The sequence below is a fragment of the Salvelinus alpinus genome, chromosome 1 (genome assembly GCF_045679555.1).
Source record: "Salvelinus alpinus chromosome 1, SLU_Salpinus.1, whole genome shotgun sequence".
Taxonomy (NCBI): Eukaryota; Metazoa; Chordata; class Actinopteri; order Salmoniformes; family Salmonidae; genus Salvelinus; species Salvelinus alpinus.
In genome coordinates, this window is record NC_092086.1 from 65,848,987 (window position 1) to 65,921,075 (window position 72,089).

General features: G+C 43.3%; 1 protein-coding gene across 2 annotated transcripts; it reads left to right on the top strand.

Annotated features, from left to right (window-relative positions):
• Positions 1 to 6,953: 6,953 nt before the first annotated feature.
• Positions 6,954 to 45,054, top strand: LOC139583485 (neuronal vesicle trafficking-associated protein 2-like). Of its 2 annotated transcripts, none has more exons than XM_071414621.1 (5): positions 6,954 to 7,760; positions 8,147 to 8,313; positions 19,124 to 19,240; positions 43,222 to 43,332; positions 43,696 to 45,054. In XM_071414621.1, the coding sequence occupies exons 2-5, from the start codon at positions 8,185 to 8,187 to the stop codon at positions 43,885 to 43,887; spliced, it is 549 nt and encodes a 182-aa protein (XP_071270722.1). In that variant the 5' UTR covers positions 6,954 to 7,760; positions 8,147 to 8,184; the 3' UTR covers positions 43,888 to 45,054. The 2 variants fall into 2 exon arrangements, with proteins under 2 accessions (XP_071270722.1, XP_071270732.1); XM_071414631.1 differs by having other exon boundaries at positions 7,612 to 7,749.
• Positions 45,055 to 72,089: the final 27,035 nt, after the last annotated feature.

The following is a 72,089-nucleotide window of genomic DNA, read 5'->3' on the forward strand; positions in this document are numbered from 1 at the left end:
AATATGTGCCTCGATGGAAGCCCCGCCTTCCACAGGTGATAAGCGTGAGGCTTGGATTCATTCCTTCAATTTAATAATGCTCTTCACCAAGCCCAGGAACGGGCGGTGCGGGGCCAAACTGGTGTTGTATCTCCTTTCCCTCCTTCAGGGAACAGTAGTTATAGTCATAACGTTACGTTCCCTTTAAGTCAGTCAACTTTGTTAAAACGTACTATGGGGAAATATAATCAGGCCCCAATGGCCCATGGCAGACAACCCAGACCTGACACCACCAGATGTGACAGTCTGGGTATTGAGAACACGGTGCGCTGCCTAGTGACTTTCCCCTGTCCTTGCCGTAAGAAAAGTGTGTGGTGATGCCCGACTCGCTGCAGCACAAATATCTCCTATAGTCAACCCTTTAAACAACACCCAATATGCCAGTGGAGTGGGCGCTTACTCGTCTAGGTAACCCCTGCTCCTTGCTGCTATATGCCAGGGAAATATGCCACAATCATATCAATTCAAATCATATCAAAATCAAATCAAATTGTATTTGTCACATGCACCGAATACAACAGGTATTTCACCTTACAGTGAAATGCTTACGTACAAGCCCTTAACCAACAAATTTTAAGAAAATACCCCCCCAAAAGTAACAAATAAAAGTAACAAATAATTAAAGAGCAGCAGTAAAATAACAATAGCGAGGCTATATACAGGGGGTACCGGTACAGAGTCAATGTGCGGGGGCACCAGTTAGTCGAGGTAATTGAGGTAATATGTACATGTAGGTAGAGTTATTAAAGTGACTATGCATAGATAATAGAGAGTAGCAGCAGCATAGAAGAGGGGAGTGGGGCAATGCAAATAGTCTGGGTAGCCATTTGATTAGAATTTCAGGAGTTTTATGGCTTGGGGGTAGACGCTGTTTAGAAGCCTCTTGGACCTATACTTGGCGCTCCGGTACCGCTTGCTGTGCGGTAGCAGAGAGAACAGTCTATGACTAGGGTGGCTGGAGTCTTTGACAATATCTAGGGCCGAGCAGTTGCCATACCAGGTAGTGATGCAACCCGTCAGTGAGAGAGATGCTGCTTAGAGAACACCATGCACTGCCCGAAGTGAGAGTAAATGGGCTCTGCTCCACAGCAACAGGAAGCCAAGGTGAGGAGGGGGAGGGACCGAGTTCCCCCTGCCTGTTGATGTATGCAACCGTTGTCATGTTGTCGGATCTGACCTGCACATCACGGCCCGGGAAACGCGGGACTAGGCGCCTAAATGCTAAGTACACAGTCAAAAGTTCTGTGACACTGTCCATACTGCCCAAATTGAGTAACCATCGTACAGCGTGCCCCACCATTGGGGGGACGCATCTGTCGTGACCACCTTGCGAGACAACACCTGGCCCATAGGAGCCCCTTGTGACAGCAGCCGGAGATCCCTCCGCTGGGCCAGTAACCGAAGGAATGTCGGGGACACCTGAATCGACCAGTTTAGGTGGCAAGATGCATCCAAGCTCGTTGCTAGTACCCACTGCTGGAATGGCCGCATCAATAATAGTCCCAGGGGAATGACCACTATCATAGAAGCTACTATCCCCAGTAGGTGCAGTAACTGGCAAAAACGTACTGTGAGCCCCAACCGAAATTGGGCCAAGCAGAGCTGGAACGCGGACACCTTCCCTTGACTCTGTTGCTATCAGCCAATCGTCCAGATAGGCCTATACCCTCAGCCCCTGGCTCCTCGTGGGTGCCAGAGCTGCCTCCACCACCTTTGAAAAGATGGAGACGAGAAGCTCGTAGGCTTGCCTCTTTAAGGAATCTCAGGAACTTTCTGTGACTTGGGTACATGGGCACATGAAAGTTTACATCCTTTAGGTCAATGGTGGTGAACCAACACACGGACTGTAACAGCCACTGATTTGTGAGCATTTTGAATTAGTAAACTCTGAGATGTTTGTTCAGGGCATGTATGTCTAGAATGGGGCGTAAACCCCGTCCCTTTTCGGTACCAGGAAATTCCTCCCTTAATACCGGTGCTGAGGCCGGGTGAACAGTCAACTTCATGACACCGCAAACAAATAGGGTACGTACAACAATTTGTACCACGATGTTATGGTTTGCATTACCCAGGGCGACACTGTGCATGCGAGCAGGCAACGAGTCTCCCATAAAGGGCCATCTGGGGGGGTATGACGTCTGTCGTGGACAGGCAGAAATAGGTTATTTTTGTATCTTAAAAAAAAATCTCCACCACTCTTTACAACCTTGTGTCTGAATGTGGAGGGACATGCTTTATTGAACTCACATGAAGAATTACAAAACACTCTTGAAACCCGAAAACAATGGGGTTGAAACAATGTGTTTAGGCGCATATGTTTGCCTGAAGCCCGGTCCACTCTGGGTTTGGAGGCATCGTGACGTACCCTGATTGACCGTGCTGTTGTCACCACGGGTGTTTGGGGCAGATGGCAAGGGAGGACCTGACCCCGTGCCACCCCGCATCCCTGAGCTACGTATGCGGGGGCTGTCTCCTTCCCAGTGAGGTTGCAGGTCCCTCTCTCACCTCGCCCCTGGGTGCGAGGCAGACTGGCGTTGCGGATGGGAACCAGGCCTGTCTGACCTGGTGTTGACCCGAACCCAGGGACAGCCCGCTAAGCCGGCAGAGCTCCACTTGCCGACCTTCCAGAAGCTGCCCCACCGGCATCCCCAAAGTACCTCAGAGGAAGAAAAGCGTGCAACGCCTCTTCCTGCTTCTTTTTGGCCTCAAACTGTGCCAGCATAGCCTCCATGGCCAAGCTTAACAACCCCGTGGGAGATATTGGCTCATCGATATACATCTGTCTGTTCCTCTATGGCACCTGCGAAAGCATCACAAAAGATGACGCTGTGCCACCACAGTAGTTGCCATGCTTTTCCCAAGCGCCAGAAGGGTGCACCGGGAAATGCGTAGAATGAAGTCAGCCGTAACGCGGATCTCATCCAGGAGCTCTGCGTGGGGCTCTCCTGTGGCCAAAGCCATACCGAGCTCCTACAGCAACTCGGTCTGGTAGACCTGAAGCGTAGTGACAGACAACAGGGACCGGGCAGCCACCCCTTCTGCACTATACACCTTCTCCAGCTGAGCAGCCGAAAAGCAACCGTGCTTGTTAGGGAGCGTAGGATTCGCATTAGCAATGTCCTGGTGTGAGTACCAGCCCTGTCCCTTTAATCCTTTCCAGAAGGGGGCACACCCATGCAGCAACAGCTTAGCTGAATGTAGGTTGGACCAGGTTGTTGTCAATTCTTCGATGAAATCCAGAAACAGGGGTAGGTGGTGTTTGACTTTGGTCACCTCCAAACGCATAGCTACCCTGCAACGCAGTTCTATGAACGATGCATTGTAAACTATGTTTTCCCCTGCGACTCCCGTAGAGTGAGGAGGTGGCTGTCTCAGAACCAAGTCCTCTTCCTCATCCGAGAAACTCCCGGAGCCGTCCAGAGACACCAAGTCGTCATCCGAACCTGGGCTTTGTATGTAACCAACTGTCTCACTATCCCCCTGTTGGGATGCTAATTCCATCTGTTCCGACCACAGCCCCAAGTCTCTCTCCTCTTCCGGCACCTCAGTCCAAGCCGAGGTACCTGCATTCGGGAAAGGAAAATCGCCATCGGCAACTCCAAGCTTCCTCAAGAATGCTACATGTCTTTCCAGGGAGTTTGTCCGCACGTACGTGGCAATGCGCACACTGACTGGTTCGAGCGAGGGCCGCCTGAGCGTGTTCCAAGCCAAGACAAACTACACATAAATCGTGAGTATCTTTCAGAGAAATACTATAACCGCATGTCATGATCTCCACCACAAACCCAGCGTAGCCACCGTCGTTTCGGTTGCTTTCTTAGCCATCTTACTCATTGCGCTAGCAAATAGTTTGTGATTAGGAAACAAGTACAAACTTCAGCACAAAACGTCCAGCGGGTGAGCAGGCTATAACACTATGCAACAGTTTAGACAGTCTCATTCTCCAATTGTTTGTTTTCGTAGCGTGACTCGTTCCTGTTCACACCGAGGTGAAGAGAGGAATAATTGAAGGAATTAAACCGAGCTTCACGCTTATCACCTGTGGAAGGCAGGTTCCCAGCGTGGCATGGATTTTATTGGCCTTGTCAGGCTTGATTGTAGAACCTTCAAGCGAAGTCGCGAGAGTGCTACTCCCCATAGTATGTGGTACCCGAAAGTTGACTGACTGAAAGGGATGTGGGCGTGCCCCAAGGGTCAATACTGGGGCCCCTCCTGTTCAGCCTGTACATTAATGATCTGCCTTCTGTCTGTACTGGGTCTGAAGTTCAAATGTATGCAGATGATACAGTGATATATGTGCATGCAAAGAGCAAACAACAAGCTGCACAAGAACTCACTACTGTAATGGTCCAGGTTACAAAGTGGCTCAGTGACTCGTGTTTGCATCTCAATGTGAAAAAAACTGTTTGCATGTTCTTCACAAAGAGGGCAACAGATGCTACTGAGCCAGATGTCTATGTGTCAGGGGAGAAGCTCCAGGTGGTATCTGATTTTAAGTACCTTGGCATCGTACTTGATTCCAACCTCTCTTTTAAAAAGCATGTGAAATGGGTAATTCAAATAACCAAATTCAACCTAGTTAATTTCCGATTTATACGAAATTGTTTGACTACAGAGGTAGCAAAACTGTACTTCAAATTTCAAATTTACATTTACATTTAAGTCATTTAGCAGACGCTCTTATCCAGAGCGACTTACAAATTGGTGCATTCACCTTATGATATCCAGTGGAACAACCACTTTACAATAGTGCATCTAACTCTTTTAAGGGGGGGGGTTAGAAGGATTACTTTATCCTATCCTAGGTATTCCTTAAAGAGGTGGGGTTTCAGGTGTCTCCGGAAGGTGGTGATTGACTCCGCTGACCTGGCGTCGTGAGGGAGTTTGTTCCACCATTGGGGTGCCAGAGCAGCGAACAGTTTTGACTGGGCTGAGTGGGAACTGTACTTCCTCAGAGGTAGGGAGGCGAGCAGGCCAGAGGTGGATGAACGCAGTGCCCTTGTTTGGGTGTAGGGCCTGATCAGAGCCTGAAGGTACGGAGGTGCCGTTCCCCTCACAGCTCCGTAGGCAAGCACCATGGTCTTGATGGTGATCTATGATACTCCCCCACTTAATATACTGCTTGACTAGTTGGGCCCAAGCTTGCTGTACAACAGTAAGACCTATTCAGTCTGTCTACAAACAGGCTCTCAAAGTGCTTGATAGGAAGCCCAATAGCCATCATCACTGTCACATCCTCAGAAAGCATGAGCTCCTGAGTTGGGAAAATCTTGTGCAATACACCGATGCATGTCTTGTATTCAAGATCCTAAATGGCTTGGCTCCCCCTCCACTCAGAATTTTTGTTAAACAGAAAACCCAAACATATGGCAGCAGATCCACAAGGTCTGCCATGAGAGGTGACTGTATAGTTCCCCTAAGGAAAAGCACCTCTAAATCCGCTTTCTCTGCGAGAGCTTCCCATGTCTGGAATACACTGCTATCAGACACACATAACTGCACCACATATCACACTTTCACAAAATGCTGAAGACATGGCTAAAGGTCAATCAGATTTGTGAACATGGTCCCTAGCTGTGTGTTGCCGCTTTCCATGTCTGTTGTCTGTAACTTGTGAGGTGTGGAAACACTTTGTTGCTTTTATGAATTTTGTCTTGCTGCTTTTTGTTCTATGTTGCTCTGTCTGTATGCTACGTCTTGCTTGTCCTATGTTGCTATGTCTTGCTTGTTCTATGTTGCTATTGTCTATATTGTAATTGTTTTTAATAACCTGCCCAGGGACTGCGGTTGAAAATTAGCCGGCTGGCTAAAACCGGCACTTTTACTGAAACGTTGATTAATGTGCACTGTCCCTGTAAAAATAAAAATAAACTCAACTCAACTCAACCATGCATGTGCGTTTAGAAAAATTATGACATTGTCCAAAAAAAAGGGGGGGTGGGGAATTTGTACACCCACATCAAGTGTCATTATTAAAAGAAACCTCTTTTTCAATTCTACTTGTTTTCAATTGTACTTGTTTTCATACATATTTTCCATACTTTCTGTAATGATTCATGAAGTCTATTTAATTATTTTCAAAAGGCACATATATGGTTCTTGGATGCATCCACTATTTATATCTACAGTACAACAAGTACACTGAGCGTACAAAACATTCAGAACACCTGCTCTTTCCATGACATAAACTCACTAGATTAATCCAGGTGAAAGCTATAATCCCTTATTGATGCCACTTGTTAAATCCACTTCAATCAGAGTAGATGAAGGGGAGGAGACAGGTTAAATAAGTATTTTTAAGCCTTGAGACAATTGAGACATGGATTGTGTACGTGTGCCATTCAGAGGGTGAACGGGCAAGTCAAACGATTTATATAAGTGCCTTTGAACGGGGTATGGTAGAAGGTGCCAGGCGCACCGGTTTGTGTCAAGAACTGCAACGCTGCTGGGTTTTTCCACGCTCAACAGTTTCCTGAATGTATCAAGAATGGTCCACCACCCAAAGGACATCCAGCCAAGTTGACACAACTGTGGGAAGTATTGGAGTCAACATGGGCCAGCATCCCTGTGGAACGCTTTGGACACCTTGTAGAGTCCATGCCCTGATGAATTGAGGCTATTCTGAGGGCAAAAGTTTGTTTCTCAAGGTAAGGGACAAATGGAGCTAGGGTTAGGGTTATGTTTGAGGTTAGCATTACAGCTGTAATAATAACGGCAAACCCTAACCCTAAAAGGGTATAGCAATGGCCCTACAGCTGTAATGCTAAGCACAAACCTAACTCTAACCATAACCCGCCCATAGGTCTCCCCCACCCCAGCTCCCAATTCCACCTTTTTTACTTGTTCATACAGTGGATTGATGGGATGGATGCATGTTTTCCTGTATATTTGCACCCTCTTGTGGTGTTTAGTGAAACAGATTTTGGTATTGATGGCCAGATTAAACAGGTGGAAAATACCGCCCTTTAATATAACGTACATACAGACAAATAAAAACATAGGCTAACACTTTCAATGCACTAGATTTATATTTGATGATGGACAGATCATTGTCTTTCTCATCGGATTATCTTTTCCATTAATTGTGGCGTAGGGGCTATTGTAAATCGCTCTGGATAAGAGCGTCTGCTAAATGACTTAAATGTAATGTAAATGTATAGCTGGATATACAAAACAGATGGCTTGGGACGTGGACCTATCTTGACATTAAATAACTTTTGATGTCTCAAAACATGCGTCGAATTTGGACTTTGAAGTCCATTAATGTCCCTTTTTACCGTCTTGCCGTCTTCCTTCTTTACCTAGCCTATATAGCCTCTAGTGGATAGACTATTATGCAGAGGGAGAGACACAGACACGGCACAGTTCTAACTTTAAGTCTCTAGGTGGCGATAAAGACTAAAAAAATACATCTGAATGCGGTTTGTGGTCCTTTTTAAGTCACGCATAACAAATGTGCGATTTCATTCAAAAATCCCTCTAGCGGCGCCAGATGCAAGCATAAAGTGAGGAGGCAGTGTTTGGAATTGGGTTCTGGGTTGCTTACGGAGCCCGCTAGTCTCTGCAGGGATCGGGCTGTCTAGTTTCCTGCATCAGCATCGCTGAGTTTTGATTGCAACTACGCCCGGTCTGCCTTCACGCATCTGCTCCTTGCATCCTGTCTTTGATATAACAAAACAGCAGACGAAGAAACGAAAAGGACTTATACAAGTGCGTCCATCGTAAGTAGATGTTTTTGTTTGAGATCTTTTGTTTTTGGCCGATAAGAATGGCGAAGTAGGCTAGGCTACTGCAGGTGCATCCCTATGCACAGTTAGCCTATGAACGAACATAGGATTTATTTTGACGCCTGCTCTATGGCGTTTGAAAATGGGATTTTCCACCTTTTTTTTTTACCCCCAATATTTAATTTATCCAATATTTAGGAAATTAAAACGCGGTTTCAGAGCGTTTTATTAGACTGTAAAAAAGTATTATAAAGGTAAAGTTTAAATCCAATGAATGTAATGTCCAAAGAAAAAACACTGATTTGCGTTCTCAGTAGATGTTTTATTGTTTGATAAATTAGACATGTACAATTAACTAACAGTGTCTGTCATATTTACAGCATCTGCTTGAGAAGTGCACTATTTTCTATTGGTAAAGATGGTTAAACTGGGGAGTAATCTACAAGACAAAGGCGCTAAACCCGTCAGTGTGGAGGATGGCTTCCAAAACGTGCCGCTCATCACCCCTCTGGATGTCGGTAATCTCCAGTATGGAGCCCCAGACAAGGTAAAATGGACTGTCTCTCTGCTGAGATTTCCTCTGATTCACACACACTCCTTGATTTATGGCCAAAGCCATAACAAATAAAACAGCAAACCCATCTCTTTGTCATCTCAATTGCCCTGTTGCCTCCTTTGTTTAAAGCCCAGATTAAAGAAGCCCTTTTTGGTTTATAACTGGGATGCACATCATCCATTCTAGGAAACCAGCAAACATGTCATCCCTAATTTACTTTGACAAGGGGTTTTATTTTTGAACCAGACTGCTGCATCTTATTACACAGAATGATTAATGAATTGACTAAAGCCATATAACAGTTTAGACGATTACAGTTCCAGCGCTGCCTCGCTGAACTGAATATGTTAATATGATTGATATGAGTGATGATAGTTCTACTAGTTTAATAATGCACATAATTTAATCTTACTTTGAAGTGATTTTCAATCAAAACAGCTCCATATGATCAAAGTAGTTAAAAAAAAAATATTCCATAGGAGTGAAGGACAGGTCCTTTGTTGTGTTATCACAAGGCCCACAGTACCTGCTGGAGTCATTTCATGCATGTTTTACTTCAGGAGTGAATGCTGATATGCTGAAATGATGCTCCTCTGTGATTTATTTGTCAGCTCCCAGCTTATCGTAAGGCTTGTGTTTTGGCTTATTTGATCAGCAGCACAGAAGAACCCATGGCCCCATGCAGGCCGAACCTGTCACTCTGTAGTAAACATTAAGGGAAGAACCCTGACACCTTTGCAGAGTGGCGCTTCAGCCCTTGTCTTGGATTCTGCTGTCTTAACCATGCCTGCCCGAGGAGGAATTGGAGCACCATCCAGGATTTTCAATGGGTTGATACATGTTTTTTTTTAAAGATATACCATGCAGAGGGTCAGATAAGTACATATCTTGTGGTTGTTTGGAGATGGAGTTGTTGAAGTGGACTAGGTGCCATGCCAGTAGATTTCCCCAAGGTGGTTGGATAAATAGAAAAATGTAAAGACTATTTGGCATACAGCCTTGGTAAATACCAAAGATTTTGTTTTTTAATGCGGAATTATTGACATTTGAAACAGTACAGTTAAGGCTCATTTCATGACGTGTTTACAGTGGCCCTGTGTTTTCTGAACAGGGCAAATTACATGGCTCAAGAAACACAGGGAAATCAGATGGTTTGAATGGGCTACTTGGTTTGTCGTCTTTGAATATATGAAGAGTAGACCTCCTGATCTTGTCCACATTCTGATTGTGCCAACATTTTTAGACAAGTGTAGACAATCAAAAGATACATTGTGATCTGATTATGATCAGATCATCCTGCCCACCTCCGGAGGTAGTCAGGCAGGCATTGTGTCTGGATATCTTACAAGTGTAGATGGATCTGGACAGTAAAAACATTTTAATCATCATTATTCCACCCTCTAAAATCATTGACCTATGGCATCAATATGTGTCAAAATAAATATTATGAAAGAATGTCATATAACTTGCATATAGGGAGGGATGCGGATAAGATGGCAAACATACAATGTTTAGACGCATGTCTGAAAATGTGGCCACAATCACAATGTGAACAAGATCAGGAAACATTTGAACCGGGTATAAATTAGGCTACAGTCTCCAGATTCCACTCAAAGAACGGTCATTCTTGCATCCAGTTCATCCCTGTCAGAGATTGAGAGGTGGTCCATGCAGGCTCTCAGAGCTCTGGGGTCAGTGGTGTGAGTAGAGTGGGCACAGGGCGGTTTCGTTGGGCTACACATAAGGCATAGCTGTGGGAACAGTTCACATTCTGCTTTACGCAGATTCTATTTTCACCCTCATGTAAAATGCCTCCCAAGCCTGAGGTGATGCTAGAGTACCATGTTTTCTCAGAGGTTCTTGGCTGTATGAAAATAATGTCCCTGTATTACCTTTAAACATTTCTCAGATGAATGTATAAAAATATGTTTGAAATAGATGAAAAGGAAAGTCAACCATTACTCCCCCTCCGAATATTAGAGAGAGGCCTGGTATAGAGGGTATTTACACATTGTACCTTCAAAAATAACACTGTGGGAGGAGTTGTCAGTGAGCTACAGATGCTTTTATCGTTCTAAACACTGCTGGCTGTGGGACCAGGGCTACTGGGCAGCAGTGAGACAAACGTGCCTGATAAACACAATCCTCAGTAGGCCAGTGCTGAGGGATTGGGGAGGAATTAGCCTTGATCCCATCTGGACGGCCGGGGATGCGCCTAAAGGGGCACCAATATCTTGATTGGATGGACAGTGATTTCAGGGAAACTAGCAGAGCTTGACTATAAATAGTTGACCTGCGGAGTGTAGTGGAGAGTGGTACATGCAGCACTTTGAATAAATCATTTTCTTAAGAATTCAGCCTCCAGGCCGGGCCTTTTTGTGGCACTTCTTTCAAGAACAAGCTGCTGTTTGCCAAAGTGAACTGGATGACTTATCACTTGGCCCAGAGATCTGAGAGCCTGTTGGATGAGGGATTCCATGTTGTTACTTGTACAGTATAAATTAGTCAATATATAACTGCAGTGCTTTTTAGCAAAGCGAACACATCAAAACATCAACAAGAATATAGCATATGTAAAGAGCATATTTGGGTGCTTTGTATCTTGGTATTCTTCCTTTGGAGTTTCCATTTCACCTCGTCACTCCTGGTAGCAGTGATGCAGTGATTCATGTGCATTATTCAGACAAGAAGTCAGGGGATACGTCCCAAATGGCAGCCTATTCCTTATTTGGTGCACTACTTTTGACCAAGCCATCCCCTGATACTGCCTGGTATAGAGATCCTGGATGGAAAAAGTATTGCACCATTGAGAGCATCTTGACTGGCTGCTTCACCGCTTGGTATGGCAACTGCTTGGCATCTGACTGCAAGGCGCTACAGAGGGTAGTGCATACAGCCCAGTACAACGCTAGGGCCGAACACCCTGCCATCCAGGATCTCTATACCAGGCGGTATCAGCCACCCAAGTCATAGACTATTCTCGCTGCTACCGCATGGCAAGCGGTACCGTTGCACCAAGTCTGGAACCAACAGGACCCTGAACAGCTTCTACCCCCAAGCCATAAGACTGCTAAATAGGTTGTTACATAGTCCGGGCAGCTATTGGTTAATCCTCTGCATTGACCTTTTATTTATTAATTTTTTTAATTTTTAACCCCTTTTCTCCCCAATTTTCGTGGTATCCAATCACTAGTAATTACTATCTTGTCTCATCGCTACAACTCCCGTACGGGCTCGGGAGAGACGAAGGTCGAAAGCCACGTGTCCTCCGAAGCACAACCCAACCAAGCCGCACTGCTTCTTAACACAGCGCGCCTCCAACCCGGAAGCCAGCCGCACCAATGTGTCGGAGGAAACACCGTGCACCTGTCCCCCTTGGTTAGCGCGCACTGCGCCCGGCCCGCCACAGGAGGTGCTGGAGCGCGATGAGACAAGGATATCCCTACCGGCCAAACCCTCCCTAACCCGGACGACGCTAGGCCAATTGTGCGTCGCCCCACGGACCTCCCGGTCGCGGCCGGCTGCGACAGAGCCTGGGCGCGAACCCAGAGACTCTGGTGGCGCAGCTAGCACTGCGATGCAGTGCCCTAGACCACTGCGCCACCCGGGAGGCCCTGCATTGACCTTTTTTGCACCAACTTTTTTGACTCATCACATCAATGGGTTGATACTACTTAAAACTTTGTTTCTATTGAACATGCCATACTAATAAAGGCATTTTAATTAATTATATGAAGAATGCCTTGGTCCTCCTTTCTTTTTGATGACCAATTTACCCCTTTTACCAAAGAGCACCTTCTGTCTACCAAAATGTACTATTGTGTACCTTAGTAGCGCTTCCCTTCCTTCTCTTTCTATGGGTTGATACACGCCTCTGAATGTTTTTTAAAGATATACCATGCAGAGGGTCAGATAAGTACATATTTTGTGGTTGTTTGGAGATGGAGTTGTTGAAGTGGACTAGGTGCCATGCCAGTAGATTTCCCCAAGGTGGTTGGATAAATAGAAAAATGTAAAGACTATTTGGCATACAGCCTTGGTAAATACCAAAGATTTTGTTTTTTAATGCGGAATTATTGACATTTGAAACAGTACAGTTAAGGCTCATTTCATGACGTGTTTACAGTGGTCCTGTGTTTGCTGAACAGCGCAAATTACATGGTTCAAGAAACACAAGGAAATCAGATGATTTGAATGGGCTACTTGTTTTGTCATCTTTGAATATATGAAGAGTAGACCTCACTAGCTCCTTTTATACCTGGTTCGAACATGCAACCTTTGTCCTGATCTTGTCCACATTCTGATTGTGCCAACATTTTTAGACAAGTGTAGACAATCAAAAGATACATTGTGATCTGATTGTGATCAGGTAGTCAGGCAGGCATTGTGTCTGGATATCACTGGGGCCAAGCTCCTTGCCATCCAGGACCTCTATACCAGGCGGTATCAGAGGATGACCCAGCCACCCAAGTCATAGACTATTCTCTCTGCTACCGCATGGCAAGCGGTACCGTTGCACCAAGTCTGGAACCAACAGGACCCTGAACAGCTTCTACCCCCCCAAGCCATAAGACTGCTAAATAGTTTGTTACATAGTCCGGGCAGCTATTGGTTAACCCTCTGCATTGACCTTTTTTGCACTAACTTTTTTTGACACATCACATACGCATCTGCTACTGTTTATTATCTATCCCGTTGCTTAGTCACTTTATCCCTACCTACAGTGTCTTCTGGAAGTAATCAGACCCCTTGACCTTTTCCACATTTTGTTAGGTTACAGCCTTATTCTAAAATTGATTAAGTTGTTTTCCCCCCCCCTCTTCGATCTACACACAATACCCCATTATGGCAAAGCAAAACCAGTTTTTTAGACATTTTTGCTAATGTATTAAAAAAAAGAGAAAAAAAAGAAGACATTTACATAAGTATTCAGACCCTTTATTCAGTTCTTTGTTGAAGCACCTTTGGCATCGATTACAGCCTCGAGACTTCTTGGGTATGACGCTACTGTACAAGCTTGGCACACCTGTATTTCTAATGTGTCCTGAACTTGTCCACATTATGATTGTGGCCACATTTTCAGACATGCGTCTTCTCTACAGATTCTCTCAAGCTCTGTCAGGTTGGATGGGGAACATTTCTGCATAGCTATTTTCAGGTTTCTCCAGAGATGTTCGATCGGGTTCAAGTCCGGGCTCTGGTTGGGCCACTCAAGGACATTCAGAGACTTGTCCCGAGGCCACTCCTGCATTGTCTTGGCTGTGTGCTTAGGGTTGTTGTCCTGTTGGAAAGTGAACCTTCACCCCGGTCTGAGGTCCTGAGCGCTCTGGAGCAGGTTTTCATCAAGGATCTCTCTGTGCTCCGCTCTGTTAGTCTTTGCCTCGATCCTGACTAGCCTCCCAGTCCCTCCCTCTGAAAAACATCCACACAGCATGATGCTGCCACCACCATGCTTCACCGTAGGGATGGTGCCAGGTTTCCCCCAAACGTGTGTGCTGCAGATGGTTATCCTTCTGGAAGGTTATCCCATCTCCACAGAGGAACTCTGAATCTCTGTCAGAGTGATCTCCCCCGATTGCTCAGTTTGACTGGGAAGCCAGCTTTAGGAAGAGTCTTGGTGGTTCCAAACTTCTTCTATTTAAGAATGATGAAGGCGACTGTGTTCTTGGGAACCTTCAATGCTGCAGAAACGTTTTGGTACCCTTCCCCAGATCTGTGCCTCAACACAATCCTGTCTCGGAGCTCTACGGACAATTCCTTTGACCTCATGGCTTCATTTTTGTTTTGACATGCACTGTCAACTGTGGGACCGTATATGGACATGTATGTGCCTTTTCCAAATCATGTCCAATCATTTGTTGTACATCTCAAAGATGATCAATGGAAACAGGATGCACCTGAGCTCAATTTTGAGTCTCATAGCAAAGGGTCTGAATACATCTGTAAATAAGCAATTTTTTAATTAATAAAACAATGGGGGGAAAAAAGGTCTGAACCTGTTTTTTGCTTTGTCATTAGGGGCTGTTGTGTGTAGATTTAGAATAAGGCTGTAACGAGTGGTGATTTTAACATGTAAATATTGGTGGGGCAAATTTTTTTTAAATAAAAGTGGGATGCATGCCAGCAAAGCTACTACACAACACAACACTAAACAATGCATTAATTGCACTATAACGGTGACTAACGGTTACATAAAACTGTCCCAACAGCAGACCAAACCTCTTACCACTGCTACATCTGGCTACCAGCGGAGCCTTGTCTGGCAGCAAAACAGTTAATTCAGCCTCATATACTGCCTTTAAAAAAAATATGGCTGACTTGCTTAATCAAATGTGGTTTCTAATGAGGGGATGACAATCGGATAAAAGGCAATCTGTAATTTCAATTAAGACATTAATGAGCGAGCTAGGACGGACGTAGTCAATATAACTATTTGTTTAGCACTTTTGAAATGTACAGCGACAGAATTCAGAACATGGGCCGTTCTTAGTGTTCTCCCTGTACATCAAATGTACACCAAGTCAGAACCGTAGGATAAATAAAGGGGCATATAAGCAGACAATGAAAGCTCTTAAAATCTTTGATTACATTTCTCTAAAACAGGTTATAGGCTACACCAAGTCAGAACAGTAGGCAAAATTAAGAGGGGTAAATAGACCAAATTATTAGGGTGAGGCACATGGGCTACTAACATCTTACTACACAACACACTTAATATTACTTTCATAGCTAAAGTATACATATCCCCCTGGCATATTACATCATTTATGCAGCAGCATACAATACATTTTTGAACTCACCTTGTTGTGCTGCGCTCACTTGAACAGGAAGATGGGTGCAGCGGTCCTTCGTGGGCAAATTTTGTCATCAAAGTCTGGCATTCTCTGGATTTATGGTGCTTTCAAAACAACTGGGAACTTGAAAAAAAACAAGGTTGAATAATGATGTCGTTGATCTTCAGGTCATGGCTCTAGAAAGAGGCCGGATTTACAATTCTGAGTTGGATGACCGTTCAAAATGTATTTTCCGACTTCCCAGTTGTCTTGAACTTACTGAAGTCAAGTTTTCGCAGTTCCGAGTTAAGTTGTTTTGCGCACGGCACAAATCATGCTTCATTGACAGCGTGGCCAATGTTGAATGTTAATCATTTTAAACTTGAAAAGGAGCCCCTTAATCCCAGATTTGGAACCACACAGCCACTGTCACTGATTCCTTCCAAATCACTCATTGTTGAATTTGCGATTTCCAACTCGTTGTGTAATATTTATGTCCGATGGCCGTTGAGCACCGATGCGTTTTATCTATAATTTCTCTTCATTATTTCTCTTCATATGACAAGGATTAAAAAGGATTTGCCAGTAGATTGTCGACTTGATTCATGATGATGACTGCTAGCTAAGATTTTGAAAGTATGATGTTGACATGATCAGCCCAATCAAAGCTACTGTACATATAACGTGATTTAACATCATTTTATCTGTGGCCAATGACCCTGAGCCTTCTTGGATTGGCTCTTCTAATGTAACTCTATAGCAGCACCCAAGGGGCTCGAATCACGGCGCAACGCTCCGTATTTTCTGCTGGCTTGCCCCACCACCACAGAAAGCACTGAGATTGTCTGAAACACTTGCATTTTGGAGCTGCCTTCCTCAAGAAAACAAAAAAAGAGACCGTGTTTGAATGCGGCTTTATTAACTCAATGATACAGTTGAAGTCGGAAGTTTACATACAGTTAGGTTGGAGTCATTAAAACTCGTTTTTCAATCACTCCACAAATTTCTTGTTAACAAACTATAGTTTTGGCAAGTCGGTTCTACTTTGTGCATGACACAAGTAATTTTTTCAACAACTGTTTACAGACAGATTATTTCATTTATAATTCACTGTATCACAATTCCAGTGGGTCAGAAGTTTACATACGCTAAGTTGACTGTGCCTTTAAAAAGCTTGGAAAATTCCAGAAAATTATGTCATGCTTTAGAAGCTTCTGATAGGCTAATTGACTTCTTTTGAGTCAATTGGAGGTGTATTTGTGGATGTATTTCAAGGCCTACCTTCAAACTCAGTTCCTCTTTGCTTGACATCATGGGAAAATCAAAAGAAATCAGCCAAGACCTCAAAAGAAATTGAAGACCTCCACAAGTCTGGTTCATCCTTGGGAGCAATTTCCAAATGCTTGAAGGTACCACGTTCATCTGTACAAACAATAGTACGCAAGTATAAACACCATGGGACCTTGCAGCCGACATACCGCTCAGGAAGGAGTCGCGTTCTGTCTCCTAGAGATGAACGTACTCTGGTGCGAAAAGTGCAAATCAATCCCAGAACAACAGCAAAGGACCTTATGAAGATGCTGGAGGAAACAAGTACAAAAGTATCTATATCCACAGTAAAACGAGTCCTATATCAACATAACCTGAAAGGGCGCTCAGCAAGGAAGAAGCCACTGCTCCAAAACCGCTATAAAAAAGCCAGACTATGGTTTGCAACTGCACACGGGGACAAAGATTGTACATTTTGGAGAAATGTCCTCTGGTATGATGAAACAAATATAGAACTGTTTGGCCATAATGACCATCGTTATGTTTGGAGGAAAAAGGGGGAGGCTTGCAAGCCGAAGAACACCATCCCAACCATGAAGCACAGGAGTGGCAGTATCATGTTGTGGCGGTGCTTTGCTGCAGGAGGGACTGGTGCACTTCACAAAATAGATGGCACCATGAGGGAGGAAAGTTGTGGCTATATTGAAGCAACATCTCAAGACAGGAAGTTAAAGCTTGGTCGCAAATGGGTCTTCCAAATGGACAATGACCCCAAGCATACTTCCAAAGTTGTGGCAAAATGGCTTAAGGACAACAAAGTCAAGGTATTGGAGTGGCCATCACAAAGCCCTGACCTCAATCCTATAGAAAATTTGTGGGCAGAACTGAAAGCATGTGTGAGCAAGGAGGCCTGAAAGAAATACAAGCTGAAATAAATCATTCTCTCTACTATTATTCTGACATTTCACATTTCTTAAAATAAAGTGGTGATCCTAACTGACCTGAGACAGGGAATTTTTACCAGGATTAAATGTCAGGAATTGTGAAACTGAGTTTAAATGTATTTGGCTAAGGTGTATGTAAACTTCCGACTTCAACTGTATATACTTAATTTACATTGTTTGCAAACTGATATGTGGCAGACATTAATGCCAAAATAACATGCAAAACAGGCAAGCCCACCCAAAAATATTTATACACTACTGGTCAAAAGTTTTAGAACACCTACTCATATGAGGGTTTTTCTTTATTTTTACTATTTTATACATTGTAGAATAGCATCAGCATCAACTTCCGGTAAACAGGCGAAGTGCTAGTACGCTCAACTGAAAGGGATACCGTTCATTTACAGTATACTAAAATGAACTAAAAGTATATAGAAGGTAGTATATATTCATTATGTATGCAGTATACAATGTGTTAGTATGGGTATTCGAACACAGCTCTTGTCTTTTTATGGGGCCCACGTCATAAGAACTATATTCAAATGTTTGTTGTTTTATTGTGTGTAGCAATGTCACAGAACATTTTAATTAATTGAGACAATAAAGCCTTTTCATTGTTAAAATAGGCCTATGATTGATTTATTTTTCTCCAAAAAATGAATACTCTTGCAAGTATTCAAATACTAACGTCCGTTTGGATATTTGAATAACCGTGCCCATCCTTTTATTATTAGCCATTTTGATCCATGTAAATCATAATGCAAATTACAGTCCCTTTTGATTATATGACTCAGGAGAAGCTCCTAGTACTTCCATTGACTAGAATTTACCTACCTGGGGAAACTGCAGGTCCTCACCCGAGGGCAGCCTACACATTGCTTTTATCTATGAATGAGAAATGAAATGACAGTGGTAATGATAACAGGGTCTCTCAAATAATAAACGGGGCGCATGGAGAGAAAAATGGGTGCAGACAGCCTGGTAATTCAGGGGGAAAATTAAATGTCAAAGTGATCGGGAGGGAGTCGGAGGCTGTAATTGCAGTAGCCGAGTCTCTTCTTGGAGACTTCAGGATAATATAATGCCATTCATTCCAGATTGTGAGGTGGAGAGAGGAGCTACCAGGGGTTTGTGGAAGGCGCAATTATTTTGGAAATGTATTCCTTGATCCATCATTACTGGAAGTGCTAGCGTCACTCAGTTCCTGTGATTTTTTTTTTTTGTCAAGTTAGAGAGGTTCAGGTGAATAGTGTCTAATAGCTGAGAGAAACAGTACAGTGACCTGTAGAAGTGATAAGGAACCGGCAGTACAAACTGCTGAATTCATCAGTCATTTACCGCATAGTACTTTCTGCCGACACCTTAGGTGTGACATTCATACAAGCAGCTAAATGAGCCTCACACTTGCACATTTTGTATCTCTCTCTCTCTCCCCCCCCTCTGTATTTTGACTGCAATTCTGAGGCAATTTCAGTGAAGAATAGCAGAGTGACATTACTAGGACAGACCTCTGCTTAACCAGCTCTCTGTTCTTCTACATCATGTTAAAAGAGTTGATTGGTTCTGATTGGCGGGCATCATACGGGACAGTGCCTAAAATAGCCACCCCCTGACAGTTGCTTGGCAGAGGTTTTAGTTTTTCTCTCTGCCTTTGCCCTTTTTATATATATATATATATATATATAACACAGTGATGATGTAACAGTAAGACTTTGGTATGATGGCTTATGGCTGTGTCTAACTGAAGTTCAGCCAACCCATTAGTGATAATGTGCTGTGTCACTGTAACCGACTATTGGTGTCCTCTCCCTGCAGGTGGTGGTGAAGACACGGACTGAGTACCAAACGGACCAGAAGAAAACCAAGCTGAAGGTGCCCAAGGTGGAGGAGTTCACCATCAGCTTCACTGATGGAGTATCAGAGAGAATCAAGGTACTAGGAAAGTTTATTTCTTAATTCACTGAGACATACCAACTATTCCCTCAGCGCTAAGATGTGCTAAACAGCTACGTTGTTGCCGGAGGAGGCTGGTGGGAGGAGCTATAGGAGGATGGGCTCGTTGTAATGGCTGGAATGGAATTCATGGAATGGCATCCAACACGTCAACCATATGGAAACCACATGTTTGACTCAGTTCCATGAATTCCATTCCAGCCATTACAATGAGCCCATCCTCCTATAGCTCCTCCCACCAGCCCCCCCTGGTTGCGGCTAGCGTTTTCAGTATTATAATTTTTGGGAAAGCGTCAACTTCATTGGATCCGGATGTTAGTTTAATTTCTTAGGTGCTCTACGGGAAACAAAATGGTAATGTGGTTGTCATGGTAACCAGACCTCATGCATAAACTCATGAGAATCTCTAATACTTGAGCTAGCAAGCTTGTACTGAATGCCTGTATGAATATTACAGTGTGCGATCCACAGCACCTGAGTAAATTCTGGCTGTGTCGTCTGAATTTCTCACATTATTTACATACAAATTAGATATCCAGGATGATATTCAAACCAAGATGCACTACTATCTTACCCAGAGCAGCTCTGTCTCGAACAGTGAGTGGAGACCCAGAGCATAGAGTGAAATGGATTGACCTCATCCGTAATTTAACACACCCTCTGCTTTGATGAGTGTCAATAGCAGTGGTCATTGTCCCCTCCACACCTCAAATCAAAGAGCTGCAATTCCTTATACAGTCGATGAGAGTGAGGGCTATAACCATTTGGTACTGTTACATTTTGATGGAAGAGCGGTTTCTGCAGAGTGTTTGACTATAATTCATGTGAGATGGAGGAAGAACAGAGAGAGGGGAAGTTTGGCTTTGCCGTTAAAGGTCATTTGAGGAGCCAGCAGAGAGGAGAGAGAATAAGATATTCAACACAAACAGAGGCTGTGAAGCTTGTCTGAGTGCGGTTGCGACTGACTGAGAGGCGTTTATCTTCTGCCTTGCTCCCTCCGTGGCAGAGTGGAGAGGCTTGATCGACCATGCCTGGCCTTCCCTCCCACACCGGCAGATGAGACGGAGACATATGACCCGGAAACAAGGAGGGCCCTCCCTTGCAGACTGCAAGGCGCAGTGAGCTATCAACTTCTGTTGGGTGGAAGGGAATTCAAATTAGACTTTTCTTTTTACCCAGCCTGATTTGTGCACTGTAGGGACTTTTGGGGAGGCTGCATGCCTTGCGTGACTGATGGACCTGGCCCAGCGCTGACTGAGGAGAGAAAGACGGATCTGTGTAGAAAGCTCGCACATCCCCTCTCCAAAGCCGTGCAGATTGTGTTGATGGATGAAGTTCTCCGTGCGATTGCTCCCTGATGAGTGCGGCCAAATTCCCCCTAGTTACTTTATCCGGGAAACAGGGGAGGAACGTTCTCCCTCATTAAACACACAAAACAAATGAAGACGGAGGTCTCTTGGTATCTGATGCAGCAAAGCGGAACATATTAACATATCATGCTGAAATAAAAGGGGGAATTAGAAGGACTCAATTAAAGTGGGGAGGCGGATTGAGGGATGGATGGATGAGTGGGTGGATGGATGGATAGGTGGACGGGGTTTAAGCCGGCTGCTGGGGCTCGGAGGGCAGGTTATGGCTCTCTCTTTCCTTTCCAGGCAGGGTGTTTGACACACACAACCTGCCAAGTAGAGCACGCAGCAGCAGCCACGTCCAGAGTCCTTCCCACACCATACAACCAGAGAGACTCATCCAAAGCAATTATCCTATAATTATCTTCTGAGGAAATCTAAATCTGAGGATAAAAAGGCCTGTCGCAAGTAATGCTCCACTCCACCGAAGTGTTAGTGTTCTAACAGGTTGGAGATCACGGATGTTCTACAAACAGCCATGTGACCTACACAGTTGTTTCAGTTGGATGAGTAATGCTGCCATACAGAATGTTCAGTGTGTGATTATTTTGTGCTAGTCATTTTTTGTTAGGCACGCACACATACACGCGCGCACAACGGAAAATTGGTTCATCTGTAACAATAGCTAGGCTCTCCCCATGTGCACATGAGAGAGAAAATGACGTGAAAGTGCAGAGATCTGAGCTGAGATGCCTCTCTCTCTGTCAAGGGACTCGTCCTCTAGAGAAGCAGGCAGGCTGCAGAATGAGAATGAGGGACAGGCGCTGGCTGGGTGTCTCGGCTTGCAGAGAAATCTCCACATATTCAACAATACTGCTGGTTTAGACCCCGATGCTGTTTTATCAGTGGACACCGAGAGAGATGGAGTAGAGAGTCGGGATACAATGCGAAGCGGCGCAATTTTTAAAAACTGTGTGTGGGTGTTCTCTTTTATTAAGAGACAACGTACACTCACCGGTCAGTTTATTAGGTACACTCATCTAGTACCGGGTCGTACACTCCTTTGCCTCCAGAACAGCCTGAATTCTTTGGCATGTGTTCTACAAGGGGTTGGAAACGTTCGTTGCTCAATTGGTATCAAGGGACCTAACGTGTGTCAGGAAAACATTCCCCACACCATTACACCACCGCCACCAGCCTGTACCGTTGACACCAGGCAGGATGGGTCCATGGACTCATGCTGCTCATGCCAAATCCTGACTCTGCCATCAGCATGATGCAACAGGAACCGGGATACGTCGGACTAGGCAATGTTTTCCCACTCCTCAATTGCCCTAGTGTTGGTGATCGCATGTCCACTGGAGCTGCTTCTTCTTGTTTTTAGTTTATAGGAGTGGAACCCGGTGTGGTCGTCTGCTGCAATATCCCATCCATGAAAAGGATTGGCGAGTTGTGCGTTCCGAGATGCCGTTCTGCACACCATTGTTGTGCTGCTCTGTTATTTGTCTGTTTGTGGCCCGCCTGTTAGCTTGCACAATTCTTGCCATTCTCCTTCGACCTCTCTCATCAACAAGCTGTTTCCGCCCACAGGACTGCTGCTGACTGGATGTTTTTAGTTTGTCGCACCATTCTTGGTAAACCCTAGACACTGTCGTGCGTGAAAAGCGCCTGAGTTACTGGATCCGGCACGCCTGACACTGACGACCATACCACGCTCAAGGTCGCTTAGGTCACTTGTTTTGCTAATTCTAACTGAATGCCTTGATGTTTGTCTGCCTGCTTTTATATAGCAAGTCACGGCCACGTAACTCAACGTGGTGGTGGACCTAATTAACTGCCCAGTGAGTATGTTTTGGATTGTGAGACATCACATTGGTTTACATGGATTCTCTGTGGAACTCTAAATATGTTACAAAGAAACGTATCATTTCCATGTAGAGAGGCTGTTACGTACGCCTCTTGGAGGAGGGAACTCAACTCCCCGGGGAGTGAAAAAAGGTATGTGATTATAGGTGCGGGTAAGGATGACAGAGAATATTACAGTTTACAGGGAATTTATTCTTCCTTCACATGGTAAGGTGGGGAAAAGGGGCTGGACGGAACCAAAGCAAAGAAAGTAAAAGTTCCTCTCCTACCTACCCACTGGTTACCTATTCTTAGCATAACCTGGCGCGCTAACCAAAATACAGGAGGTGGTCCGCCCAGGGCTTGCCTAGTGTGCATAGACATAGTAAATACTACGGGTATATGTATGCTAGCAGTCCTCTTGCCTAAACACTCCCAAGGTGCCTTCCCCAGGAACAAATTAAACAAAATAATTCACCAAACTTAGTGAACAATTTGAATAAACCAAAAACACTAGGTACTATGGTATACCTCTACAGGAGCGGCTACAAACCACTTTCAACAAATGTACCAGACCAACACAGGACATACAAAGAAGCTCTCTCTCCTAACAAAGGAACACTGGCTTTTCAAGCTGCAGAAGGAGTCGGTAATTGCAGACAGCTGTATCCCCTGACGAGAGGGTGGGGTCAGAGCTCCAATTAGTGATGGGCTGATCAATCAGCTGCTTTGGAATCCAGGAAGCCATTTCCTGAAATACGCACATACATATACACAAACTCACAACAACACAGACACTGGGGAATGTAAACAGAGGCTATTCTCCCTGTATTCAGACAGCACTTCAGACTGACAATAAATAATGCACTAGCTCACAGCATCCCCAACGAGCATATTTACTTTAAAGCTCTGCCACACAACTGAGGCATGTCAATGGCCAGTATGGATCAGCCTTTGATACAGTCAGTCCTCCAGTCAGTAGCTGTGTTGTGGCCTCTGGCCAGCGGCAACCACCAGTCCTCTACAATTCTGTCAGTCTGTCACTTGCGCCGTAGGAGGGCTGCAGACCAGCGAGTAAATACAAACACTCACCCTCTGACCCACCCACCCTGGAGCCATGGAAACACTGCCAGGTCCTAGTGGTAGCCAATTAGAGACACCTTCATGGTGAACGCTGGCCATTGATTGGATCAACATGGCATTGCATGGGTAGGTTCAACTTTTAATGGTTATGGCATGAGTGGATAGGAGGCATTGTTTGATAGCTAAGATTGAGCATGTGGAGAAAGTGTTACAATGAATTGCTTTCCCCATTTATTGCCACTCACACATACAAACAGGCTACAGATGGGAAATACGATATGCTAATTTATGACTGCTATTCACTGTTCCATTGGACCAAAAAGAACAACAAAAGACGGTTAGTAGCGTGTGCGTCAAAGGGGCATTTTCTTTTTGTGATTTGTCATTTCAAAAAGGACAGCGTATTTGAGGTGCCATGGGGGACAAGGGCTTTTGTGTGAACAATGCCGGAGATGATTTATAGAGCCAGATGGCTTTTTCTCTGTTCTAACGCTGATTAATCCCACCTCTCAGCTGCCTCCAATACCTCACAATCATTACATCTGAATATAGAGCTAATATTAAATCCAATGAACTTTGTCCCTAATGATTACACATTCTGTATAAAGTTTCAGGAGGAGTTCAATTATCCGTCAACTCTACCAGGTTTACTTTCTGTAATCTGATTTTCACTCCCTACAGAAGTGATTGGAACATTTGATCTGCCATGATGTGGGAATAGAAAGATGCTCACATTGAGGAGGTAGCATAAAGGTATCTTATTTGTGATCCAAGCAGTCCATGTCAGGGATGCTGTGGTTTGTTTCTGGTTATTGTGACTGACACTTTCCATAAGTACTGTGCATATTGTGCGGCCATGATGAAAACAGTGGGACTCTCATTGACTGCTGTGCTCTGTCAGAGCTCTGTTCTCCATCAGACTACGGCATTTGGGGCCCCGGGGCACCTACCTTCAGGGGGCCTCCATTCCTGTCCTGCCAAGGTGAGCTTGGGGATCAATTAGTGGCTCCAGATACAGAACAGGTTTTGTTTTTCTCTCTCTCGCCTCCCCCAATTCTCTCTGTGTGTGTTATTACTGTATGACACTTGCTGGGCTCTCTCTCTCTCTAGATTTATATCTGTTCATCTTTCTCCTCTACTCTCTCTACTCTTTCTCTCTGTACTGTACATCATTACATTTCGGCCAACTAGCCTGAGGATCCCTTGGCACCGTGGCGGTGGAGCCACTGCCCAGGAGGACCAGTCTTGTTGTTGTGCCGCCGATGATGCTCTCAGACAGTGACTCAGTGGAGTAGGCATTAGGTACTATAAACTAAGCACTAGGTAGCACACAGTCAGGCAGGCAGGGTCCACATAGGGTCATGTGGAACTCTCTTCATCTCCTCATCAAGTTGCTCCTCCTCTCCCTACATCTAGCACATAAGAGGTGTGTTTGAGACGCTGGAGACTGAGTGACCCGAAGATACTAATGTCTAAGGGATGTAAAGAGGAGGTTTGAGGACTGTTTAGTTGTTCTTTACCAAGCCCAGGGGGTGTTGTCGGGTAGATTTCCCGAACACATCAGCAATAATATCTCCTCTTTCTCCTCAGCAACTTTGTGTCTCTGACATGCTTATTAGCAAATCCAATTTGTTTTGTTTGCATATCCTCTGAACCTCGTTAGTGGTGTGTTTACTCAGAACAGGTAGATGGCCAGGATTCCACTCATTTAATCGCAAAAAAAAAAAAAATGAGTGAGTGCGTGCTCTGCTGTCAAAGAATATGGGGCTCAGCTCCGGTCACTGATGTTTACTCCAAGTCCTCTTCTTTGTGCATGCGTGTATTCATAGAACGCCACTACAGTAAGTCTTCCGAGTGTTGTCCCTAATAAAAATGTAGACTGTGTCCCTAAGTTCATAATCTTGAGCCAGGGACTGTCTTTATTAGACATGGCAGTGTGTTCTTTCACACCCTTGAAGTTCTATCTCCTGAGAGACCTGTCCTAATTGGGAAACATTAACATAATGAGAAATGAACTCATACTGAACATGACACTGCCACTTATCCATTAGAGAAGGGAAGCATTCTATTGGTATTTGTGTGTAAGCATTATTGTGTGTTGATCATTATACACATACAATCAGGTCCATAATTATTGGCACCCTTGATGAAGATGACAAAAAAAACTATAAAATAAATAATACAAATACTGAGCTATATTGTATGCTCGGAAAATTGGGAAATTATATTATTTTATACTTTTAGAATAGAGAAAGAGATTTAGTTTAACAAGTAATACAAAAAAAATCGAAAAAAGATGGGGGTTATTGTCACCCGTTTTCAATACTCTAGCATCCTCCTCTAGCGAGGATAACGACACAGCCTTTTTCTAAGAATCTTTTATGACATCGGAGAACAGGACCAGTAGATGCAAGTTATGAGGTACTTTTCTGCAGATTCTTCTCTTTTTCAACGGCAAACCCACCACTGGTGTGTGTGGCCAAACAGCTCTATTTTCATCTGATCATCTGATCATAGCACTGCCTTGGATTGGAAGCGGTGCTGTGGTCAGATGACATGAAATTAGAGCTCTTTGGCCACGCACACCAGTGGTGGGTTTGGTATTGAAAAACAGAAGCACATGCAGAAAAGTAACTCATACCTACGGTAAAATATTATGGTGGACCTTTAATGTTATGGGGCTATTTTGCTTACACTCGTCCTGGGGCCGGGCCCTTAAGGTCAATGGCATCATGAACTTTACCAAGTACCCGGACATTTTAGCCCAAAACCTGGTTGCCTCTGCTAGGACGCTGAAACTTGGCCGCAAGTGGATCTCCCAGCAAAACAATAACCGCAAGCACTAATCAAATCTACAAAATAATCATTTTGCAACGACCATCTCAGTCTCCGGAGTTGAACCCCATTGAAAACCTGTGGTTTGAATTGAAGAGGGCAGTCCATAAGAGCAGATGAAGTATATCGAGGATCTGGAAAGTGTCTGTATGGAGGCGTGGTCTAAGATCCCTCCCAATGTGTTTCCCAACTCGTAAAACAATTTAGAAGAAGCTCAGTGTCGTTATCCTCGCAAGGGGAGGGTGCTGGAGTATTTACATGTTAAACAACATCTCTTTCTCTGAGCAATTGTATGAGTATAAAATAATAATTTCCACATTTCTTGGAGCATACATTTATAGCTCAGTATTTGTATACTTTTTTGTATACAGACTTTTTTGCTCATCTTTTAAGGGTGCCAATAATTATGGACCCGACTGTCGGTATCATAATTGTCATAATGATTGTACTGTACAGATATCTGATTTTGTTGCATTGAAGATGCTGCTGTTTAGAGCTGTCTCGGGAGGCAGATGACATCTCAACAAGAGCCAATCTGTTTGTACTTTGTGGTTGTTCTAGACATTGTTACCTCCACAGGATAATCAACCCGCATGGGGACATCCATTCTCCCGTGGCATGTCTCCTGTGCGACACTCCTCCCTTCGCTTCCTCAGCTACTACAGTACCATGCCCTAGATGGGTATTCCCCTGCAGGTTGCCATGTTGCTCACTCCTCTGAAACCATTTCATAAGAGCATTAGCAGGAAATCTAAGATGATTACATCCAAGGGGGAAAAAAGACAGTTGTAGTTCCCTCAGTCTTACAAAGCTCCCTCCATTTTAAGAAGTCTTAGACTCAGAGATACCGTTATCTGGTCATTGTCGTGAAAATGGCAGACGAAGATGATTTTCTTCGTGTTATTTATCTTACAACAGAAGGAAATTGTTTATTTTCTATGCCTGGCTCTGTATTGAGCATCGGCTTCAGCAGAATACGAATATGAAGCAGACAATGGGTCTTCATTCCTCAATCAGGGACCTATTGATTTACTTATGACTTATCTTCCCATTGTTCTGTCAGCACCACCTGGTGCTAGAGGAAGAAGACCAGATTCTCTCTAGCTTTCTCTCTGCCTCTCACTATCTCTCCCCCTGGAGCGACTGTAAGAGTTTTTGCTCTAACATATGGCTGGAAAAGTGGTCTTGCTGTGAGGGTGGCATTCTAACAGCATACGGGAAGGAGACTGGAATTACAAGGCTGGGCGAGCGTTAGGAAGGAAAGGGAAGATAAAACTGACACTTATATAGCAAAACCATATGTCTGATGGTGACAGAAATGGTGCCGAAGAAACATAGCAGCCATATGCTGACATTTCCCCTGCATTCAGGAACCTACAATAAATCAAGATTTGAACAGCAACCTATTACACAAAAAGCCACAGAAGATTCAGTAAACTGCTGAACAACATGTGGGGGAGAGGAGATTAGAGGTGATAGACAGAAGGGAGTGAGAAAATGAAAACAAGCAGTTGTTGTGGGGGGGGGGGGGGTTGTTAACGGAGTCGTTGAGATGTCCAGCCATCCACAGTATGGGCTCAGCTCAGGGAGAGCGACACAATCACGTCTGACTCTTTAATCTGTTTGGATTGTCTTTTTGTTTCCTCAACGTCCTCCATGGCCAGCTGAAGAACACACCCTCTCTGTACTGTACCACTCTGACTGTGTTGTTACTGTAGCACCATAACACATCCACCCTGCTGCACTCCAGGGATGTTTAGCCAGTGAATAAATCCCACTGCTGCCGGGGGATTATGAGCCTCCGCCTATATGGATTATACTGACGTCAGATTATGACGCCAGCAACAACAGCAGTAGAAACATCAACCTTGAGCCTCAGCAGCAGGGCAGAGTAATAAACTAACATCCAGGCAGAGAAACAGTGCTGGCATAGGAGAGGCGAGCAGATGGTCTAATGTCTCGCCTATGTCTGTCTGCACTAACTAGACTAGAGCTGCAATGTTCGGGGCAAAATTGACCTAATTTGATGACGTCCCTCCCTGACCTCATTGAAGAGTTAAGTGCTAAGGGAATGTTCATGTAGGCCCAACATTTGGCACAAGGACAAATACACTTTGGCATTGCCACTAGCGGGAAAAAGCTTTAGAAAATGAAACCGTGTGTATTGAATCAAAATACAGATCAAAACAAACAGTGTCATGGCGGTTCAGATACCAGACCCCTGACTATCCCAGTGAAATAATGCCAGCACTTCAAATGGGCCAATTTGATGGCACAGGGTCATCTGTCACTGCACACCAATGTAATCCCCATTACAGTCCAAGCAAGTCCAGGCAAAATAGAGGTCATCCTATTCTCAACTAACCCAGTGCCAGCGTGGAGCACACATCTGACAATAACCACATGAAAAAATACTACAGTTTACTAAAGAATACTACAGTACTTCCTACAGAATTCTGTAGAATAATTAAGTGATAATGCCCGAGAAGCCGGTGTTTGGAGGATATATTGGCACGGGTGTTGTTAGGCCCGAGACGAAGTCAACCTTTTTATACAACAGGTTACCAACATATTCAAATAATGATTGACATATTTTCATAAAAACATGATATTTATTCATACTTTTTTTTCATACCTTTTTTAATTTATTTTTTATTCATACTCCTGACACATCTAGGGTTGCTACCCAACCCGGCTGGTCGTTCGTTATATCGGTTTGGTTGCCAGAGAAGCGACCCAGTCGTTCTGTATCTAGGGACGCGGCTCCGTCTTTCGTTCTAAATGTTCCATTGCCATACTGGCTGGCAACGTTCTTATCCCTTGCTTGCTAGCTAGCCAACTACGGCTAACTTACAGTCACATCAAACATTGCAGCCAGATTAACAGCAAAGTAGCTGCATTTGCGTTTGTTTAAGCTGTATTCTAGTGACATTTATTTGGATACATCCATAACAATGAGCTAATGATGTGTGATTTCGCCTGGCGCAGAAAAGGTGCTCATTCGTCAGGACACTGTTGTTCAGAGGAGCTAGCCAACAACACAGCTAACACAATCACTTCAAACTGAAGCTGGAAAGACTGCAAACTTGCTGCAATTTGTTTTGTTTACCTGTTTTCTATTGATAGTTCTTTGTATATATCCATAAAAATTATGCTGATTCATGATTTCGACTGGCTGAGAAAAGCTGCTTGCTTATCGGTCTCATCCCAACTCCTGACTCATTCATTACTATGGGACAGCTGGAGATCGAATTTGAATATTGAAACAATGTTGCAAATGTTGGCGAGACAGACAGCAAGGTTTATACAAATCTCCACTGTTGAAAACTAAATGTTAGTCTAAAAGAAATGTGAGATAATGTAAAGATTATTTTTTTAATAGTGGAGATCAAGTTCATAAATTGCCTGGCTGGGCTGATGAGACAGTGGATTGCACAGTCAGATGGAACAGAGTAAATAAACGTCATAGATTTAGCTGGTGGTAACTCGGCATTCAGGATTAGACCCTCCCCTTGTATAGTACACTACACACTATAGTATCCCTTGATCATGTGTAGTACTTACTATAGAATGTTGTAGTATACTCTAGAACAGTGATTCTCAACTGGGGGGTCAAGGATTTGAAGGGGTCGCAAGACTTGTGCAAGAATATATATAAAAATATATATTTTATTTTGAAAGGATACCGCCGCACCGCTTATTGTTGCTGACTTTACACAACGTTACTGCTACACACAGGCGTGCGTGCGCTGTACTGCTTATTGCTGCTGACTTTGCACGTGAACGTCCGCAGTGATGAAATGGCTAGCTACGTTCGGACTCAGAGGGTTTTCGCGCTGCACATACTCACTGATCAAAACAATAACGTTCTCGTCCCACACATACCCACTTCAAGCGGAGATCGCTGCGTTTCTTTCAGAAAACATGTCACCTCGGGCTGAACATTTCGATTGAGAGGAGTAGTTCACGAAGGTTGTCTACCTGCCATATTTTTTTTAAATAATCTGAATTCGCTCAATGTGTCAAAGCTCGGGACGGGGGCACAATCGATTTGAACAGAGGATGGGGATGCCTTCAAGATGAAGCTTACCGTTTGGGCAAATCCTATTTCTAACGGGATGATTGACATGTTTCCCCAATGCTGATTTCGAGATTGAGAATCTGATCAACAAAGCGCACAGCGACACACAAAAAAAAACCTGTTAAACAGCATCTTATCAAGCTGAAGGGAAAGTTTTGTGAATACTTCCCGGATGAGAACAGGAGACGACTGGATACAGGACCCCTTACTAGTGGAGATGGGAAGCGTCACGTTGCCAAGCAAGACGATCAGCTGGTGGAGCTGTCATTTGAACGTGGACTGAGCATGACACTGAAAATGACACTGCCACAGTTCTGGTGCAGCGTAGTGGGAGAGTATGCTGTTCTCGCCTGTCATGCAATCAGAATCATGTTACCGTTTAGCACTACCTATCTCTGAAAGTGGCTTCTCTGCTATGGCCGTGCTGAAAACGAAAAGCAGAAACAAACTGGACAGCCAGCATGACCTCCGAGTTGCCCCGTCAACCATCACCCCAGACATCAATAAACTTATCAAACTGAATAAACACCCCCAGGATTCCTACTGATAGGCCACACACACGCATTAACTAAACAGGTAAATTAGTTATGGTTCAGTATGTTAACTATTATTGTTAATTAATTCTGACATTCATATTACATTTTATTGAACTGGTTAAAAATGTACACCTTTTCAAGGTTGTGATGCTATTCATATGGTAATTATGATTAAGAAATCCTAATTATTGTTGTTTTTTCTATTTTAAACAGTGGTATGTGTTACTGTTCATTAACATTATTGGACTGGTTTTGATGTCATGTTCTGAATCTGATCATTTATTACACCCACTCCTGAACTGGTCGCCTAATTAAATGGCTTATTCTCCTGAATTGTTTTCTCAGTTAATATGGCTGTGTAATGACTTTCTTTAATACCATAATAGTAGCCCATTGACATGCTGACCACACCGCTCGTGTCGCGTGCGCTCGCGTAGCAAAACAAATTTAAACATACACGTTATTCAATTACTGCACACACACTGCTCGCGCACACCAACGAGCATCTGCATTGCCAAGGGCTAAAATAGAAGTCAGTTCTATTTGTGATGCTGATCACGTTGCAAGTCCTGCCTCTCCCATCTCCTCATTGGTTTATAGAAGCAGATACCCATGTGCCATCTCCTTATTGGTTATACCCACGTGGGTGATTGGAAGATGAACTGAATTTGGTCGGTCGTCGTGGTAACTGAGATGACAATCACCATATAAAGTCCAAAGAAGAAAAAGCCCGGAAGGAGGAGAGATGACTAGAAACGATTCGGTTGACCGTTTTATATATGGATTAATTGTCGGCATAGAGGATCTTGTGCATTTCAGGTAAAATAACAACTCAACATTTATATCCTAGGAAAAATTAGCTAGCAACTGCAAGCTAGCTAGCTAAATTGCCATAAATGTTTAATGCTTTTCGACCTGTCCCCAAATTAATATAATTGGTTCAGAGTTTTTTTTAAATATTTATCCTGCGTTTGGTGTGGGGGGACAAAATAAATTTGCGCACGCATAACGCTGGTTTGGGTACGGTGTGAGACAGAGTTTGCGGTCCAGAAGATTGCGCCGAAGAACATGGCTGACGTTTTACATTCTCCCAACCAATTGTGCTGTTTTGTTAGTTTTTCTGTGTTTTGTGTAACTTATTTTTTTTACTTATTGTGTACATAAAGTTGCTGCTACCGTCTTTTGTCACATCATGTCCGCGATTACTCACCGCGGACTGGAAGAAACTTTTTCCTTTAACGAGTCCGACGAGAAGGATATCCTGCTTTCACTGGAACATGCCCAGATCCCCACCTTTTGCGTGAAGAAAAGACGAAGGAAAAGGGGCCGCAGATCGGTCATCCTTCTGAAGATCCGTAGGCAAGCGAGTAAACTCCCACTGTCATCTGTTCTTCTTGCTAACGTGCAATCATTGGATAATAAAATTGATGACCTACGATTATTATCCTACCAACGGGACATTAAAAACTGTAACATCTTATGTTTCACCGAGACGTGGCTGAACGAAGATACGGACAATATAGAGCTAACAGGATTTCCATGCACTGGCAGAACAGAGACGCTGCCTCTGGTAAGACGAGGGGTGGGGGGCGTGTGTTTATTTGTCAACAGCTGGTGCGCAATGTCTAATATTAAAGAAGTCTCGAGGTATTGCTTGCCTGAGGTAGAGTACCTTATGATAAACTGTAGACCACACTCATCTATATAGTTCCTAGCTGTCTATTTACCACCACAGAACGAAGCTGGCACTAAGACCTCTCTCAACCAACTCTATTTAAAAAGAAATATATATATATATTTCACCTTTATTTAACCAGGTAGGCTAGTTGAGAACAAGTTCTCATTTACAACTGTGACCTGGCCAAGATAAAGCAAAGCAGTTTGACACATACAACAACACAGAGTTACACATGGAATAAACAAACATACAGTCAATAATACAGTAGGAAAAAAAGTATATATATACAGTGTGTGCAAATGAGGTAAGATAAGGGAGGTAAGGCAATAAATAGGCCATGGTGGCAAAGTAATTACAATATAGCAATTAAACACTGGAATGGTAGATGTGCATAAGATTAATGTGCAAGTAGAGATACTGGGGTGCAATGGAGCAAGATAAATAAATACAGTATGGGGATGAGGTAGTTGGATGGGCTATTTATAGGTGGGCTATGTACAGGTGCAGTGATCTGTGAGCTGCTCTGACAGCTGGTGCTTAAAGCTAGTGAGGGAGATATGTGTCTCCACCTTCAGTGATGTTCTTTTTGCAGTTCGTTCCAGTCATTAGCAGCAGAGAACTGGAAGGAAAGACGGTCAAAGGAGGAATTGGCTTTGGGGGTGACCAGTGAGATATACCTGCTGGAGTGCGTGCTACGGTTGGGTGCTGCAATGGTGACCAGTGAGCTGAGATAAGGCGGGGCTTTACCTAGCAAAGACTTGTAGATGACCTGGAGCCAGTGTGTTTGGCGACGAGTATGAAGCGAGGGCCAGCCAACGAGAGCGTACAGGTCGCAGTGGTGGGTAGTATATGGGGCTTTGGTGACAAAACGGATGGCACTGTGATAGACTGTTACAGAAGTCAACAAATGAGAGCACCTGGGGAATAGGAGTGGAGCTAGGCACTGCAGGGCCTGGATTAACCTCTACATCACCAGAGGAGGAGTAGGATAAGGGTACGGCTAAAGGCTATAAGAGCTGGTCGTCTAGTACGTCCGGAACAGAGAATAAAAGGAGCAGGTTTCTGGGCGCGATAGAATAGATTCATGGCATAATGTACAGACAAAGGTATGGTAGGATGTGAATACAGTGGAAGTAGGCCTAAGCATTGAGTGATGATGAGAGAGATATTGTCTCTAGAAACATAATTTAAACCAGGTGATGTCATCGCATGTGTGGGAGGTGGAACTTAAGGGTTGGCTAAGGTATATTGAGCAGGGCTACAGGCTCTACAGTGAAATAAGACAATCACTAACCAGAACAGCAATGGACAAGGCATATTGACATTAAGGAGAGGCATGCGTAGCCGAGTGATCATAAGGGTCCAGTGAGTAGTGAGGCTGGTTGGAGACACAGCGATTCAGACAGCTAGCGGGCCGGGGCTAGCAAGCTAGCAGAAGGGCCTCCAAGGGATGTCACGACGGGGGAAGTTTGTTTATAGCCTCTTCGTGCAGAGCCTCATGCGTTTACGTCGGTAGACCAGTCGTGATGGATTAGTAGGGTTCCGTGTGGCAAAGGGGCCCAGTCCAATTGGCAGAATAGGTATAGTGGCCCAAGAAATAGTCCGATGGACCTATTCAGCAAACAGCTGTAATGCCCTAGACAGCTAGTGGGCCGCGGCTAGCAGGCTAGCAGATGGGCTATCAGGGGACGTTGCGACGGAATGGCCAGTTGAATAACCCCCCCAGGCAGATTACGTCAGTAGTCCAGTCGTGAAGGACCGGCGGGGCTCTGCCCCAGCAGTAAAATGGGTCCAGGCCAATTGGCAAAATAGGTATAGTAGCCCAGGAGTGGCTGATGGAACTCTTCAGCTAGCTGGGAGATGGGCCTAGCATGGGCTAGCTCCAGGCTAGTTGGTGCTTGCTTTGAGACAGAGATGTTAGCCAGGAGTAGACACTCAGATTGCAGCTAGCTAGCTGCGATGATCCAGGTTAAAAGGTTCAGAGCTTGCGGTGGGAATCTGGGGATATGGAGAGAAAATAAGTCTGGTATGCTCTGGTTTGAATCGCGTTGTGCAAACTGGCGAGAGTTTTCCGAGCTAAAGGTTAGCTGTTGACCGCTAGCAGTGGTTAGCTGACTACCAGCTAGTAGCTAGTCAGCTGGCTAGCTTATGTTGGGGTTCTGATTCAGGAGTAAAGAAAATACTTTAGAAAAATCAGATCCACACCACATTAGGTGAGAGTATTTTGAATTTGAGGTTTAGAAAAAATATAAAAAGATATACGAGGAAAAAAAGATATATACATGGGACACGACAAAGACGAGGACAAAGACGTTTGACTGCTACGCCATCTTGGACTGCAACTCTATAAGCAAAGAAGAAATTGCTCACCCAGAAGCGGCGCTCTTAGTGGCCGGGGTCTTTAATGCAGGCAAACTTAAATCAGTTTTTCCAAATTTTTACCAGCATGTCACATATGCAACCAGATAAAAAAAATCCTAGACCACCTTTACTCCACACACAGAGATGCATACAAAGCTTACTCCCGCCCTCCATTTGGCAAATCTGACCATAATTCTATCCTTCTGATTCCTACTTAGAAGCAAAAACTAAAGCAGGAAGTACCAGTGACTCGCTCAATACGGAAGTGGTCAGATGACGCGGATGCTACACTACAGGACTGTTTTGCAAGCACAGACTGAAATATGTTCCGTGATTCATCCAATGGCATTGAGGAGTACACCACCTCAGTCATCGGCTTCATCAATGTGCATCGACGACATCGTCCCCACATTGACTGTACGTACAGTACATATCCCAACTAGAAGCCATGGATTACAGGCAACATTCGCATCGTGCTAAAGGTTAGAGCTGCCGCTTTCAAGGAGCGGGAGACTAATCCGGATGCTTACAAGAAATCCCACTATGCCCTCAGACGAACCATCAAAAAAGCAAAGCGTCAATACAGGATTTAAGATTGAATTGTACTACATCGGCTCTGATGCCTGTCGTATGTGGTAGGGCTTGCAAACTATTACGGACAACAAAGAGAAACCCATCCGTGAGCTGCCCAGTGACCCGAGCTTACCAGGTGGGCTAAATTCCTTTTATGCTCGTTTCGAGGCAAGCAACACTGAAGCATGCATGAGAGCACCAGCTATTCCGGAAGACTGTGTGATCACACTCTTCGCAGCCAATGTGAGTAAGACCTTTAAAACTTCCTAGGGCTGCAATCCCATTAACGTGATCGATATGACAACAGCCAGTGAAAGTGCAGGGCGCCAAATTCAAACAGAAATCTCATAATTAAAATTCCTCAAGCATACAAGTATTTCACACCATTTTAAAGATACACTTCTTGTTAATCCCACCACAGTGTCCGATTTCAAAAAGGCTTTACAGCGAAAGCACCACAAACGATTATGTTAGGTCACCGCAAAATCCAAGAAAAACACAGCCATTTTTCCAGCCAAAGACAGGAGTCACAAAAAGCACAAATAGAGATAAAATTAATCACTAACCTTTTGATGATCTTCATCAGATGACACTCATAGGACTTCATGTTACACAATACATACAGTGGGGAGAACAAGTATTTGATACACTGCCGATTTTGCAGGTTTTCCTACTTACAAAGCATGTAGAGGTCTGTAATTGTTATCATAGGTACACTTCAACTGTGAGAGATGGAATCTAAAACAAAAATCCAGAAAATCACATTCACACATGATTTTTAAGTATTTATACTATAGTTGACTGTAAATACTACAGTATACTATAGTAAAGTCCTCAAAAACACTACAGTGAATACTATAGTATTTATACTATAGTATTTTTCCATGTGGGTAGTGTTGTATTTCTGTAGGACATTTGATGTGGTGGAAATTGGCCAACGTATCCTCACCTAGAGGAGGAATATATTAGATTGTGTGATTCAGACTTCCCTGTTCAATAGTAGGGTTCCATTCCCTCAATATACTGTAGTGTTCTGACTAGAAGGACACAGTGACAACGCCAACCATTGTATTGGCGATACCTGACGAGGGAGACAAACTAAATAGAAATGGATGCTAGCTGTGAGATGAGTCTTATACAGGCTTAACAAATACTGGCCACCAGTAATGGAAATATTATGATATACAATACCAGTCAAAAGTTTGGACACACCTACTCATTCAAGTTTTTTTTCTTTTCACTATTTTCTGCATTGTAGAATAATAGTGAAGACATATGGAATCATGTAGTAACCAAAAAGTGTTGAACAAATAAAAATGTATTTTATATTTAGGATTCTTCAAAGTAGCCACCCTTTGCCTTGATGACAGCTTTGCACACTCTTGGCATTCTCTCAACCAGCTTCACCTGGAATGCTTTTCCAACAGTCTAGGAGTTCCCACATATGCTGAGCACTTGTTGGCTGCTTTTCCTTCAGTCTGTGGTCCAACTCATCTCAAACCATTTAAATTGGGTTGATGTCGGGTGATTGTGGAGGCCAGGTCATCTGATGCAGCACTCCATCACTTTCCTTCTTGGTCAAATAGCCCTTACACAGCCTAGAGGTGTGTTTTAGGGAGTTGTCCTGTTGAAAAAACAAATGATAGTCCCACTAAGCGCAACCAGATGGGATGGCGTATCGCTGCAGATGGCCGTGGTATCCATGCTTGTTAAGTGTGCCTTGAATTCTAAATAAATCACCGATAGTGTCACCAGCAAAGCACTCCCCCCACCATCACACCTCCATGCTTCATGGTGGGAACCACACATGCAGAGATCATCTGTTCACCTACTCTGCGTCTCTCACAAAGACGGCAGTTGGAACCAAAAATCTCAAATTTGGACTCATCAGACTAAAGGACAGATTTCCACCGGTCTAATGTCCATTGCTCGTGTTTCTTAGCCCAAGCAAGTCTCTTCTTATTGGTGTCCTTTAGTAGTGGTTTCTTTGCAGCAATACGACCATGAAGGCCTGATTTCATGCAGTCTCCTCTGAACAGTTGATGTTGAGATGTGTCTGTAACTTAAACTCTGTGAAGCGTTTATTTAGGCTGTATTTCTGAGGCTGGTAACTCTAATGAACATGTCCTCTGCAGCAGAGGTAACTCTGGATCTTCCTTTCCTGTGTCGGTCCTCATGAGAGCCAGTTTCATCATGATTGTTTTTGCGACTGCACTTGAAGAAATTTTCAAAGTTCTTGAAATTTTACGGATTGACTTACATTCATGTCTTAAAGTAATGCTGGACTGTTGTTTCTCTTTGCTTATTTGAGCTGTTCTTGCCATAATATGGACTTGGTCTTTTACCAAATAGGGCTATGTTCTGTATACCACCCCTACTTTGTCACAACACAACTGATTGGCTCAAACGCATTAAGAAAATCAAATCAAATCAAATTTTATTAGTCACATACACATGGTTAGCAGATGTTAATGCGAGTGTAGCGAAATGCTTGTGCTTCTAGTTCCGACAATGCAGTAATAACCAACAGTAATCTAACCTAACAATTCCACACTACTACCTTACACACACACACAAGTGTAAAGGGATAAAGAATATGTACATAAAGATATATGAATGAGTGGTGGTACAGAACGGCATGGCAGATGCAGTAGATGGTATAGAGTACGGTATATACATATGAGATGAGTACTGTAGGGTATGTAAACATAAGTGGCATAGTTTAAAGTGGCTAGTGGTACATGTATTGCATAAAGATGGCAAGATGCAGTAGATGATATAGAGTACAGTATATATACATATGAGATGGGTAATGTAGGGTATGTAAACATTGTATTAAGTGGCATTGCTTAAAGTGGCTAGTGGTACATTTTTACATAATTTCCATCAATTCCCATTTTTAAAGTGGCTGGAGTTGGGTCAGTATGTTGGCAGCGGCCGCTAAATGTTAGTGGTGGCTGTTTAACAGTCTGATGGCCTTGAGATAGAAGCTGTTTTTCAGTCTCTCGGTCCCTGCTTTGATGCACCTGTACTGACCTCGCCTTCTGGATGATAGCGGGGTGAACAGGCAGTGGCTTGGGTGGTTGTTGTCCTTGATGATCTTTATGGCCTTCCTGTGACATCGGGTGGTGTAGGTGTCCTGGAGGGCAGGTAGTTTGCCCCTGGTGATGCGTTCTGCAGACCTCACTACCCTCTGGAGAGCCTTACGGTTGTGGGCGGAGCAGTTGCCGTACCAGGCGGTGATACAGCCCGACAGGATGCTCTCGATTGTGCATCTGTAGAAGTTTGTGAGTGCTTTTGGTGACAAGCCGAATTTCTTCAGCCTCCTGAGGTTGAAGAGGCGCTGCTGCGCCTTCTTCACAACGCTGTCTGTGTGGGTGGACCAGTTCAGTTTGTCCGTGATGTGTACACCGAGGAACTTAAAACTTTCCACCTTCTCCACTACTGACCCGTCGATGTGGATAGGGGGGTGCTCCCTCTGCTGTTTCCTGAAGTCCACAATCATCTCCTTTGTTTTGTTGACGTTGAGTATGAGGTTATTTTCCTGACACCACACTCCGAGGGCCCTCACCTCCTCCCTGTAGGCCGTCTCGTCGTTGTTGGTGATCAAGCCTACCACTGTAGTGTCATCCGCAAACTTGATGATTGAGTTGGAGGCGTGCATGGCCACGCAGTCGTGGGTGAACAGGGAGTACAGGAGAGGGCTCAGAACGCACCCTTGTGGGGCCCCAGTGTTGAGGATCAGCGGGGAGGAGATGTTGTTACCTACCCTCACCACCTGGGGGCGGCCCGTCAGGAAGTCCAGGACCCAGTTGCACAGGGCGGGGTCGAGACCCAGGGTCTCGAGCTTGATGACTAGTTTGGAGGGTACTATGGTGTTAAATGCTGAGCTGTAATCGATGAACAGCATTCTCACATGGGTATTCCTCTTGTCCAGATGGGTTAGGGCAGTGTGCAGTGTGGTTGCGATTGCGTCGTCTGTGGACCTATTGGGTCGGTAAGCAAATTGGAGTGGGTCTAGGGTGTCCGGTAGGGTGGAGGTGATATGGTCCTTGACTAGTCTCTCAAAGCACTTCATGATGACGGAAGTGAGTGCTACGGGGCGGTAGTCGTTTAGCTCAGTTACCTTAGCTTTCTTGGGAACAGGAACAATGGTGGCCCTCTTGAAGCATGTGGGAACAGCAGACTGGGATAAGGATTGATTGAATATGTCCGTAAACACACCAGCCAGCTGGTCTGCGCATGCTCTGAGGACGCGGCTGGGAATGCCGTCTGGGCCTGCAGCCTTGCGAGGGTTAACACGTTTAAATGTTTTACTCACCTCGGCTGCAGTGAAGGAGAGCCCGCAGGTTTTGGTAGGGGGCCGTGTCAGTGGCACTGTATTGTCCTCAAAGCGGGCAAAAAAGTTGTTTAGCCTGTCTGGGAGCAAGACATCCTGGTCCTCGACGGGGCTGGTTTTCTTTTTGTAATCCGTGATTGACTGTAGACCCTGCCACATACCTCTTGTGTCTGAGCTGTTGAATTTCGACTCGATTTTGTCTCTGTACTGAGACTTAGCCTGTTTGATTGCCTTGCGGAGAGAATAGCTACACTGTTTGTATTCGGTCATGCTTCCGGTCACCTTGCCCTGGTTAAAAGCAGTGGTTCGCGCTTTCAGTTTCACGCGAATGCTGCCGTCAATCCACGGTTTCTGGTTTGGGAATGTTTTTACCGTTGCTGTGGGTACGACATCGTCAATGCACTTCCTAATGAACTCGCTCACCGAATCAGCATATTCGTCAATATTGTTGTTGGACGCGATGCGGAACATATTCCAATCCGCGTGATCGAAGCAGTCTTGAAGCGTGGATTCAGATTGGTCGGACCAGCGTTGAACAGACCTGAGCGCGGGAGCTTGTTGTTTGAGTTTTTGTTTGTAGGCTGGAATCAACAAAATGGAGTCGTGGTCAGCTTTTCCGAAAGGGGGGCGGGGGAGGGCCTTATAAGCGTCGCGGAAATTAGTATAACAATGGTCTAGTGTTTTTCCAGCCCTGGTAGCACAATCGATATGCTGATAGAATTTAGGGAGTTTTGTTTTTAGATTAGCCTTGTTAAAATCCCCAGCTACGATGAATGCAGCCTCAGGGTGTGTGGTTTCCAGTTTACAAAGAGTCAGATAAAGTTCGTTCAGGGCCATCTGTGTCTGCTTGGGGGGGAATGTATACGGCTGTGATTATGATTGACGAGAATTCCCTTGGTAGATAATGCGGTCGACATTTGATTGTGAGGAGTTCTAGATCAGGTGAACAGAACGACTTGAGTTCTTGTGTGTTGTTATGATGATCACACCACTTCTCGTTAATCATAAGGCATACCCCCCCGCCCCTCTTCTTACCGGAAAGATGTTTGTTTCTGTCGGCGCGATGCATGAAGAAACCAGCTGGCTGCACCGACTCCGTTAGCGTCCCTTGAGTTAGCCATGTTTCCGTGAAGCAGAGCACGTTGCAATCCCTGATGTCTCTCTGGAATGCTACCCGTGCTCGGATTTCATCAACCTTATTGTCAAGAGACTGGACATTGGCGAGTAGTATGCTAGGGAGTGGAGCGCGATGTGCCCGTCTCCGAAGCCTGACCACGAGACCGCCACGTTTTCCCCTTTTTCGGCGTCGCACAGGGTCGCCGGCTGGGATCAGATCCATTGTATTGTGTGGAAGGCAAAACACTGGATCCGTTTCGGGAAAGTCATATTCCTGGTAGGAACGATGATGAGTTGACGTTAATCGTATGTTCAGTAGTTCCTCCCGACTGTATGTAATGAAACCTAAGATTACCCGGGGTACCGATGTAAGAAATAACACGTAAAAAAACAAAATACTGCATATTTTCCAAGGAACACGAAGCGAGGCAGCCATCTCTTTTCGGCGCCGGAAATATAGGAAAGAAATTCCACAAATTAACTTTTAACAAAGCCCTCGTGTTAATTGACATGCATTCCAGGTGACTACCTCATTAAGCTGGATGAGAGAATGCCAAGATTGTGCGAAGCTGTCATCAAGGCAAAGGATGGCTACTTTGAAGAATCTAAAATATATTTTGATTTGTTTAACACATTTTTTGGTTACTACATGATTCCGTATATGTTATTTCATAGTTTTGATGTCTTCACTATTGTTCTGCAATGTAAAAAATTAAGGAAAACCCTTGAATGAGTAGGTGTGTCCAAACTTTTGACTGGTACTGTAGATATGGACATATAGATAGATCAAGAAAATCCAATGCCTACGCATGTCAAATTAGTGTCATGGCATTAAACCAAACCCTGTGAGGTTTAGGGTTCATTGAGTTTATGAATAATGTAAAAAGTTCATCATTAATATTAATAGACCACATGCTTCTGTCAATATTATCAATACTCTACAAATCTAGGTTAAAAGCTATCAATTGAATGCTTAAACACTCCCGTACTGGAACAATGTGTTTATATGTCATATGGATAACTGCCAAAGAATTGCCGTTAAAGCCCTTAATACCCTTTAAGCAGCCATTTCACATGTTTAGGGTGTGTGATAAGCAAATGTAATTTCATGAACATTCTGACAGAACCAAACATGTGTCCTCACATTAACACCTAAGTTATTGGTCATTTAGCTTCTGTGCTCCCCTTTTAAAAAATCACTCTGATCTCTGCTGATTAGCACGCTAGCTACATGTAAATCCCCTAGCCTAGCATCCTGCCGAGATGGCGTGATGGGCGATATGGAGGGAGGCCATTGGAAACAGGAAAATGGTTTTATGGTGCATTATGAATAATTGTGGACGTGAGGATGAAAATAGCCCTTCGGTCACTTGATTTGACGCTGTACTAGACCAGTTTTACTGGTCTACCACCGCATTTACATTACGGTAGAGCTTTGCCGTGTGTACACGTTCTTTCACTCCTCTCTAAAGTAATCAGATTGCAAAACCATTCTAACATCTCTCAGCTATCATTTTACCTACATTTGCATAATGTTAATTAACCAATCATAGATTCAGGAGGAACAGGGAGAAAATCGGCCCTGTTATATGTTAATCTCCCACTATAAAATCATCTTGTCTACCAGGGAAATACACATTTGAAGCACCACATTTCTACATCGAGTAGTTATATAGATGTACTTATTTGGATCACTCTATTGAAAGTAATGTATTCTGACATATTGGATTGTCTTTTTTAGGAATGTGGTTATGGAGCTATTTTTTCCCAGCGTCTGTCTGCTTCAACTGCATTTTGTGACCACTTTGGCTGCTGGGTTGTGAAAAATGTAATTAGTGAAGGTGTTTATTGAATCTGTTCGTCTCCACTGGGCTTAATATGGCAGGCAATGAACACGTTCTACCTCTACTCAGATGGCATTTCTGGAGACAAATGATGATGAGTTATATCCTGCATATTGACTTGTTTTCTCTCACCTTGTCACCAGACAAATGATGGTAGTAGTTGTTTGAGTGCTCTTTTGAACATATACCGATATTATAGTGTCAAACTCCATCGAATCTATTAAATAACAGAACCTTGCTTTAAGATGTTTTAGATCTCCGCTTTGACAGGAAACCTGACTTCGCCGGCAGCTATTAAATTCAATATCTCTCATTCGCAGGTCACTATCCTCATAGTCCTGGCCTTGGCCTTCCTGGCCTGCATAGTGTTCCTGGTGGTGTACAAGGCGTTTACCTACGACCACAGCTGCCCAGACGGATTCATATACAAGGTGAGTGGGCCCTGAAGGGTCTTTAATCTGTGTCACAAATGGCACCCTATTCCCTATATAGTGTATTTTGACTAGAGCCATATATGCCCTGGTCAGAAGTAGTCCACTACATAGGGAATAGGGTGCTATTTGGGACAGAGTGTTAACTACACTGGTTAATTGTCTGTACAGAGTCACCTTTAGCGGTTTTTGCTGTGGACTACAGGCATGTTTAGCTGAAGTAAATCTCATTTAGACACAGCCACTGCGCTCTCCAGAGGACAAAAAAAACCTCTTCACCAGAAAAAGCCCTTAGTGCTGTGCAACAGTGTGTAAATGAGGAGAGTATGATATTGAACCCTCCCCACTCTTTCCCCCCTGCAGCATAAACGGTGCATCCCTGCCTCTCTGGAGGCCTACTACACTGCTCAGGATGCCAACTCCCGAGGGCGCTTCTATACGGTGATCAGCCACTACAGCATGGCCAAGCAGACCACCTCTCGCTCCGTCTCTCCCTGGCTCCCTGCTGGCGCTGCGCCTCACGACGCCAAGCCGCCCAACACAGACGGGCACTGAGTCTGCCTGCCCAACCCTCCCACCAACCCCACCTCGTCTGCCCGTCTCCATTCCAAGCTTTTAACAGGGAGTGTCTGTCTCCCCAGTGTCTTGCTCGGCTCAGAGTACTCTCACACCCGCCTTCCTGCCCATATCTGAATCTCCCTTCCCTCCCGGCTGTCTCTGTTCTCTTTTCATGTCTCATCCCTCAATGTATTTATTATTTATCATCACTTTTTTTTACTTGTTATTGCTGTTTTGTATTTGATATCAAACAACTGTTTGTACAAAGGCACGGGTCAATGTTGAAATCCACTCAGAGTCCGTTTTTCTGAGCTGCTACTAACAGAGTCAAACTTCATTTTTCAGATGTGTGCGCCTGTTATCTGCTAGGCCTCCTGTAGTGTCATGACTGTGTGTAGTGGAAGGCATGTAATGATAAACACTAGGAACATGTTTCTAATTCAAGTCCAGGCATATCTATGTCACTCTGTGCATAATCATACTGGAATACATTCTTATAAAAAAGGTTTTTTCCAAGTGAGTATCGATTTGTACGTCTATGGAAGTTGAAGTTGAACATGAACACCGGTATACAATAGATTTCCTGAATTATCTGAGCAAAGCTAGATAATTCAGATAATTCAGCTAGCTAAGTATTCTCTATCATGACGGTTTGATAACGGAACACTTTTCAAGGTACTGTACTGTATGTCATAGTTCCGTCATTGAGGCAAGCTGTATAAAGCCCAATGCATTCATGCTAGTTTCTGTGTGTGCATTGTTGTAGCTAGGTTTCATGACGTTTGAAAAAAATTATTCAATGGGAGAAAAAAATGGCCTTATTGCCAGTTGTTTCGCTTTAGAAAACAGTCCAGATACTGTACACATCATGAATATGTGGACCTAGCTAGGGATAAATACCCAAGACGTGGAGATGATGGGGAACAGTGTGCATATCACTGTCTTTGCTAAAACTCTTGGTTCTGCAATGTTTAGATACATTTTTAGATAAGCTTCTCTGCGTGGTTTAGTTCTGTTACCATTTTTTTTTTTTTTTTTTTTTAACGCTTTTTGAACTATTGTGATTTTGGTAGATGGATATGTAGCAAAGCCTGGAGTAGTTTCTCAGTGTGCATCCCATAGGTTTGAAATGAAAAATAAAGCAAGCTGTGACCTGTACAGAAAGTATGTGTCCGGTTGTTTTCAATGTTCCGGACTTCAAATCTCTTCATTATCCTGGTCCACATCTGTACAGTAGCGGTTGGATTCAATCTGTAGCGCCGAAGATCGGCGTTGTAGCGTGATTCAATTGAAGTTAATGTTTCACTTTTTTCCCCCCTCATCAATCTACACACAATAACTCATAATGACAGCAAAAACAGTTTTTTTATACATTTTTGCAAATGTATAAAAAATTAACTGAAATATCACATTTACAGTGATTCGGGAAGTATTCAGACCCCTTCACTTTTCCCACATTTTGTTACGTTACAGCCGTATTCTAAAATAGATTTTTAAATTCTCCCCTAAATTCTTCCCTCATCAATCTACACACAATACCCCATAATGAAAAAGCAAAAACAGGTTTTTAGAAATGTTTGCAAATACAAAAAACTGAAATATCACATTAACTAAGTATTCAGACCCGTTGCTATGAGAGCTAAGGTGCATCCTGTTTCCATTGATCATCCTTGAGATGTTTCTACAACTTGATTGGAGCACCTGTGGTAAATTCAATTGATTGGACATGATTTGGAAAGGCACATACCTGTCTATATAAGGTCCCACAGTTGACAGTGCATGTCAGAGCAAAAACCAAGCCATGAGGTCGAAGAAATAGTCCATAGAACTCAGAGACAGGATTGTGGTGAGCCATAGATCTGGGGAAGGGTACCAAAAAAGGTCCCCAAGAACACAGTGGCCTCCATCATTTTGAAATGGAAGCGTTTGGAACCACCAAGACACTTCCTAGTGTCCTCCCGGCCAAACTGAGAAATCGGGGAGGAAATCGGAGAAGGGCCTTGGTTAGGGAGGTGACCAAGAACCCTATGGTCACTCTGAGCTTTTTTAATCATAGCCAGAAAGTGGTTTATTTAATTTTTCCAACTTTTCGTGACTTTGTCAATCAACTTGCTCTTAATAAATCAGAATAATTGTGTTGTGTTTCTGTATCGATATGGACTTCAGTTCTTTATCCCATGGTAATGTTGGAAGATTAGTGTACATAGATAAGTGTACAATTATAATAGGGAGAATAGGGTGTCAATTGCCTGCACTAACCATGGAACTGTGTGATGACGCAGCCCAGTATTGCACCATGTGTTTACATTTACATTTAAGTCATTTAGCAGACGCTCTTATCCAGAGCGACTTACAAATTGGTGCATTCACCTTATGATATCCAGTGGAACAACCACTTTACAATAGTGCATCTAACTCTTTTAAGGGGGGGGGGGGGGGGTTAGAAGGATTACTTTATCCTATCCTAGGTATTCCTTAAAGAGGTGGGGTTTCAGGTGTCTCCGGAAGGTGGTGATTGACTCCGCTGACCTGGCGTCGTGAGGGAGTTTGTTCCACCATTGGGGTGCCAGAGCAGCGAACAGTTTTGACTGGGCTGAGCGGGAACTGTACTTCCTCAGAGGTAGGGAGGCGAGCAGGCCAGAGGTGGATGAACGCAGTGCCCTTGTTTGGGTGTAGGGCCTGATCAGAGCCTGAAGGTACGGAGGTGCCGTTCCCCTCACAGCTCCGTAGGCAAGCACCATGGTCTTGTAACGGATGCGAGCTTCAACTGGAAGCCAGTGGAGAGAGCGGAGGAGCGGGGTGACGTGAGAGAACTTGGGAAAGTTGAACACCAGACGGGCTGCGGCGTTCTGGATGAGTTGTAGGGGTTTAATGGCACAGGCAGGGAGCCCAGCCAACAGCGAGTTGCAGTAATCCAGACGGGAGATGACAAGTGCCTGGATTAGGACCTGCGCCGCTTCCTGCGTGAGGCAGGGTCGTACTCTGCGAATGTTGTAGAGCATGAACCTACAGGAACGGGTCACCGCCTTGATGTTAGTTGAGAACGACAGGGTGTTGTCCAGGATCACGCCAAGGTTCTTAGCACTCTGGGAGGAGGACACAATGGAGTTGTCAACCGTGATGGCGAGATCATGGAACGGGCAGTCCTTCCCCGGGAGGAAGAGCAGCTCCGTCTTGCCGAGGTTCAGCTTGAGGTGGTGATCCGTCATCCACACTGATATGTCTGCCAGACATGCAGAGATGCGATTCACCACCTGGTTATCAGAGGGGGGAAAGGAGAAGTGTGTTGTGTTTAAACTGTTACGGCTTGGTCTGCGCTCCACTCCATAACAATTTAATTAGCCTACACGTCTTCTTTTATATTATCAACTGTTACTAATGATCCTCAGCAACAACCACATGGCCGTGACGGTGTTAAAGAGGAAGCAAATTAAGCTAAACGAAACAATGGAATTAAATGGAATGATCATGTAGGCTATACCAACAGAGTAACTAACAGTAAATTGGCATTTGAATCTGTGTTGTTATTAGGCCTACTGACAGTCGATACTGACAGTGGTTAATATTTAACAAGTTAGAAATAGGATACAGAGAAAGTCGGGTAGCCTATAATTAAGACATTAAGAGAGTGCCCATCCCAAGGCCGTTGATATGTTAATATGCTTCAGTTTGCTGCCATATGTCTGGTTTCCCATCTGTCTCCAGCGATTATAAGGTTAAATATATCTAAAGCAAATGTCATTTATATTTACAATTCCCTCATCCAAACGGATTATTCATTTATGTAGCTCGTATCAATAGCTTTCATCAAGTTGTAAATTACAGTGCATGGAGAATGGTGTTATTTATATCTGAAAAAAATAGTAGATGCTTTTTCCACTTGGAACCGATAGGTTCTCTAGACCAGGGTTTCCCAAACTCAGTCCTGGGGCCCCACCCTGGGTCCACATTTTGGTGTTTGCCCTAGCACCACACAGCTGATTCAAATAACCAACTCATCATCAAGCTTTGATTATTTGAATCAGTTGTGTAGTGCTAGGGAAAACACCAAAACGTGCACCCAGGAGGAACCCCAAGACCGAGTTTGGGAAAGCCCGGTCTAGACCTTCTTCATAGTTTCCTCCCACGTAAAGGCGGTGGAATTAAGTCAAGGTCAGAATACAACCTATCTGTAGACACACCTCCACCACACTTTCATGTATATGCTTAAGTTCAAGGTCAGAATAGGCATAGAGAGAAAAGTGTATAAAAAGGGAATTACGTTCCATTTATGTGCTCTTAATTCGGGTCAGAATTGGGCCCTAAGTGCAACTTGGTTTGCTATAACAAAAAAAATGTAAGTGACTTTGAGGATTTGGCCATGCTTTTTGAATCATTCTGCCATAGGTACTACCAATCCCATTGTGTCACTAGCGGCGACTGTGGGGTAATGCTGACTGTGGGGTAAGTAAATAAAGAAAACTAAGCCATATGTTTGGTCATTGTCTCTCAGGATCAATGGATGAAACACTTTTTGTCAATATAATTACTTATATTTCAAGTTTTGGTGTACCGTCCCTGTCACGTTCCTGACCTTATTTCCTTTGTTTAGTCTTTGTTTAGTTGGTCAGGACGTGAGCTGGGTGGGTGTAGTCTATGTTATGTGTTTCTATGTGTAGGTTTGTCAATTGGCCTGATACGGTTCTCAATCAGAGGCAGGTGTTTTGCATTGTCTCTGATTGGGAACCATATTAAGGTAGCCTGTTTGCACTGTTGGTTTGTGGGTGATTGTTCCTGTTTGTGTGTTCGTGTATTTTGTGTTCCCATGTTCAGGACTGTAGCTTCTTTGGTTTTCGTCTGTTTATTGTTTTTGTTCGTGTTGAAAAGTATTCCAATAAATATGGAAACGTACCACCCTGCGCTTTGGTCCTCCTCTCCTTCCAACGACGAAAGCCGTTACAGTCCCTTTAAATTGCAGTCATTTTTACCACATAAATATGCCAGAATTCATATTTACTTCAAAATTCTAAAAACGAAATAATACTACAATAAAATTATGGTAAATCAGCTTTTTAGTTCTAATGTGGACTGTACAGTCGTGGCCAAAAGTTTTGAGAATGACACAAATATACATTTTCACAAAGTCTTCTGCCTCAGTTTGTATGATGGCAATTTGCATATACTCCAGAATGTTATGAAGAGTGATCAGATGAATTGCAATTAATTGCAAAGTCCCTCTTTGCCACACAAATGAACTGAATCCCCCAAAAATATTTCCACTGCATTTCAGCCCTGCCACAAAAGGACCAGCTGACATCATTTCAGTGATTCTCTCGTTAACACAGGTGTGAGTGTTGACGAGAACACGGCTGGAGATCACTCTGTCATGCTGATTCAGTTCGAATAACAGACTGGAAGCTTTAAAAGGAGGGTGGTGCTTGGAATCATTGTTCTTCCTCTGTCAATCATGGTTACCTGCAAGGAAACACGTGCCGGTGCAATCTGCCAGTAAGATTGCACCTAAATCAACTGTTTATCGGATCATCAAGAACTTCAAGGAGAGCGGTTCAATTGTTGTGAAGAAGGCTTCAGGGCGCCCAAGAAAGTCCAGCAAGCGCCAGGACCGTCTTCTAAAGTTGATTCAGCTGCGGGATCGAGGCACCACCAGTACAGAGCTTGCTCAGGAATGGCAGCAGGCAGGTGTGAGTGCATCTGCACGCACAGTAGGGTGAAGACTTTTGGAGGATGGCCTGGTGTCAGGAAGGGCAGCAAAGAAGCAACTTCTATATTCTGCAAAAGGTACAGGGATTGGACTGCTGAGGACTGGGGTAAAGTCATTTTCTCTGATGAATCCCCTTTCCGATTGTTTGGGGCACCCGGAACAAAAGCTTGTCCGGAGAAGACAAGGTGAGCGCTACCATCAGTCCTGTGTCATGCCAACAGTAAAGCATCCTGAGACCATTCATGTGTGGGGTTGCTTCTCAGCCAAGGGAGTGGGCTCCCTCACAATTTTGCCTAAGAACACAGCCATGAATAAAGAATGGTACTAACACATCCACCGAGAGCAACTTCTCCCAACCATCCAGGAACAGTTTGGTGACGAACAATATCTTTTCCAACATGATGGAGCACCTTGCCATAAGGCAAAAGTGATAACTAAGTGGCTCGGGGAACAAAACATCGACATTTTGGGTCCATGGCCAGGAAACTCCCCAGACATGAATCTCATTGAGAACTTGTGGTCAATCCTCAAGAGGAAGGTGGACAAACAAAAACCCACAAATTCTGACAAACTCCAAGCATTGATAATGCAAGAATGGGCTGCCATCTGTCAGGATGTGGCCCAGAAGTTAATTGACAGCATGCCAGGGGGGATTGCAGAGGTCTTGAAAAGAAGGGTCAAGACTGCAAATATTGACTCTTTGCATCAACTTCATGTAATTGTCAATAAAAGCCTTTGACACTTATGAAATGCTTGTAATTATACTTCAGTATTCCATAGTAACATCTGACAAAAATATCTAAAGACACTGAAGCAGCACACTTTGTGGAAATTAATATTTGTGTATTTCTTAAAACTTTTGGCCACAACTGTACTTTGGGGGGAAAAAGCTGCACATTATGTAAGGGAAAAGTGTATATTTTCATTTGACAGAAAATGCAAATGAACTGTAATTGTGCTAAAATTCTGTTTTGTAAAAAAAAAAAAGATAAAAAAAATGGTAATATTATGTACACGTCTAATTATATTTTGATAGGAATTAAGTTGATATTTTTCAATGATTATTGCTTTTTCCAATAGTTTCTTCTTGGGTCAGTTTGTAACCCATGCACAGAACGTAAAATATGTTGGTAGTATGAGGGTTAAAGTGCATACAGAGCTAGTCGAACATGTGCATCACAGGATCATATAAGCACATTCTACCTGGGAATACCTGAAACAGTTCAGACCAAAACGGAACAGATATCCAGAGATATACCATCAGTGGTGTAAATACTTTAATGTACTACTTAATTCGTTTTTTGGGGTATCTGTACTTTACTTTACTATTTATATTTTTGACAACTTTTACTTTTACTCCACTACTTTCATAAAGAAAAAAATGTACTTCCTACTCCATACATTTTCCCTGACACCCAAAAGTACTCCTTACATTTTAAATGCTTAGCAGGACAAGAACATTGTCTAATTCACGCATTTAAAGAGAAAATCCATGGTTATCCCTACTGCATCTGATCTGGCAGACTCACTAAACACAAACGCTTTGTTTGTAAATTATGTCTGAGTGTTGGAGTGTGCCCCTGGCTATCCGTAAATTAAAAAACAAGAATAATCATGCCATCTGGTTTGCTTAATATATACGGAATTTGAAATTATTTATACTTTCACTTTTACTTTTGACACTTAAGTATATTTTTGCAGTTACATTTATTTTGACACTTAAGTATATTTAAAACGAAATATGTTTTTTTACTTTTACTCAAGTAGGACTTTACTGGGTGACTTTCACTTTTACTTGAGTCATTTTCTATTAAGGTACCTTTACTTTTACTCAAGTATGACAATTGGGTACTTTTTCCCACCACTGTATACCATGCATATCACAAGGATATACCATAGGTACAGATATACAGTACAGTAATACCTTACATGTTCTTTGTTATTGCTGCCTCACAGGGAGGCAGTGTGTTTTGCCTCTGCAGAGAGTCAGTGACTGACAGGGTTATTATATCTACCGTTCTAATTAGCACTTCTTCTCGGAGCTCTCTGCTCCCCATATGCTCACAACGGGAAACCTCAGACACATCTTGAATGTCAACATTCAGATCAAAACGCAACCAGGAGCTGGGAAAACACATGCAATTAGATATTCATAAGGCAGAGGCAACGCGAAACAGGAGAGATTTGTTGCGCAAACATTGAACAATGTCAGTAAACAGGATGATTGAATAACTCCAGGGACAATACAAGCAAGATACAGCACATTCCTTTACATACACTGTCTTCAAAAAGTATTCACACCCCTTGACTTTATCCACATTTTGTTGTGTTACAGCCTGAATTTAAAATGGATTAAATTTAGTTTTTTTTTGTCACTGGCCTGCACACAATACCCCATAATGTCGAAAATGTTTACAGATTAATACAAAATTAATTAATTAATTAAAAGCTGAAATGTCTTGAGTATATACATACTCAACCCTTTTGTTATTGGCACGCCTAAATAAGTTCAGGAGAAAACATTTGCTTAACAAGTCACATTAAGTTGCATGGACTAATAGCAATAATAGTGTTTAACATGATTTTTGAATGAATACTTTCTCTCTCTACCCCACAGATATAATTATATGTAAGGTCTCTCAGTCTCTCAGTGGATTTCAAACACAGATTCACCCACAAAGAACAGGGAGGTTTTCTTTTCTCCTATCACAGCCATTCAACTCTGTAACTGTTTCCCTGAGTGGTTTCCTTCCTCTCCGTCAACTGAGTTATGAAGCACGCCTGTATCTTTATAGTGACTGGGTGTATTGACATACCATTCAAAGTGTCATAACTTCACCATGCTCAAAGGGATATTCAATGTCTGCTTGTTTTATTTTTACCCATCTACCAATAGGATCCCTTCTTTAGATGGGTAAAAATAAAACAAGCAAATAGCCTCAAATGTTAGGCTGTCCAGGTTTATCAAACCCAATAAACTCTGCACTAGTCAAGTCACTGTTAGAGACGTACCTTTTGTCTTTGTGGACAGTCTTTACTATCTGTGAAGAGAGCAGGACAGGAGATAATAGAGGGCTATGCAGCCTTGGCACTGACTGACACCCTCGTGAATTACTGTTGACACGTGGAAATGAACAGCCATTTATTTTCTCACCAAAACAGCCATGTTTAAAACACCAATTTTAATACTGACGCTTTGATTGGTTGTTTTCAATGCTGGCCGATAGTACCCCCACCTTCCTCTCCCTCCTTCTCTCTTTTATTTGCTTTATCTTTAATTGAACAGACTTCATTTTCAAAGACACTCTTTCCTAGTTGCAGGATTTCTTGGTGAGTTTTTAGAGAGCATAGAGCACCATTTCCAGATTTCAATATTTCAGGCTGAATATGAAAAGCGGGTGGCGTAATCACAACAAGGTGTATTGTCAGACTGCAATGTTTGACAGAGTGGCTCCAGACTGAGATGCCAATGATTCAGGTACATTGGATGCTGATCTTAGGCATCGCTAGAGGAGTGTTGTGTAGGACTTACCCACTGTAAGCCATCTGTGTGGATGTGTCCCAAATTGCACCCTATTCCCTATATAGTGCACTACTTTTGACCAGTTGGAGCTGGTCAAAAGTAGTGCACTACATAGGGAATAGGGTGCCATTTGAGATGCAAACTGTGTGTCTACACCTTCATCTCCTCCACCTGCTGTCGTGCTGTCAGAGAAAGGCTGCAGCTCAGCTGGACACCCAGGCAGGGGGACACAAGCACCAGGAGAGACATTAAGTAAACAAGGTCAAAACAGAACACATACACATAACACGCACACACTCACACACACAAAAACACAGACATGCACACACACGCACAAACACACACACGAAAACACAGACATGCACACACACGCACAAACACACACACAAACATGCGCACCCCCCACAGACTGTTTTTTTTTTGAATGTTTTATTAAGTTTTGACACTTTTAACAGTCCTGACCTCTGTGAGGCAGTTAAAGTTGAAGCCTCATTTGTTGAGCTGACAAATGTGTGGAAAGGTCACCAGGGATCTATTCACCACAGACGATTCTATTCTGTTCTATTTAAGGACTGATTTGTGACAAATAAGTTCATTCCATCTACTGAAAAATAGAAAACAGGGAACGATTGGTCTCTGAAACAAGAATTGGATTACCCATAGCCCTGCTGCCTGACTCTTGTTTTAGTCCTATTTTATTTATTACTATTTTCAAGTTTCAAATTTTGTCACATGCACAGGCTACAACAGGTGTAAAACAGTACAGTGAAATTCTTACCTTCAAATCTCTTTCGAAACAATTCAGTAATAACAATAATACATGGTAGATAATAATAGAAAATAGAATGAAAAAAAACACACAAGAAGTACGAGACAGGTTGAAGAAACAGGAGAGTGCAAGTATATACAGGTCAATGCCAATACCTTTTTCAATTTGAAAAGTTCAGCGGCGGCCACTGATTGGCTGAATACCTGGGACGTGAGGTGGTTGGAGTGAACAAAACATCATAACAGAAATATGATGCCAAGTTATCGAACTACCGGTAGTTTCTTTGAAAATATATATGAAGTGATCTGTGCATTTGAACAACAGCATAAAAACACCTATTTCACTTTTGCATTTCAAAAACTGAATGACCACTCCTGCACATGCTGCCACTGTTTTGAACAGATTAACAGATTACTATTTAGAACGAGCATCCAGCTCAAGAAAGAACGAGTGCACCAGGGAGAATGCAACGAGCATGCATATGCAATAAGTGAAAACACATGATCTAACTGGGGATAGCTAGCTAACATAATGTCACAAAGCACGATGCGCTAGTCAGTTAACTTTCATTCTGAAATAACTTAAAATGTATGACATTAGATATTAGCTTTGAAAGACTTGAAATTGGCATGGGAGCTAACTAGCTAGCAAGTTACCAGCTGCTTATCAAAGGTAGAGAGCTAACTGATTAATTTGACCAAAAAAAATCAACCAAGAATGTCTCAATGTTTCTCAGAATTACTGTAGCTGGCAAATTCATTTGATCATGCTTTGGGATACACTCGGTTGTATGCTGTTTTAGTCCACACAACATGTTGCCGTTTCACCTACAGTAGAACCTTATAAACAACATCGGTGGGAAACAATAAAATTGGCCATGCTTTTTGTCCTACCAGATCCACAATGAGAAGGTTCTAGCCAGTATATCCCTCTGTCCTTTGACTCTTGTTGGATGAAGTCATCTGGTTTATCAGGCACAGTTTCCCATGACTCTTCTGAATATTTATTTACAAGTTAATTACTTTGCTTTTGGCGTTAGCTCAATCTGTACCTGATAGAGCACATGTTGTCCCACGTGAGGAAGTAAGTATGTACCATATTTTATGAGCATTTAAAATTATATAATATATATAGAGAGATTTTAAATACATACAATACCAGTCAAAAGTCTGGACACACCTGCTCATTCAAGGGTTTTTGAACTGCACTTGAAGAAACTTTAAAAGTTCTTGAACTGTTCCGTATTGACTGACCTTCATGTCTTAAAGTAATGATGGACTGTCATTTCTCTTTGCTTATTTGAGCTGTTCTTGCCATAATATGGGCTTGGTCTTTACCAAAAAGGGATATCTTCTGTAAACCACTGCTACCTTGTCACAATTATTATTATTTTTTTTAATTTAACCTTTATTTAACCAGGTAGGCAAGTTGAGAACACGTTCTCATTTACAATTGCGACCTGGCCAAGATAAAGCAAAGCAGTTCGACACATACAACAACACAGAGTTACACATGGAGTAAAACAAACATACAGTCAATAATACAGTAGAAGAATAAGTCTATATACAATGTGAGCAAGTGAGGTGAGATAAGGGAGGTGAAGGCAAAAAAAAGGCCATGGTGGCGAAGTAAATACAATATAGCAAGTAAAACACTGGAATGGTTGATTTGCAGTGGAAGAATGTGCAAAGTAGAGATAGAAATAATGGGATGAAAAGGAGCAAAATAAATAAATAAATAAATACAGTAGGGAAGGAGGTAGTTGTTTGGGCTAAATTATAGATGGGCTATGTACAGGTGCAGTAATCTATGAGCTGCTCTGACAGCTGGTGCTTAAAGCTAGTGGGGGAGATGTGTTTCCAGTTTCAGAGATTTTTGTAGTTCGTTCCAGTCATTGGCAGCAGAACTGGAAGGAGAGGCGGCCAAAGGAAGAGTTGGTTTTGGTGGTGACCAGAGAGATATACAGTGGGGCAAAAAAGTATTTAGTCAGCCACCAATTGTGCAAGTTATCCCACTTAAAAAGATGAGAGAGGCCTGTAATTTTCATCATATGTACACTTCAACTATGACAGACAAAATGAGAAAAACAAATCCAGAAAATCACATTGTAGGATTTTTAATGAATATATTTGCAAATTATGGTGGAAAATAAGTATTTGGTCACCTACACACAAGCAAGATTTCTGGCTCTCACAGACCTGTAACTTCTTCTTTAAGAGGCTCCTCTGTCCTCCACTCGTTACCTGTATTAATGGCACCTGTTTGAACTTGTTATCAGTATAAAAGACACCTGTCCACAACCTCAAACAGTCACACTCCAGAGTTTACAGTCTAACCAGACACCTAGGTATTTGTAGTTGTCCACATATTCTAAGTCAGAGCCGTTCAGAGTAGTGATGTTGGACAGGCGGGCAGGTGCAGGCAGCGATCGGTTGAAGAGCATGCATTTAGTTTTACTTGTATTTAAGAGAAATTGGAGGCCACGGAAGGACAGTTGTATGGCATCGAAGCTCGCCTGGAGGGTAGTTAACACAGTGTCCAAAGAAGGGCCAGAAGTATACAGAATGGTGTCGTCTGCGTAGAGGTGGATCAGAGACTCACCAGCAGCAAGAGCGACATCATTGATGTATACAGAGAAGAGAGTCGGTCCAAGAATTGAACCCCGTGGCACCCCCATAGAGACTGCCAGAGGCCCGGACAACAGACCCTCCGATTTGACACACTGAACTCTATCAGAGAAGTAGTTGGTGAACCAGGCGAGGCAATCATTTGAGAAACCAAGGCTGTCGAGTCTGCCGACGAGGATGTGGTGATTGACAGAGTCGAAAGCCTTGGCCAGGTCAATGAATACGGCTGCAGCCTCCCGGGTGGCGCAGTGGTCTAGAGCACTGCATCGCAGTGCTATGCTGCGCCACCAGAGTCTGGGTTCGCGCCCAGGCTCTGTCGCAGCCGGCCGCGACCGGGAGGTCCGTGGGGCGACGCACAATTGGCTTAGCGTCGTCCGGGTTAGGGAGGGTTTGGCCGGTAGGGATATCCTTGTCTCATCGCGCTCCAGCGACTCCTGTGGCGGGCCGGGCGCAGTGCGCGCTAACTGAGGGGGGCGGGTGCACGGTGTTTCCTCCGACACATTGGTGCGGCTGGCTTCCGGGTTGGAGGCGCGCTGTGTTAAGAAGCAGTGCGGCTTGGTTGGGTTGTGCTTCGGAGGACGCATGACTTTCGACCTTCGTCTCTCCCGAGCCCGTACGGGAGTTGTAGCGATGAGACAAGATAGTAATTACTAGCGATTGGATACCACGAAAAATTGGGGAGAAAAGGGGATAAAAAAAATAAAAAAATAAAAATAAATGAATACGGCTGCACAGTATTGTTTCTTATCGATGGCGGTTAAGATATCGTTTAGGACCTTGAGCGTGGCTGAGGTGCACCCATGACCAGCTCTGAAACCAGATTGCATAGCGGAGAAGGTATGGTGGGATTCGAAATGGTCGGTAATCTGTTTGTTGACTTGGCTTTCGAAGACCTTAGAAAGGCAGGGTAGGATAGATATAGGTCTGTAGCAGTTTGGGTCAAGAGTGTCCCCCCCTTTGAAGAGGGGGATGACCGCGGCTGCTTTCCAATCTTTGGGAATCTCAGACGACACGAAAGAGAGGTTGAACAGGCTAGTAATAGGGGTGGCAACAATTTTAGAAAGAAAGGGTCCAGATTATCTAGCCCGGCTGATTTGTAGGGGTCCAGATTTTGCAGCTCTTTCAGAACATCAGCTGACTGGATTTGGGAGAAGGAGAAATGGGGAAGGTTTGGGCGAGTAGCTGTGGGGGGTGCAGTGCTGTTGACCGGGGTAGGGGTAGCCAGGTGGAAAGCATGGCCAGCCGTAGAAAAATGCTTATTGAAATTCTCAATTATAGTGGATTTGTCTGTGGTGACAGTGTTTCCTATCTTCAGTGCAGTGGGCAGCTGGGAGGAGATGTTCTTATTCTCCATGGACTTTACAGTGTCCCAGAACTTTTTTGAGTTTGTGTTGCAGGAAGCAAATTTCTGCTTGAAAAAGCTAGCCTTGGCTTTTCTGCCTGTGTATATTGGTTTCTAGCTTCCCTGAAAAGTTGCATATCACGGGGGCTGTTCGATGCTAACGCAGAACGCCATAGGATGTTTTTGTGTTGGTTAAGGGCAGTCAGGTCTGGAGAGAACCAAGGGCTATATCTGTTCCTGGTTCTAAATTTCTTGAATGGGGCATGCTTATTTAAGATGGTGAGGAAGCCATTTAAAAAAAATAACCAGGCATCCTCTACTGATACAACTGATTGGAAAGAAATTACACAAATTAACTTTAAATTAAATGCATTCTAGGTGACTACCTCATGAAGCTGGTAGAGAGAATGACAAGAGTGTGCAAAGCTGTCATCAAGGCAAAGGGTGGCTACTTGGAAGAATCTCAATCTCAAAAATTAAATAAAATATATTTAGATTTTTTTATTTGTTCAATACTTTTTTGGTTACTACATGATTCCATGTGTGTTATTTCATAGTTTAGATGTCTTCACTATTATTCTACAATGTAGAAAATAGTAAAAATATTGAATGAGTAGGTGTGTCCAAACTTCTGACTGGTACTGTAGGTGTTAATTCAGGGCTTTTGATTGGGGAAGCAGTGAACCTTCACTGTGGGGACAATGTCAGTGATGCATTTCCTCATTAAGCTGGTGACGAAGGTGGTTGCTCGTTGATGCTATTGCCAGAGTCCCGGAACAAATTCCAGTCAGGGCTAGCAAAACTGTCCTGGAGCATGTCACGGGTACTTCCTGTTTGAGCTTCTGTTCACCCCTAGTGGCAAAGGAGACGTGTTGATAGTAGTTGGGTATCACGTGCCTTAGTGATGCGGAATTAAAATCACTGGCAACAAGAAAATGTTATTTTATTTATTTAAACTTTATTTAACTAGGCAAGTCAGTTAAGAACAAATTCTCTCCTCTAGCACTGAGATGCAGTGCCTTAGAATGCTGTGCCACTTGGGAGCCCTTAAAACGCAGCCTCCAGATGCATGGTTTCCTGCTTGTTTATAGCCTCATCCAGTTCGTTAAATCCCAGCTTGTTGTTGGTGTCCTGAGGTGGATTATATACAGCAGTTTTGATAACAGATGAAAAATCTCTCGGTAGGGTAGAAGGGTCCGCATTTGACCGTCAGGTATTCCAAGATGGGTGAACAATAGGTTGAGACTTCTACTGCGCTACAGTCTGCACACCATTTGTTGTTGATGAATAGACATATTCCTGCCCCTCTGGATTTCCCGGAATCCAATATCCTTCGAGTTGGATAGCCATGGGGGGTATCTTTTCCAAAAGCCTGTTTCAGAAAAACAGGGAACATTGCAGTTAAGAGAGTCCCATTGATAGCAAATCCGCGATCAGAGGTCACCCATTTTATGGTAAAGTGACTAACAGTTGCCCATAGAATGGAGGGAAGTGGGGCCAGTTTTCCCTTTGCCTTAGTCTCACAGCGGCCTTGCGAGTGTTGACCAGATAAAAATTCTTCCTCGCGTTGGCCTCGAGATCAATACCACCCAGTCCTTTGGGACAGCAGGGGCTTTCATGCATGGCTTGATGTTATTTTTGTCGAATAGTGCATTAAATGCATTGAGTTCGTCTGGTAGAGGCATTGTTGGAAAGATCTCGGCTAGGTCTTCCCTTGTAATCTGTAATGGACTGTTGCCCGTTTATCTTATTCTCAAGTGACTAATAGAGTGGCCCATAGAATGGAGGGAAGTGGGGCTAGTTTTCCCGCTCTCCTGAAAATTACTGAAGATGTCTGCCTTACTCATGTCATCCTCGAGAGCAAGATCACCCAGTTCTCTGGGGTGGCGGGGGCTCTCAGGCATGGCTCGGTGCTCCTGCCTCTTTTATGCTCTTGCCTCTTTTTCGCTGGCATTTCCTCTTGGGTAGCCCAAAGATTGGGTCGGAGGTACACAAAGAGCCCAGGGCAGATGAGTAGAAGTCGAAGTTGAAGCTGGAATTGAGGTTAGTAACTTCCGAACTGATGTTCAAAGGTTCTTGCCGATCATAAGAAATGATAGCGGATACATTCCGTGCCAATAAAGTTAAGATAAACGGCAAAAGTACAGTACGCCGCCATCTTTTAGACCGTAGGAGTAGGATATCAGACAACAGAATGATAGTCTGTGTGTCATTGTGGACACAGAGTTTTCTGACCTGTGAGTCCTCCTTCAGTCTTCTGGTCTCTCTTAATGGAGACTTGGCTGGGTCCCCTGAGGAAGCCTAAGAGTTGTGTGTAATTTAGGTTTGGCCTAGTTTTTTTTGAGACATTTTAAGCAGGCTTTGTACTGTTCTTCACTGGTGTGCTTTGGGGACCCCCCTTTAGTTTGGTACATGCAATATTCAAAGCGTGGAGAATCATTTAATTATTTAGAAAATGTGTCTGGCGAGGACATGTAAATCCCTGTCTCGACGGCTGAAACATACTGTACCAAGTGCAGAGCCTGAGTTCAACACAAACCTGTAATGGTGATTCCATCCATTCCCTCTAGTGTCTGCCTGCCAGCCTGCCTGCTTGTGTCTGCCTGCCAACACTTTTCGCTTCTGTCAGAAACTAAATCTAAATCACACACCTCAGTTCATTATATAGGACCTTTCTTGTAATGTATTGTTAATTGGAAGCGAGTTTTATGCATATTTTTGCTTTCAACAGAATTTAAAGGAGCAAATGTTTCAGTTAGCTATTTTCAGGTTGGTAACTAAGGCTTATGTAATTACCAGTAATAGTCTATATTCATAGTGGTAATTCATAATTTAGTCATACTGAATTAATGGCTCATTCCCCAGCTTAATTCCATTTAGCGTACGCGCACATTCAGTTAAAACAACTTCAATGTATCTCATTGCAAACAGACAGAGTAGACCAAGTGCTAACAGTGAAACTGGGTCATGGGATAATCCCCTGGTCATGTCAATCATATTAAATAACTCCAAGTATGCTGACACACTGACTGCAGTCACAGATGACACATACTGCAAAATACACTAAGTGTTGCCTTCTGAATAATGAGTATCCAACACAGGATAAATCATATACAATGCTATGCTAAGCCAATAAAACTTTGCAGTGGATTAAGAAACTGCATTCTGATGAATTGTATTCTTATGACAGGACACGTCAGCCGTCACAGGATAGCCATAGAATTTATGGGTAATTCCAATGGCAACAGAGTGATGCTGAGACTCAGAGTTTTTACTTTAAAATGTACTGTATGTAAAACAAATATTTTTTTTTTGAAAAGTTAAACAAACTATACAACCCTATGCACAAGGACAACTTTTAACAATTTACAAAAAACATTTACATGAAGAAGAACAGTGCATATGCAAAATTTGGTAACATAATGATGGTTTTTGCTGTTGGTGCCATAATTCTGTTACCAAACTTTGCATCTGCACTGGGCTCGTGTGGTGGAGGAGATCTTCGTGGCTATACTCCGCCTTGTCTCAGGGTAGTAAGTTGGTGGTCTGTTGATATCCCTCTGATGGTGTGGGGTCTGTGCTTTGGCATAGTGTGTGGGGTTATATCCTGCCTGATTTGCCCTGTCTGGGGGTATCGTTGCACAGGGCCACGGTGTCCCTCGACCCCCCGTGTCTCTGTCCCCAGTATCTATGCTGCAATAGTCTATGTGCCGGGGTGCTAGGGCCAGTCTGTCCTATCTGGTGTAATTCTCCTGTCTTAGCTGGTGTGCTGTGTGATCTTAAGTATTCTTTCTCTCTCTCGACCTGAGCCCTTGGACCATGCCTCAGGCATACCTGTCCTGCCGACTCTTGTCTGTCCCCGTCTCCAGTCCACCTGGTTGTGCTGCTGATCCAGTTTCTGTTGTTCTGCCTGTGGCTATTGAACCCTGACCTGTTAGACTGACTGACTGACTGACTGACTGACACTCTCTCACTCTCTCTCTCTCTCCTGAGGTGCTGACTTGTTGCACTCTCTATACCCACTGTGATTATTATTTGACCCTGCTAGTCATCTATGATTGTTTGAACATCTTGAAGAACAATCTAGCCTTAATGGCCATGTACTCTTATAATCTCTACCAGCACAGCCAGAAGTGGAATGGCCTCCCCTCAGAGCCTGGTTCCTCTCTAGGTTTCTTCATAGGTTCCTGCCTTTCTAGGGAGTTTTTCCTAGCCACTGTGCTTCTACATCTGCATTGCTTGCTATTTGGGGTTTTAGGCAGGGTTTCTGTATAAGCACTTTGTGACAACTGCTGATGTAAAAATGGCTTTATAAATAAATGTGTTTGAAATTTGATTGATTCTTCAAGTAAATGTGTTTTTGTAAAATTTTCTGTGGAAATTGTTAAAGGTCATCCTTTTGTCAAACATTCTAAAGTGAAACATCAGAGTCTCAGCATTACTCTGCTACCGTAGAATTGCCCTTATATCACCAAGTAACAGAGAGACTAAGCAAACAGTGAATGTCAAGCTAGTGGTAAGATTTCTGTCCCTTATCAGGGAATCTTCTTTCCAATTCCCCACACTAATGAAGCTTTAATTGGGCCCTCATTCATTGGCCTATCAACCAGATCATGCCACTGCCTGGCTATTAAACCTCATCTGGAGAGGCAACATTAACCAGGCGAATAGCTTTGTCCTCCTGACTCTGGCTGAACCTCTTCACACTCAGACCCAGAGGCTGTTCCACTATCTTCACAGGCCTGGCTCCTCTCGGATGAACGGTAGCCATCATTTATTATTATTATTTTTAAATGTAACCTTTATTTAACTAGGCAATTGAACTATCTCACCAAAGCAGAGGATATTTTACATTCTTAGTAGATGTTCTTATCCAGAGTGACTCACAGGAGCAATTAGGGTTAAGTGCCTTGCTCAAGGGCACGTTGACAGATTGTTCACCTCATCAGCTCAGGAATTTGAACCAGCAACCTTTCTATTACTGGCCCAACGCTCTTAGTAACTCCTAGGCTATCTGCCAGATGGCAATAATATCACTTTCTGGGATGATTAAATGGGGGAAAAGGTTCCAGGTTTATTTGAATAGCAAGAAAACCTCTGAAAGAGAAGAAGTCCTCTGACAGCAAGTTCAACGTACTGTCTCATCTACTGACTGGTACCTTTGAGCCTCTAGCCTAAAGGGGAGAAAAACACTACGAAAGAGTATAGGAAGTGGACGAATCTCCCAAAGGACACTGTTATATGTTCTTGAGCAAAATATCCTGCATTACTTGAGTATACATGTAAATGCATCATTTTTATGCTGCATAAGGTAAAGTAAAAAGCTGAACTGCATATGTAAACAGGATCTATGTTTGAGAGATTGGTGCAATTCTACAGTATATGCACTTTCTGTATGATCCAACATGTCAGATGAGTGACTGACTGGGCTGCTTTGCTCATGGATTGAGATAGTCAAGGACGGGTGACTCTCTCCCTGCTCACCATCAATGGTCCATCTGTTTCCCACACACTGCATGACTAGACTGCTTCATCAACCACAGGACATATACTGACAGGCACAAATATGTAGGCTAGATAGAGATAGGTAGATAGGACACAGGCACACTCACATGCAGACACACACACGCACGCGCACGCACGCACACACACACACACACACACACACACACACACACACACACACACACACACACACACACACACACACACACACACACACACACACACACACACACACACACACACACACACACACACACACACACACACACACACACACACACACACACACACACACACACACACACACACACACACACACACACACACACACGGACCACTGGGGACTGGGTTGTCTGACGCTTCATCTTGAAGCTGCCATGACTGACAGTGCGTGAGGTGGACGGGTGCATCCAAGGGGAAAGTGGTCAGCAGACAATGTCCCACACTGTTAACACGACACCAAATGCCCAGTCTCCGCCGAATGGGACCGTGGGACTAGACCACTGTAGCAGGAAGAAATCAATACCATAAGAATTGTACTTTTAAACTCATACAATGCAGAGATGCTAGTTGTGGGTCCCAAGCAGGGTTGCAAAGCTACCGGTAATTTACCAAAGTTACCGGAATCTTCTGTAAATTTGGTAATTAACAGGTAATCTATGGCACTGTATGGTAACTTTGGTAATTTATAATAAGTAATTGCTTACTTGAATTAAATAATATAAAGTATACATTTTTTGTATATACAGTATGTGTCCATATTGTCCATGTGTTTTAGTGGATAGGCCATATGGTTCAAGAGAAAATAGCTGAATTAATTTGAAAAAAAGGATCTAATCAACAATGGCATTATTTTCAATTAACTCTGCAACTCTTCCAGCTATTGACTTTTTCACAACTGCCACCAACAAAGACATATTGACATAGTAAAATAAATGAGTGAGTGCCGGTCTCACCAGGACACCAGCCCATCTATGCCTGCAGTTTTGGTAGCCCATGAAACAAAGGAATAGGGTCCGGTGTGAACAATGGAACAGCTGAGTCACAGTTGGATTTGAAGTCAAGAGGTTAGTAACTGTCGATCTGATTTCAAAAAGTGGCGGTCATATGTGATAAAAGTATGAACATTCTGTACAATTCTTTTTTGAGGAATATATAAATACAGTGGCTTGCGAAAGTATTCAGCCCCCATGGAATTTTTACAGTCTCTTGGGTATGTCTCTATAGGCTTGGCACATCTAGCCACTGGGATTTTTGCCAATTCTTCAAGGCAAAACTGCTCCAGTTCCTTCAAGTTGGATGGGTTCCACTGGTGTACAGCAATATCTAAGTCATACCACAGATTCTCAATTGGATTAAGGTCTGGGCTTTGACTAGGCCACTCCAAGACATTTACATGTTTCCCCTTAAACCACTCAGGTGTTGCTTTAGGAGTATGCTCATTGTCATTGTCCTGCTGGAAGGTGAACCTCCATCCCAGTCTCAAATCTCTGGAAGACTGAAACAGGTTTCCCTCAAGAAATTCCCTGTACTTAGCACCATTCATCATTCCTTCAATTCTGACCAGTTTCCCAGTCCCTGCCGATGAAAAACATCCCCACAACATGATGCTGCCACCACCATACTTCACTGTGAGGATGGTGTTCTCAGGGTGATGAGAGGTCTTAGGTTTGCACCAGACATAGCATTTTCCTTGATGGCAATAATGCTCAATATTAGTCTCATCTGACCATATTACCTTCTTCCATATGTTTGTGGAGTTTCTCACATGCCTTTTGGCGAACACCAAATGTGTTTGCTTATTTTTTTCTTTAAGCAATGGATTTTTTCTGGCCACTCTTCCATAAAGTCCAGCTCTGTGGAGTGTACGGCTTAAAGCAGTCCTATGGACAGATACTCCAATCTCCGTTGTGGAGCTTTGCGGCTCCTTCAGGGTTATCTTTGGTCTCTTTGTTGCCTCTCTGATTAATGCCCTCCTTGCCTGGTCCGTGAGTTTTGGTGACCAGCCCTCTCTTGGCAGGTTTGTTGTGGTGCCATATTCTTTTCATTTTTTATAATGGATTTAATGGTGCTCCGTGGGATGTTCAAATTTTCGGATATATTTTTATAACCCAACCCTGATCTGTACTTCTCCACAACTTTGTCCCTGATCTGTTTGGAGAGCTCCTTGGACTTCATGGTGCTGTTTGCTTGGTGGTGCCCCTTGCTTAGAGGTATTGAAGATTCTGGGGCCTTTCAGAACTGGTGTATATACAGTTGAAGTCGGAAGTTTACATACACCTTAGTCAAATATATTTAAACTCAGTTTTTCACAATTCCTGACATTTAATCCTAATAGAAATTGTCTTAGGCCAGTTAGGATCACCACTTTATTTTAAGAATGTGAAATGTCAGAATAATAGTTGAGAGAATGATTTATTTCAGCTTTTATTTCTTTCATCACATTCCCAGTGGGTCAGAAGTTTACATACACTCAATTAGTATTTGGTAGGATTGCCTTTAAATTGTTTAACTTGGGTCAAACGTTTCGGGTAGCCTTCCACAAGCCTCCCACAATAAGTGGGGTGAATTTTAGTCCATTCCTCCTGACAGAGCTGGTGTGACTGAGTCAGGGTTGTAGGCCTCCTTGCTCGCACACACTTTTTCAGTTCTGCCCACAAATTTTCTATAGGATTGAGGTCAGGGCTTTGTGATGGCCACTCCAATATCTTGACTTTGTTGTCTTTAAGGCATTTTGCCACAACTTTGGAAGTATGCTTGGGGTCATTGTCCATTTGGAAGAGCCATTTGCGACCAATCTTTAACTTCCAGACTGATGTCCCTCCTGCAGCAAAGGACCCCCACAACATGATGCTGCCACCCCCGTGCTTCACGGTTGGAATGGTGTTCTTCGGCTTGCATGCGTCCCCCTTTTACCTCCAAACATAACGAGGGTCATTATGGCCAAACAGTTCTATTTTTGTTTCATCAGACCAGAGGACATTTCTCCAAATAGTACAATCTTTGTCCCCATGTGCAGTTGCAAACCGTAGTTTGGCTTTTTTATGGCGGTTTTGGAGCAGTGGCTTCTTCCTTGCTGAGCGGACTTTCAGGTTATGTTGATATAGGACTCGTTTTACTGTGGATATAGATACTTTTGTACTTGTTTCCTCCAGCATCTTCATAAGGTCCTTTGCTGTTGTTCTGGGATTGATTTTCACTTTTCTCACCAAAGTACGTTCATCTCTAGGAGACAGAACGCGTCTCCTAGAGACGTGGTTCCATGGTGTTATACTTGCGTACTATTGTTTGTACAAATGAATGTGGTACCTTCAAGCATTTGGAAATGACTCCCAAGGATGAACCAGACTTGTGGAGGTCTACCATTTTCTTTGGCTGATTTCTTTTGGTCTTTGCTGATTTCTTTTGATTTTCCCATGATGTCAAGCAAAGAGGAATTGAGTTTGAAGGTAGGCCTTGAAATACATCCACAGGTACACCTCCAATTGACTCAAATTATGCCAATTAGCCTATCAGAAGCTTCTAAAGCCATGACATCATTTTCTAGAATTTTCCAAGCTGTTTAAAGGCACAGTCAACTTAGTGTATGTAAACTTCTGACCCACTGGAATTGTGATACAGTGAATTATAAGTGAAATAATCTGTCTGTAAACAATTGTTGGAAAAATGACTTGTCTCATGCACAAAGTAGATGTTCTAAGCGACTTGCCAAAGCTATAGTTCGTTAACAAGAAATTTGTGGAGTGGTTGAAAAATAAGTTTTAATGCTTTAATTAGTTAAATAAAGTCCACCTGTGTGAAATCTAAGTGTCACATGATCTCAGTATACAGTTGAAGTCGGAAGTTTACGTACACTTAGGTTGGAGTAACCTAAGTGTACGTAAACTTCCGACTTCAACTGTATACTGAGATCATGTGACACTTAGATTTCACACAGGTGGACTTTATTTAACTAATTATATGACATCTGAAGGTAATTGGTTGTACCAGATATTATTTAGGGGCTTCATAGCAAAAGGGTGAATACATATGCACAAACTACTTTTTTGATACAAGTAATTTTTTTTATTTCACTTCACCAATTTGGACTATTTTGTGCATGTCCATTACATGAAATCCAAATAAAAATCCATTAGAATTACAGGTTGTAATGCAACATAATACAAAAAACTTCAAGGGGGATGAATACTTTTGCAAGGCATTGTATTAGGACGAGCAATGTCGCAGTGGCATTGACTAAAATACAGAAGAATACAGTATACACATATGAAATGAGTAAAACAGTATGATTTTGTGTGAGGATAATGTTCTATACACTGATCTTTACAGGAAACCTTCTAATCGTAACAGTTTGTTGAGGGCTGATAGTCACCTGCTTCCCTTGAAAAACAGTTTGACCCTACAGCCAATTCTGTCAATGTCACGCCCTGACCGTAGAGAGCTATTTATGTCTCTATTTTGGTTTGGTCAGGGTGTGATTTGGGTGGGCATTCTATGTTCATTTTCTATGTTTTGGATTTCTTTGTGTTTGGCCGGGTGTGGTTCTCAATCAGAGGCAGCTGTCTATCGTTGTCTCTGATTGAGAATCATACTTAGGTAGCTTTCCCCACCGATGCTTTGTGGGTAGTTGTTTTCTGTTTTGTGTTTCTGCACCTGACAGAACTGTTCATTGTCGTTTTGCTCTTTGTTATTTTGTTCAAGTGTTTTTTTGTAAATAAATCATGAACACTTACCACGCTGCGCTTTGGTCCACACCTTCTTCAACAGACGACCGTTACAGTCGAATCAAAAGATTTGGCAAAAAAATATTTCAACAGAAATATGACTGAGAAGCAAAGAAAATTCAAGGAGAAGGGTACAAAAATGGTCCATTTAATACTGCCATTTGGAAAATTCTAAACAAATCGAGACAGGATCTCTTTCAAGGACAGTCTCGCAAAAATAAGCATTCTTGAATTCTAACTACCTGCTATTCAAAGTGCTCTGAACCAATGAAGGCAATCGTTCAGAAACATTGGCACATTCTAAGATCCGATGACACTATCGCTAATGTGTTTTCCCTTGGTCGTAGAAATCTCAGAGATCAATTGGTAAACTCTGATTTACCACCGCAAAATATCCCTGCACAATATTTATTTGCACTTCTACCGGATGGATACTTCAAGTGTAATGGCTGCGCTCAATGCAATGGCACTTACAAATGTAGGTCCCCAAACAGGGAAACAGATCCCAATCAAAGGTGTTATGACGTGCTCCACTAAGGCAGTTATTTATCTTATAACTTGTCCTTGTGATAAAGATTATGTGGGTAAAACAAAGCGCAAATTAAAAGTGTGAATCTCGGAGCATCGTAGCACCATTAGGTGCAGGAACTCGACTTACCCACTTTTTGGAAACGAACCACTCGACTTCGTCCCTACGTTATATCGGCATCAAACATGTCAAATCAAATCAAATTTTATTTGTCACATACACATGGTTAGCAGATGTTAATGCGAGTGTAACGAAATGCTTGTGCTTCTAGTTCCGACAATGCAGTAATAACCAACGAGTAATCTAACCTAACAATTCCACAACTACTACCTTATACACACACACAAGTGTAAAGGGATAAAGAATATGCATAGGCAAGATGCAGTAGATGGTATAGAGTACAGTATATACATATGATATGAGTAATGTAGGGTATATAAACATAAAGTGGCATAGTTTAAAGTGGCTAGTGATACATGTATTACATAAAGATGGCAAGATGCAGTAGATGATATAGAGTACAGTATATACATATACATATGAGATGAGATGAGTAATGTAGGGTATGTAAACATTATATTAAGTGGCATTGTTTAAAGTGGCTAGTGATACAATTTTACATACATTTCCATCAATTCCCATTATTAAAGTGGCTGGAGTTGAGTCAGTATGTTGGCAGCAGCCACTAAATGTTAGTGGTGGCTGTTTAACAGTCTGATGGCCTTGAGATAGAAGCTGTTTTTCAGTCTCTCGGTCCCTGCTTTGATGCACCTGTACTGACCTCGCCTTCTGGATGATAGTGGGGTGAACAGGATGTGGCTCGGGTGGTTGATGTCCTTGATGATCTTTTTGGCCTTCCTGTGACATCGCGTGCTATAGGTGTCCTGGAGGGCAGGCATTGTGCTCCTGTGATGCGTTCGGCAGACTGTACCACCCTCTGGAGAGCCCTGCGGTTGCAGGCGGTGCAGTTGCAGTACCAGGCAGTGATATAGCCCGACAAGATGTGAGTTGGAGGCTTGCCTGGCCACGCAGTCATGGGTGAACAAGGAGTACAGGAAGGGGGAATGCTTTTCCAACAGTCTTGAAGGAGTTCCCACATATGCTTAGCACTTGTTGGCTGTTTTTCCTTCTCTCTGCAGTCCGACTCATTCCAAACCATCTTAGTTGGGTTGAGATCGGGGGATTGTGGAGGCCAGGTCATCTGATGCAGCACTCCATCACTCTCCTTCTTGGTAAAATAGCCATTACACAGCCTGGGGATGTGTGGGTCACTGTCTTGTAGATAAACAAATGATAGTCCCACTAAGCCCAAACCAGATAGGATGAGTAAGTGTTCTAAAACTTTTGACCGGTAGTCTATTTGCCATATATTTTTCAACTGTGCTGTGATGTTTCACAAAAGTTCTGAACCTTTCTATTCTCATAGTTTCTACAGATTGTAAATTAAAGATAACATTTTTTTGCCAAAAGTATTTTCTTGTTATGTTACCTTACTACAGCTACACTTATGTGACCGTTTGAGAGTCAACTACCGTGGCTGTCGTTTCTCTTATTAGTAATTCATTTGGAATGACTTCCTTATCTGTGGAAGTCTTGTTATCTCATTCATGTTTACCACATATACTACAGTAACTCCACTGCTGAGGTAAACAACACCAAAACAAACCGACTACTGTTTCACAAAACGTTGTTAAATGCACAAGCTACCTAGTAGTCATCGCCCGTATAACACTGTTACAGCATACTGTACCATTAACTGACAAGGACAGCTGCTGCAGGCAGGACAAATTGCAGGGCGGCAGTGATAACAATCTGGATACTGCGAAGGTAATAAGCTGTATACTATACAGCGACGGCCAAGGTAGACAGAATCCCATGCACATCGAATTTCCCGAAATGAAAGTAGTAAAGGTGCAGCAATAAAATGACCAAATGTGCCATTTCAGATAAACTACATTTCAGAGGAAAGAAATCTAAATTATTGCATTGTACAACAATCATGGTTTTATTTCTAAGGCTGCTGGTTTAAAGACATAGCCTACTGTAGTGTTTCCTGTTGATGAAAAGCTCTGCTGCAAAAGGCCATGTTCTATCCTTATTTTTTGGCCTTGTACAGCAAAGCCTCTGTGGGCTCCTGTTCATTTTACTTCTCACTGCTCAGGTCAATTATGCCCAAAATGGAGCTTGTAAAAGAGCCAGCTGTCCTGCTCTTTGTCATTTATAATTTTGAACCAAGGCCATGTTGAGATTTGCATGGACATTAGGTTGGGGATGAAGCACTGTGTGTTGTGCTGGTGAAGCTGTCAGTGCCAAGACATCCTGTGGCCCACTGACCAGGCTTCACCTCAGCAGCAGCAGCAGCAGCAGCAGCAGCAGGAGGAGCCATCAGTACTGACGGATGACTGGCAAGAAGGCCTTGGAGAAAAATACTGCACAGTGCTATTACCAGCCTCTGTCAAGGTGTTGTATTAGGGGGCTGAGAATGGCAAGGTGATCTACAGCTCCAGAAAGGGCATCGCAGGAAAATGGCACCATTTGTCAAAACAATAACAGGACACCTACCCAGCAAATAGGTTTCTAACTGTACTTGTTTGTTTTAGAGTGGGATGAGGGGCAAGATACTGTATGTGAAACACACTACAACTATTCTAGTGTGTTTCATATTCTAAAGGGAAGGGTTGTCGCTTTTGATCTTATAAACGAGGACAGATTTAGCAGCATGCATCTGCTATGGATCATTTGATGTTCCAGCTAGCGGGAGGATTGTGCTCTTGGGTAGGCTGAGAATGTTTATACATGAGTCACAGAGGTGAATGTTCTATAGACTGTAAACTGTGGTAGCTTACAATATAAATGATTAATGACTCCATTTTTTTTCTATTGTATAACAACACATACAGAGAGTTGCCCATAAAAACAACAATTAAGGCATGACTTTGCCCCTAAGCTCCCCACTACACATAAACTTGTTTGTTTCCTGCATACATTTTCTTATAGCTATTCAAAATCCTCACTGCCGTGTTTATCACCACTATAACTGTACAATAGTACAATAGTTCACGGTGTAGCATTTTTATCACACAGGGCCATAGGGAAAGGCTAGCAGTCAACTGCTTAAACAACCAAGATAAAAATGAACTCTGGAGTCAGCGAGATCAGAAAGCCCAGCGTGTCGGCAATGATGTCTGTAGAGATGAGATCAGGATTACCAAATCTCCTGTCTGACACTTCGCACTTCTGTCTGTTGCTGTCCTGTTGGGTCCAGTCGTGAATAGAATAGGACAGGGCAGACAGACAGCCAGGCAGACAAGACAGGACAGGACAGGGCAGAAGAGGACGCTTGGTATGGCCATGTGTTCCTGTAGGGATTTGATGGCATCCACTAGGGGAGTTATTGCCTGGTGAATCCAGACCCGAGGCCATTCTGCTCTCTGTAGCCTTCTTTCTTTCTCTCTAGCCCTCTCTCTATCCCTCTCCAG

Excerpts from the sequence above, each read along its gene's own strand:
- LOC139583485 (XM_071414621.1), top strand. The coding sequence starts at position 8,185 with ATGGTTAAACTGGGGAGTAATCTACAAGACAAAGGCGCTAAACCCGTC. Across the intron at positions 8,314-19,123 it reads AGTATGGAGCCCCAGACAAG|GTGGTGGTGAAGACACGGAC; the intron begins GTAAAATGGACT and ends CTCTCCCTGCAG. Across the intron at positions 43,333-43,695 it reads CAGACGGATTCATATACAAG|CATAAACGGTGCATCCCTGC; the intron begins GTGAGTGGGCCC and ends TCCCCCCTGCAG.